Source organism: Phascolarctos cinereus, unplaced genomic scaffold (assembly GCF_003287225.1).
Source record: "Phascolarctos cinereus isolate Bilbo 61053 unplaced genomic scaffold, phaCin_HiC Scaffold_726;HRSCAF=1367, whole genome shotgun sequence".
NCBI classification, from domain to species: Eukaryota; Metazoa; Chordata; class Mammalia; order Diprotodontia; family Phascolarctidae; genus Phascolarctos; species Phascolarctos cinereus.
The window spans coordinates 75,988,462-76,060,550 of NW_027556098.1; the positions used below are offsets into that span (position 1 = coordinate 75,988,462).

Below are 72,089 nucleotides of genomic sequence, written 5' to 3' on the forward strand. Positions count from 1 at the left end.
CTTAAAAAAAAGTTTATATACATTAGCTAATTTGATTCTCGTGACAGGTTTATGAGATAGGTAGCTGAAATATTACTAACTTTTGCAGATGAAGAAAGTGAAGCTTATGAGGTTAGTTCAGTTTAGCATCTGTTTATTCCTCTCTCTCTTTCCTCATTTGTACCCCAAGAATTTAGAATAGTACATTACACATAATAGACATTAAATACATGCTTATTGATTGATGACTGGTAAATGTTTCATGTTTAATAATCTTGTTTCCCCAGGTTCATTTCAAGTTCTTTGAAGGAATTAATCTTATATTAATTGAACAAACCTATAATAGTTTCTGGTATACAATTAGCACTCGACAAGTATTTAATTATATAATGTATATGTAGGGGCAGGAAAATGCCCAGATTTTTTATTTTTGCTCTTTGTTCATCCTGATTTCAATACTATTGTTGTTGCTGCTGCTGTTCTCATTAGGTTTGATATTTATTCCTGGGGAAATAGAAAGCAGTTTATTAAGTAGATTGTTTGTGACTACATAGAAAAGAAAGTAATCATGACATGAAGCTACACTGGTCCCCAAAGAACAAAGTCATGGCTGAAGGAAGAGAGAGATTTCATATGGAAAAAGTGAGTGAATTAGTTTAGGCACTATGATTATACTAAGAAAAACAAAAGAACTCCTATCCAGAATGAATTTGAATAATCCAGATTCACTGCTATGTGAAGGGAAATGATATATTAATTCGCTTGTTTGTGTACTATTTCATTGTAGTCCACCTGTATGTCATAATTTTGGCATTCTGCACATAGCATTTAATAAATGTTTGTTAAGTAAAAGAATAAAGACAGGTAAAGGCCACCATGAAGGCAATGTGGTTAATGGAAAGAACCATGGACCTAAATTCAAATCCTCCCTCTGATACTTATTAACTTTGTAATAATGTGTAACTCAGGGTTAAAGTTTGGTCCATTAGCATAGGATTCTTCACTCTGTATGCCTAAGTTAGAAGCCAGTTGGTGAGATTTTGGGATAGGAGAGAGTTTCTTATGGCATCCAGTTACAAGGAAGAACATGTGTGGGCCCAGGCTCTCTTCAGGGAGACAATTTTGGAGAGAGAGAAAAGACTTGGTGAAATAGATGACAGCACCTTCAAAATGTAGAAATGAAGTGGGGAAGCAACAGGGTGGTCAATGAATGGAGTGCTGGACTTGGATTCAGAAGACCTGAGTTAAAATTCATGCTCAGATGCTTATCAACTGTGTGGCCTTGGTAAAGTCACTTAACCTCTGTTTCTGTTAATTGACTAGAGAAGAAAATGACAAACCACTCCAGTATCTCTCTCAAGAAAACTCCACAGACAGTATTAATGTGCTACAGGTCCCTACAAGTATCTCTGAAAACAACTGTACAAACCCCTGAAGCTTGGGACAGTACATTTTCCACATTGGAAGCAGAATCTTACCTTAACAAAAGAGTTTAAAACTCAAGTAATTGGCTGGGATCATGAACAAGCAGCTCAAAAAGAATCAGACTATATTATCTTACTATGGTGAAAAAGAAGAACAAAACATACAACCAGGAGAAGACAATAAAGTCAAAGCTCCTACATCCAAAGCCTCCAAGAAAAGTATGAATCAGTCCTAGGCCTTGGAAGAGCTCAGAAGGGATTTTGAGAAGCAAGGAAGGGAAGTAGAGGAAAAACTGGGAAGAGAAATGAGAGTGATGCAAGAAAATAATGAAAAACAAGTCAATAGCTTGCTAAAGGAGACCCCCCAAAATACTGAAGAAAATAACACCTTAAAAAAATAGCCTAATCCGAATGGAAAAAGAGGCCCAAAGAGCCAATAAGGAGAAAAATGCCCTAAAAGGAAAAATTGGCCAAATGGAAAAGGAAGTCCAAAAGATTACTGAAGAAAATACTTGCTTAAAAATTAGAATAGAGCAATTGGAAGACAGTGACTTTATGAGAAATCAAGACACTGTAAAACAAATCCAAAAGAATGAAAAATTAGAAAACAATGTGAAATATCTCATTGGAAAAACAACTGACCTGGAAAATAGATCCAGGAGAGAGAATTTAAAAATTATTGGACTATCTGAAAGCCATGATCAAAAAAAGAGCCTAGACACCATCTTTCAAAAAATTACCAAGAAAAATTCCCTTAATATATTAGAACCAGAGGCAAAATAGAAATTGAAAGAATCCACCAGTCTTCTCCTGAAAGAGATCCCCAAAGGAAAACTCCTAGGAATATTATAGCCAAATTCCAGAGTTCCCAGGTCAAGGAGAAAATATTACAAGCTGCCAGAAAGAAACAATTCAAGTACTGTGGAAACACAATCAGGATAACACAAGATTTAGCAGCTTCTACATTAAAGGACGAGGGCATGGAATATAATATTCTGGAGGGCAAAGGAGATAGGATTACAACCAAGAATCACCTACCCAGCAAAACTGAGTATAATCCTTCAGGGGAAAAATGGTCATTCAGTGAAATAGAGGACTTTCAAGCATTCTTGATGAAAAGACCAGAGCTGAATAGAAAATTTGACTTTCAAATACAGACTCAAGTGGAACATGAAGAGGTAAACAGGAAAGAGAAATCATAAGAGACTTATTAAGTTGAACTGTTTACATTCTCCATGGAAAGATGATATTTATAACTCATGAGACCTTTGTCAGTATTAGGGTAGTTGGAGGAAAAAAATTATATGTTGATAGATAGATAGATAGATAGATAGATAGATAGATAGATAGAGGGCACAGGGTGAGTTGAAGATTAAGGGTCATATCTGGAGAATAAAATTAAGGGATGAGAAGGATTATACTGGAGAAGAAGAAAGAGGGTAGAATGGGGTAAATTATCTCACAAAAAAAACAGAAAAGAAAAGTCTCTTACAGTGGAGGGGAAAGGGGAAGGTGAGAGGAATGAGTAATCTTATTCTCATAGGATTTGGCTTAAGGAGGGAATAACATACACATTCAATTGGGTATGGAAATTGTCTTACCCTACAGAAAATAGGGGAGAAGGGACAAGAGAGCAGGGGGATGATAGAGAGGAGGGCAGATTGGGAAAGGGGTAATCAGAAGTAAATACTTCTGAGGAGGGACAGGGTCAAAAGAAAGAATAGAATAAATGGGAGGGCAGAATAGGATTAAGGGAAATAGAGTTAGTTTTTCACAACATGTCTACTATGGAAGTGTTTTGCATAACTGCACATGTGTAACCTAAATTGAATTGCTTGCCTTTTCAATGAGGGTGGGTGGGGAGGGAGGAAGGAGAAAATTTGAAACCAAAGTTTTAAAAACATATGTTTAAAAAATATCATTTTCACATGCTACTGGGAAATAAGAAATACAGGAAATGGGGTGCAGAAGTCTATCCTGCCCTACAGGAAAATAGAAGGGGAAGGGAATAAGATAAGGGGGGAGAGAGAGAAGAGAGGACAGACTAGGGGAAGGGATATTCAGAATGCATGCCATCTTGGGGTGGGGGGAGGGGTGAGATGGGGTGGAAATTCGGAACTCAAAATCTTGTGGAAGTAAATATTGAAAACAAAAAATGAATAAATTTATATTAAAAAAAAAGAATAAATCTCTGTCTGGATAGAGGTCTGAACTTGTGAACAACCTCTTATTTCCCCAGTATTACCTAATCAGAAATGCCCTCATTTGCTTGCCTTTCCAGTACATTCACACCCCCTCCCCCCAATCTAGTGCAATCTTGGCTGAAAGGAAAAATTAGGAAAACATAGACAGAATTTTTTCAGCCAAACCTTCCCCTTGTGTAGAAGGTTCCTATGTCAGTATATTTTAGACTTTCTAAGCAAAGAATTCAGTTGCTTTCTTCTGTGCTGGATTTGTTATGCCATGTTTCAGTTTAGAATTTTCAATTCCCACTTCTCATTGGCAATGGTAGCTAATTCTTACTACTATTTTTTTCACATACCATATTTTTCAATTCTCATCCTTTTTTAATTAAAATAGATTGAAAATAAATTTGGGGATTATATGTTCATTGTATGTGTAAATATGTACTTTCAAAATTTAATTATTGAGATTCACTGGGTCTAAAAACATTTTTAGATGGAGGGACCCTTGGAGATATTACATAATGCAATTACATGAATATGTCTACATTTACGAGTGGTCAAAGAACAATTATGTGCATTTACATTCTTTCTCCATGCAGAATTTACATGTAGACATTCTACTGTACAGTGCAGTATCCTCAAATATATAGCTATCTACATGTGAAATTTTCTGATACATCTCAGCTCATCATGTATTAAAAATTATTATGGGAAAGTTGATTATAGATAGAGAATCAAAAATACAAATTTATTTGAGTTCAGGGACTGGTAATCAGTATTTAGAAAAGATCCCTGGACAAAGTTTTCATTAAACAGGATGAATTGAATCGGAATGTACAAAATTATCACCATTATACAACCTTGAACATTTAATCTAAATTCTAATTTATTCCAAAGATTTTGCATCCAGAAAGAAAGAGAAAGGCTTGCAACAATTTTGAATATTCTTTGGAAAGTTTGAAAATTCAATTGTTTGAAATTTAACTTCAAATTGTCAGTATTTTTGAAGGAGTCTATGGATCTCAGCATAGTCCCAAACATCTATTTTTGTAATGAAATGTCTAAAAATAGAAAAAATTTAAAGTTACCCATGTGATGAGTAGAAACACATCTTGCACCGTTCATTTCATTCATTTTAAGCAGTATTATTTAAATTACTGTTCTTGTGATCCTTTGGTATCCGCATTTTCATGCCTCTTTCCACTCCATGTTGTTTGATGTGTAAAGTTCTTATTGGGCCTGATTTCTACACATGCTGGGCCCAATATAGAGAAGACTTTAGTCTGATGAAAGCTGGATGTTTGTAACAATGGCTTAGGTTAAAGAGCTAGATTATATTACACAGGCCTAAAATGGAGTTGTGAAGCTTAATTACTTCTTATATGAAAAAGCATTACTTAGATGAAAGACTCTCCAAACATAGTTAGTATTATAATTTAAAGGGAAAATTTCATTTCAAGGTTAAATTTCACTTAAAAAGTTCAAATTTATATTGTTCCCTGTGCAAAAAAGCACTTAAATTTCTAGGCAAAGTGATGTAATATTTACATTAACTTAGCAGGTTTTTCACTGAAATTATTCAAAAAAAATGAATTAAATAGGATTAATTCAAAATGCAACTAAAATGTGTATCTGACATAACAATATATAATTCCCAGTCAATTCATCCAACAAAACCTTTGGCCAAGGCAAATGAGTAGGAAAAGTAGATAGCCATTTCAGAAGTAATGGGAAAGCCGTCTGAATTTGGCCAAGCCTCCTATTCCCCAATCCTACACAAGCCTATCACTGACATCCAAATTTGTATCATTAAAGATTCTATACTTTAGGGTGAGACAAAAGTTATGGATAAAACTATATAGTTTATTAGATGTATCAAAATATTATGGCAATACAAATTGTGAATGGTTTAGTGTGACTGACCTCTTCTGGACTTCTTGTCTTTACCCAGTTTGCTCCCAGGAATCCTCATGTCATCTTGGTATTTAGGCCACCAGCTTTTGGCCTCTTCATTCACTTCACTCTTCATTACACTTCCCAAGGAGCCCTGTATCTATCCCAAATCCTCTCTTTATAACATGAACTTTTATAGTGCCTCAGAGGCTTTGCCAAACTTCCTTTGAACAATGTTTGTGCCTTTTTTTCCTGGATATATATGTGTGTGTATGTGTGTGTGTGTGTGTGTGTGTATAACCACCACTTCCCTATTTCCTTAGATAGGTCTTCATGCAGGTTATACCTTCTAATTGTAGAGGTCCTCCATGGCTCTATCCTAGGCTCTCTTCTCTTCTATCTCTATGTTATATGACTTGGTGATGTTTTAACTTCCACCATCTTAATTATTGTATCTATGCAGATGTCTCTCAGATCTACTTGTCTAGCCCTAATGTCTCTCATAATCTCCACTAGCTACCAGTCTGTTCCACTTTTATACAACTCAATTATTTGGATGTGCTTTTTTCTTCTTATAATTATCTGCCTCTCTGAAACTTTACCACATTACTCTTATTTCATCCAAAAAACCTTACTAAAGCACCTCCTATGTGTAGAACACCTAGCTAGATTCTGTATAAGGTATGTAAAGAGTTTAGATAAGAAAATATCCTGACATTGAGGAGCTTCTAGTCTTACTGAGCAAAGGTAAAAGATATCTGCATACATATAGTACTCAATGTTATATTACATGTATCAGAAAGGTACAAAATAGAGTGTATGTGAAGTCTGAAGAGGAAGGTTACCACAATCAGGAGGATGAGAGAATACTTTGTGGAAAGTTCTAAAGGATGAAGAGAAACTAAGAGGCAAAACAGTCAGCAAGTACATTTCAAGATTATGGAACAATATGAACAAAGGCAGAAAGCAAGAAAGCATAATGGAATGATGGGAGTAGAACAGCATAGTTATACTAGTATGTAGAGTGTATGGAGCGATGACATATAAGAAAGAGAGAGAGTGGTAGGGGGTGTCCTTTTGTGGAGGGCCTTGAATACTAAAAAGAAAATAAAAAAGTTTGATTTAGTCAGTCAGTAAACATTTATTTTTTAAGCTCTTCTATGTGCCACATATTATGCTAAGCAGTGGGGCTGCAAAGAAAAGCAAAAGACAGTCCTCACCTTCAAGAAACACACGATCTAATTAGGTAGATAAAATTTAAACAACTATGTATAAGCAATCTGTATACAACATTAGTAGGAAACAGTCAACATACAGAATACACTAGAATTAGAAAGGATTGGGAAACACTCCTTGTTTAAGGTGGATTTTTAGCTGGGACTTGAAGAAAATTAGGTAAGCCAGGAGGCACAAATGAAAAGAGAGAATATTCCAACCAGAGGGACCAGCCAGTTAAAATCCACAGAGCCAAGAGCTGGAGCATCTTGTCTGAGAAATAGGTGGGAAGCCAGTAACACTGAATGAAAGAGTATGTGAAGTAAGGTGTAAGGTTTGAGAAGACTAGAAAGTTTGGGGAAGAGGAGCTGGGTTGTGAAGGGCTTTGGATACTAAATAGAAGACTTAATATTTTGTTCTGGAGGGCACTTTCATTAGGTTTAGGAGGGAAGGACATGGAGAAAAAAAATTGAGTTCAGTTTTAGCCATGTTAAGTTTAAGATATTTGCAGGACATTCAGTTTAAAATGTGTAGTAGAAGTTGGATATGAAAGACTGATGTAAACAAAAATCATTAAGGATACATGAGTGAATTTGAGAATTATCAGCAGAGAGATAATTACTGAATCCTTGGGAGCTGATGACATTACCCAATAAAATAATATAGAAGGAGAAGACAAGACCAAGGTCAGAGCCGTTGAGAGACACCTGCGGTTAATGAGTATGAACTGGATGATGATCTAGCAAAAGATACAAGAGGAATAGTCACACAGGAGGAAAACTGAGGAGAAGCAGAAGAGTAATATTCCAAAAGCCTAGAGAGAAGAGAGTGTAAAGAACAAGAAAGTGTTTGACTTGTCAAACATTGTAAAGCACTGAAGGTACTTGAGGATTAAAAAAAAGGCTATTGAATTTGATAACTAAGAGATCATTGGTAACTATGGAGAGAATAGTTTCAGTTGATGACAGAATGCCAGATTATACAGAGTTGAGAAGTGATTGAAAGGAGAGGAAGTGGAGGCACCTACTATGGATGTTATTCTCAAGGAATTTGGCAGGAGAGAAAAGGGGTTGTAGTTAGCAGGGATGGACAGATCAAGTGAGGTTTTGAGGTTTATGCAATCCATATCTACAACCCAATCATATTCCTGATGGATGTCTATAGACCTCCAGGACATTATACTTCCTTCCAGAAGAGTTCAGCACCTGACTCATAATCTTTCACTTCTCCCCAACTCTTACCATCATACTAAAGGACTTCAACATTCATATTTGTAGTTTCTCAAACATCCTAAACTTTTAGTTCCTCAACCTTTCTGTTCTCTGTCATGCCATCAACCCTGTAGTAGCCACACACTACTCCTTTCCCTATCTTGAGGCCTTGGTGAACCATTTCAACTCCACATTATCCACACTCGTCTCTGGAGTCTCTTACTTTTTTTTTTTTCATTTTGCCACCCGTGCCTTGCCAATATTAACCTTAGCTCCCACTATCTACTACCTTTTTTTTTTTATACATGTTCTGATGAATTCAGGTGGAGAAAAATCATACATCAGTTATAACCTACTTCAAATTCATCACCTGGATTGGACCTTCACTGGTGCTAGACTATCCTTTTGCACATGTTTAGTTAGTTCACTATCCTACTCATTGTAGAAGCTCTTCCAAACCTTTCTCATCACTCTGCAAACCAGCCATGGCACCTCTTCACCTCACCCTCTCAACTGAGAAACTTGAAACATATTTTAATGGGTAAAAAACCCTGGCCATTCAATGAATTCTTCCTCTTCTCCCCCACATCCTCATCTCAAATCATTCAGATGCCTTCTATCAATATCAGTTGTCTATACCTTATGCCCTTTCTATAGCCTATACCCTTATCTCACATGAAGAGGTGACTCTACTCTTTGCAGAGGCAAATTCCTTTATCTGCACAAATAATCTTATTCCATCCCATCTCCTCAAGCAGATTTTTCCCTTTATCACCCCCACTCTCTTATCTATATTCTCTTCCTGCCTACTGCCTCTTTTCTGACTATTGGCTACAAACGTGCCCATGCCTGCTCCATCTTCAAAAATCTTTGAGGCAGCAGAGAAATACTAATATTCTTCAGCATAGCAAAATGTCATGGACAGATATATGTATGAGAAAAATTGCTCTGGCAGCCTGTGAAGGATAGGTAGGAAGGGACAGAAAGTGAAGGCAGAAAGATCTCTTAGAAAGCTATTGAAACAGATCAAGTCTGTTGTTAATGAGGATTTATATTGGAGAGCTGGCAGTAACCGAGAAAAGAAGAAAAAATGGGACAGGTATTGTCAAAAAGAATAGACAGGACTTTATAACATGTTAAATGTAAGAAATGATGATGAGGGAAGATTTGATTGAAGATAACCTCAAGATTCCGAATGTAGGAAGCAGGATAAATGGTGGTACAACAAATGATTTTGCCTTCTGCAGCTAAGTAGAACAAGTCTCTTCAAATGTCAGTCCTCCTAGTGCTTAAAGACAGATTCTGTGGTAAGTCACCTCTTCTCCAAGCTAAATCTTTAAGTGTCCATTAGGTGCTTATGACTATTGAAGGCTATCAGGAGTAATAAGGAGGTAAAAGGGAAGGTTGTTGCTTTCAAGGACATGCCATGTAATTGGGGGAAAAAGGCCAACACAAGTAAAAGTAATACGACATAAAGTAAAGTGATATTTGTTCAGTGTAGACAGTAGGTATAGTATGAATGAAGAGAGGGAGAAATATTTTTCCCCCCAAGAGTTTATATTTTACAGAGAAGGAAGAAATATAGACATGTATATGTAAATATAAATCATATATGTTAATGGAAAACAATTTTACTGGTGGCAAAGAAAGAGCAGATGAAGTGCTTTATATTTGAAGGCTTCAGTAGTATTCTGCTTATCAATAATGAGGTCATCTCAAGTTGAATATCTTGAAGAACTGATTTTATATTCTTTTTTTGGTTTTAACAGTGAATTCAAAAGCAATTAAATGATTTCAACTTAAAAGTTTCTTGAATTATAACCTGTTCTCCCATAAGTGTCAAAATTGGCCAATCCTTATCAATGAAAGACATTCACATTCTATGACTTACTTGGAAAAATCCTAAAACATCACCAATTTTTGTTTTGTATGTCACAAAACCTTAAAAAATAAACTTAATGAATTTAAAAAGAAGAAATGTTTTTAGAAATGCTAGTAATTAGAGTCCCCTGGCATTCATCTCTTTTGGGCTAGTTATAAAAGTTGTCTCATTTTGGGATGGAAGGCTTTCTGAGCTCTTTATTTTAACTTTAATCTTTTCCTTTAAAATTATTTATTTTGCTTTAATACAAATTAATAGTTCTAGCATTAGCTATAAACAACAAAGTACTCAATATTGGCTACTCCTGCTTTTGAGAAAAGCAAGATGTCTAATGAAGATTACTAAAGTCACCAAGTCTATCAAGGACACACAGAGAGTATTTCATTTTTTTAAATCTTTGTATACCAAGAACTTATCATATGATTTGGCTTATAGTAAACATTAATAAATACTTGCTAATTGATTGATTGATACCAATGGAGGAAAAGCCATAACAATCACATGCTTTGTTAGATCAAATCTTCCCTAGGACTTTCAGCCTCTGAAATCTTTTAACCAGCAAGAATAATGATGCCCTAATGTCTAAGAATTTGTAAGGAGAAAAAAAAATGATGGGGTATGGGAGCCATGTGGAATTCAGGAAAATTTTGATCCTTCTAAATCTTTGAACTGTTATAGAGACTAAGGAGAGTCAGAGATGGATCCAAAGCAATGTTATTAGCAGTTATAAAATAGCATCATCTTAAATTCAAGGCCTAGTTTACCTCACAATAAAGAAAAAAAAAACAGACAGAATAAAAGGGAGAAAAATCATTGAAACCATCCCTTCACATGAATAGGCCTTTTCTGTTTCATATTCTCTTTTGACTGGATTAATCAAGCCTAGTGTTTTGCATAGGAAGCACTTAATAAATGCTTTTACATTCATGATTAATAATGGCTACTCTTTAATTCTACTTAGTAACATTGAGCATACTGTATCTAAGAAAACTCAATTTGACAACCACCATCTTCTACAAAGAAAAATTCATGAAGGGGGAAAAATTACTTTCTGCTAGTAGGAAAATTGCATAATTTATCTCCTTTCTCACTCTTCATACAACTGAATATACATTAGTCTCTTTTTTGGCTTTCCCTGGCTTTACTTGTGCCAGTTTCATTAGGTTTACTCCTGGATCTTAGCCAGTTTGGGGATTCATAGATTTTGTCTTTCCAATTAAGAGATTAACTTCTCTCTTACTACTCATCACAAAATTTGCCTCATGACCTTTGACTACATTCCACCCAGAAGATCCTGACTAGGGCTATGCTTGATCATAATTGTGAAGTCAACAAAATTTGCCTTTTCCATTTCTACCCTCACCCTATTGGCAGTTCTTCCTGAAATAACAACAATAATGATATTAATAACAGCAATAGCTAACATTCACATGGCTCTAAGTGTCAGGTGCTATACTAAGCACTTTACAGTTATTATCTCATTTGATACTCATGACAACTCCGGGAGGGGGGTAGGTTCTATCATTATCCCCATTTTACAGATGAGGAAACTGGGGCAAACAGATGAAGAGATTTGTCCAGGGTCATACAGAGAGTAAATGTGTGAAACTGGACTTGAACACAGGTCTTTCTGACTAAAAGTCACCAAACTCTATTCACTGTGCTACCTTTTCCTTACTCCAAAGGGGTCTATTATCCCTCACTCCTATTCATTTGGTCTCTCAAGCATTGTATTGCTAAGGTATCACTGGTCACTTAAAACATTAAGTGTCTCACATATATTAGCCCATAAACTGTAACTAACAGGGCAGCTAGATGACACAGTAGATAGAATGTTGGGCCTGGATGCAGGAAGGACCATCTTTTTGAGTTCAAACTTGGCTTCAGACAATTAATTGCTGTGTGACCTTGGGCAAATCTTCAACTCTCTTTACCTTAGTTTTCTCATCTGTAAAATGAGTTGGAGAAGGAAATAGAAAATCACTGAAGTATCTTTGCCAAGAAAAGCTCAAATTTGGCCACAAAGAGCAGGACGCAGCTGAAACAACTGAACAATAACAACAAAGCAAGACCCAAACCTTAAGCCAAAGAAATAAGGCCTAGATAGTGACTTTGGAGCATGACTTAGTGGATGGGAAGGAATTTTAGTGGTAGATAGGAGGCAATGAGAAATTCCTACATAACCCTGAAATCTCATTGATTAAATATTCACCACCTAATCCATCTCTATATAAATCTAAGCTTGCTTTGGGCATAAAAAAATGAAATCTTTTTCTAAGGAATAACGATCATCAGGGTCTCCCATTCTTCATCTGATGTTGTAGCAGGGTCTCATAAAACTGCCCTTCCTGTCCTTGTTTAATGCATAAAGCTTTCCTGTCTTCATCTTTATATTTGTAACATTTAGCTAAAAATAATCATATTGGTTCCTTTATCATATGTCCTTATTGGGATCACTGAACTATTTTTCTTTGAAAGGAGACCCATTCTTTGTGCCATGGAATTTCAGTCTTTCTCCTTTTAACTCTTTGTCAACTCTGCAGGGCCTCCTGTCTAATCTGTCCCAGCAGCCTCTGGTCCTTTGCCCCCAGTTCATGTAATTCTATGAACTTAGTTTATTCTTTCTTCTTCTCCTTCTTCCCTGTACTAGCCACATATATTAAAAGCATCATTAAAAACTGGGAAACAAGCTCATACTTCACTTTTATGCAAAAGTATAGAAGGAAAAAAAATTTGTATTTTAGAGGCAGAGACAAGATGGCGGAGTAAAGGCAGGGGATTGCCTGAGCTCTCTCCCAAATCCCTCCAAATCCCTTTAAATAATGATGCTAAACCAATTGTACAGCAGCAGAGCACACAAAAAGACAGACAACTTAGAAGGTTGGCAGGAAAGGTCTGTTGCACGAGGGTGAGGGAGGAACACAGTCCACTGAAGGCAGCACCAGAGCAGGCCAGGCCCCAGAAAACCAGAAGCAAGTTTCAGGACAACTGCGTCAGTGGTAGCAGTAGTGGTTTCTACACCTCTCAGCACACAGATGGTAAGGGGATAGGGCAATAGATCAGAAGGAGATTTACCGAAGTCTAATTGCTGGCACCAGGGCCAGAACTCTGTTGCATTGCCCATACCTGGAGCTGGGTTGCAGTCCTGGATCTCAGTTCCAGTGTGAGGAGTTTGCAGCTGCAGGAAAGCAGGAACTGTAGTAAAAGTTCCAGGGTTAAAAAGAGTGATTGCGGTCACTCACAAGCCAGTGCATAGTAAAGGACAGTAGTAAATACACCTCCCTTCTAGAAGAAGCCAAAAATTTACAGGTACCCAGAATTAACTCTGAAAATAGCTACACAAAGCCTAACGCTTGGGAGAGTCTCCCTTCCACTTGGGAAGCACAGCCCTCCTTTAACACAGAGGTAAAAGTCAAGGAATAGACTGGAAAATGAGCAAAGAACAGAAAAAAAATCTGACCATAGAAAATAACTATGGTGACAATAAAGATCAAAACACACACTCAGAAGAAGACACCAAAGTCAAAATCCCTGTACCCAAAGCTTCAAAGAAAAACATGTCTCAGGCCATAGAAGAGCTCAAAAAAGATTTTAAAAACCAAGTAAGAGAGGTAGAGGAAAAAGTGGGAAGAGAAATGAGAATGATGCAAGGAAATCACGAAAAAAGTCAACAGCTTGGTAAACTAGACACCAAAAAAGTACTGAAGTTAATAACATCTTAAAAAACAGAGTGGGACAAATGGTAAAACAAGCACAAAAATTCAGCAAACAGAATGCCTTGAAAAGCAGTATTGGCCAAATGGAAAAGGTGGTACAAAAGTTTGCTGAATAATTACTTGAAAGTTATAATTGGTTAAGTGGAGGCTAATGACTTCACAAGACATCAAGAAGCAATAAAAATCAAAAGGATGATGTGAAACATCTCGTTGGAAAAACAACTGATCTGGAAAAGAGATCCAGGAGAGATAATTTAAGAATTATTAAGCTACAAGAAAGTCAGGATGAAAAAAAAATAACCAAGCTCTCTTGTTCCAAACTTCTCATGCTACCTGGTCTTTGAATCCACTGGACTCAGTACTCCCTTGAACTAGCCTTCTTATCCACAACTACTCCAGATGCTTGACTGCAGCATGGAGAGGAGGAGGAGGAGACCTTTACCTTCCAGGCAGACATTGCCCAGCTTATCTCCTTGATTATTAACACTTCTTATTGTAATAAAGAAATCTTCCTTTCAGAGATCATTTCCAATGCTTCTGGTGCCCTAGATCAGTTTTGCTATTACAGCCTGACAGATAATTCCAAATTGGACAATGGTAAAGGGCTGAAGATTGACATCATTCCCAACCCTCAGGAGTGTACTCTGATTTTGGTGGACACTGGCATTGGCATGAGAAAAGCTGATTTGATCAACAACTTGGGTACTATAATCAAGTCTTTCATGGAGGCTTTGCAGGCTAAAACAGGCATCTCCTTGATGGGTCAGTTTTGTGTGTGTTTCTATTCTGTTTCCTTGGTCGCAAAGAAGGTAGTTGTCATCATCAAGCACAATGATGATTAACAGTATGCATAGGAGTCTCCTGCTGGTGGCTCTTTCATAGTCCGTGCTGACCATCACAAGCATATTGGCAGGAGCACCAAAGTGATCTTACATCTGAAAGAAAACTAGACTGAGTATCTGGAAGAGAGATGGGTCAAGGAGGTTGTAAATGAGTGCTTTCAGTTCATTGGCTATTCCATCACACTTTATTTGGACAAATAACAACAGAAGGAAATAAGTGATGATGAGACAGAGGAAGACAAAAAGAAAGAAGAGGAAGAAGTAGCCAAAGATGAAGAGGAACCCAAAATTGAAGATGTAGGATATGATGAAGAAGATGAAGGCAAGGACAAGGAGAAAAGCAAGAAGATCAAGGAGAAATACATTGATCAGGAAGAGCAGAACAAGACTAAGCCCATCTGGACATGTAACCCTGATAACATTAACCAAGAAGAATATGAGGAGTTTTATAAGAGTCTCACTAATGATTAGGAACATCACTTGGCAGAAAGCACTTCTCAGTGGAAGGTCAGCTGGAATTCAGAACTCTGCTCTTCATCCCCCACAGGACTCCTTTTGATCTCTTTGAAAACAAAAAAGAACAATATTAAGCTATATGTATGGCATTTCTTCATCATGGATAGTTGTGGTGAGCTTATTCCAGAGTATCTTAATTTTATGCAAAGTGTGGTGAACTCTGAGGATCTGCCCCTCAACATCTCCAGATAAATGCTGCAGCAGAGTAAAATCTTGAAGGTCATACAGAAGAATGGTGTCATGAAGTGTCTAGAGCTTTTCTCTGAATAGGCAGAAGACAAAGAGAATTACAAAAAGTTCTATGAGGACTTTTTGAAAAACCTGAAATCCTCCTCATAGTTCAAAGACAGAAAAGAGTGCTTGTGGTCACTCATAGAGCAGAGCACAGGACGGGAAAGATTAAACACCTCACCCTTGATCACAGCACCTTGGAAGAATTGAAAATTTGCAGGTCCCTAGAAGTATCTCTGAAAACACCTGCACAAACCCCTGTAGCTTGGGGGTTCTCCACACTGGAAACAGAAGAGTTTATAACTCAAGTAATTGTCTGGGATCATGAGCAAGCAGTACAAAAAGAGTCAGACTATATTGTCTTACTTTGGTGACAAAGAAGATCAAAACATACAGCCAGAAGAAGACAATGAAGCAAAAGCTTTTGCATCCAAAGCCTCCAAGAAAAATATGAATTCATCCCAGGCCATTGAAAGCTTAAAAAAGGATTTTGAGAAGCAAGTAAGTGAAGTGGAGGAAAAACTGACAATGATGCGAAAGGAGACCCAAAAAGATACTGAAGAAAATAAAACCTTAAAAAGCAGCCTAACCCAAATGACAAAAGAGGTCCAAAAAGCCAAGGAGAAGCAAAATTGTCTAAATGGAAAAGGAAGTCTAAAAGCTCACTGAAGAAAACAGTTCCTTAAAAATTTAGAATGGAGCAGTTGGAAGCTAGTGACTATTTGAGAAATCAAGGCACTGTGAAACTAATCAAAAAGAAAAAGAAAAGAAAAGAATGTGAAAAATCTCATTGGAAAAACAACTGACCTGGAAAATAGATCCAGGTGAGAGAACTTAAAAATTATTGGACTATCTGAAAGCCATGATTGAAAAAAGAGCCTAGACATCATCAAGGATTATACTCAGTTTTGCTGGGTAGGTGATTCCTGGCTGCCCTGATATTTTAGAACCAGAGGGCAAAATAGAAATGGAAATAATCCACTGATCACCTCCTGAAGGAGACCCCAAAAGGAAAACTCCTAGGAGTGTTGTAGCCAAATTTCAGAGTTCCCAGGTCAAGGAGAGAATACTGCAGGCAGTCAGAAACAAACAATTCAAGTTTTGTGGAAACACAATTAGGATAACACAAGATTTAGCAGCTTCTACATTAAGGGACCAGAAGGCATGGAGCGCAATATTCCAGAGGGCAAAGGAGGTAGAATCACAATCAAGAATCACCTGCCCAGCAAAACTGAGTATATACCTTCAAGGTAAAAACCATCATTCAATGAAATAGGGGACTTTCAAGCATTCCTGAGGAAAAGACCAGAGCTGAATAGAAAAGTTGACTTTCAAATACAAGACTGAAGTAAAACATGGAAGAGGTAAACAGGAAAGAGAAATAATAAGAGACTTATTAAGGTTGAACTATTTATATTCTTGCATGGAAAGATGATATTTGTAAGTCATGAGTTCTTTGTTAGTATTAGGGTAGTAGGAGGGAAAAAATTTTGTATATGTATGTATAGATAGATAGATAGATAGATAGATAGATAGATAGACAGATAGATAGATGGCTGCATAGATGGCACAGGGTGAGTTGAGGATGAAGAGGTGATATCTGGAAAATAAAATTAAGTGATGAGAGAGTATTATACTGGGAGAAGGAAAAAGGGAGAAGTAGAATGAGGTAAATTATCTCACATGAAACAGACAAGAAAAGACTTTTACAGTGGAGGGGAAATGGCAGAAGGTGAGAGGGAATGAGTGAATCTTATTCTCATAGGATTTGCCTTAAGAAGGGAATAACATACACAATGGGGTATGGAAATCTATCTTACCCTACAAGAAAATAAGAGGGGAAGGGGACAAGAGAGCAGGGGGTTGATAGAGGGGAGGGCAGATTGGGGAAGGGGATAATCAGAAGCAAACACTGATGAGGAAGGACAGGGTCAAAAGAGAGAATAGAATAAATGGGAGGTAGGATAGGATGAAGGGAAATATATTTAGTTTTTCACAACATGACTACTATGTAAGTGTTTTACATGACTACATATCTATAACCTGTATCAAGATATTTGCCTTTACAATGAGGGTGAGTAGGGAGGGAGAAAATTTGTAACCCAAAATTTTAAAAACACATGTTAAAAAAAAAACCACCTGAAACTTGGAATTCATGAAGACTCAAGCAACAGGCTCCATCTACCTGAAATGTTCTATTATCACACATCTTAGTCAGAAGATGAGGTGACTTCCTTGTCTGAGTACGTGTCTAGAATGAAGGAAACACAAAAATGCATTTGTTATATCACTGGTGAGAGCAAAGAACAAATGCCAACTCTGCTTTTGTGGAACAGGTACAGAACATTTTGGGGGGGGCTAGGAAATGGGGTTAAGTGACTTGCCCAGGGTCACACAGCTAGTAAATGTGAAGTGTCTGAGGATGAATTTGAACTCAGGTCCTCCTGACTCCAGGGCTGGTGCTCTATCCACTGCACCACCACTGCACCACCTAGCTGTCCCAGAAATATGGTTTTGAAGTAGTATACATGATAGAGCCCATTGATCACTATGGCATGCAGCAGCTTAAGGAATTTGATGGCAAGACCCTTGTTTCTGTTACTAAGGAAGGATTAGAACTTCCAGAGGATGAAGAAGAAAAGAAAAAAATGGAGAACAGCAAGGCAAAAATTGAAAACTTGTGCAAGCTAATGAAGGAAATTCTGGATAAGAAGGTTCAGAAAGTGACACTCTCCAATCAGCTGATGTCTTCACTCTGCTACATTATGACTAGCACAAATGGCTGGATAGCCAAAATGGAACACATCATGAAAGCACAGCAATTGAGAGACAACTCCATAATGGGTCACATGATGGCCAAGAAGCACCCGTAAATAAATCCATATCACTCCATTGTGGAGACTCTCGGGCAGAAGGCTGAGGCTGACAAGAACTAAAAGGCTGTGAAAGACTTGGTAATGTTGCTTTTTGAGACAGCTGCAGTCTCTTCAGTTTTCTCCCTTGAAGATACTCAGACTCACTCAAATAGGATTTACTACATGATTAAGCTAGGTCTTGGCATTGATAAGGGTGAGGTGACAGCAGAAGAACCCAATACTGCTGTTCCTAATGAGATCCCTCCACTTGAAGGAGATGAAGATGCATCCATATGGAGGAGATGCATTAGATGATCCTCTGGATCAGACTTCACCCTCTGTATAGTTCCCTATGTTTTCCCACAACAGCAGTAGAGGCCCTATCCTTGCCTGGATTCATCTGCCAATGTCTAGTCTTTTTTATTCCTTCTGTCTCCCAGTGTATTAGGGCAAGGCTTTACAGGGTCCCTTTTCCCCCTCTCCTGATCTGGTGAATAGGTTGTTGTATATTGTGGTATGTTAATGTTTATTTTGCTCTGAAATTAAAGTATGCAGAGTAAAAAGAATATAGTTTTTACAGGGAAAATAAAGAGTCTAGACATCATCTTTCAAGAATTTATCAAGAAAAACTGAATTGATATTCTAGAACCAGAGGGCAAAATAAAATTGAAAGAATCCATCAATCACCTCCTGAAAGAAATCCTCAAAGGAAAACTCCTAGGAATATTATAGCCAAATTCCAGAGCTCCCAGGTAAAGGAGAAAACATTGCAAACAGCCAGAAAGAAACAATTCAAGTATTGTGGAAACACAATCAGAATAACACAGGATTTAGGTACTTCTACATTATGGGACTGCAGGGCTTGGAATATAATATTCCACAGGGCAAAGGAGATAGGATTACAGCCAGGAATCACCTATCCTGCAAAACTCATTATAATCCTTCAGGAGAGAAAATGGACATTCAGTGAAATAGAAGACTCTCAAGCATTCTTTTTTTTTTTCATTTTAAATCAAAAGTTATGATTTTATTTTGAATATTAATACACCATAAAAATAGTTCTTTTATGTCATGAAATATGCACTTCAAAATGTTAACAATCCTAACATCACTCTGGTTTGTTCTATTAGGCTTACATGGATGGCTGAGCATCGATTACAGACTTCTTAAAAGTCTGTGTCTTCCAGTGGTTTTCAAGAAAGCAGCTGGAAGCATCCCATGACAGCCTGACCCATATGAAGCAGACAGAATCTAAGAAAGAGTAGGACCTCTTGCTAAGGCCCCTCAGCTTTTCATTAGGATTACCCCACTTTTATGTACTAGGGAAAGACCAAAGTGATACAAAGAAGTGGGAAAACAATTTATTGTAGGTATCAGCCTGCTAGTGAGGACCCACTCCCTAGCCCTAGCCAGCTTAGCCTGCTATCACATTTAAATAAACAATTTCTTTGAATGATACTTCAGGAGAAGCCCACTACAATGTGGTCCCTGATACCATGGATTTGGATTTACATTTAAAACTATAGCATGGGGAGACCCATCTTCTTATACCTGAGCCTTGCTCCAGTAGGACGATTTTACAAACTACCAACTTTGGTATTGATGCCTCCCCACACACACACTACAAATGTGTTTCCATTGTATATACTTGGCTTTCTTTGATTGGAGAATACATGGTCTAATTATGCCATCCCAATTAATGAACATGACAGGGAGAAATGAGAAACAAGAAATCCAGAATTTTTTTTATTCTTTTCCACAAACCTTGACCATTGAAAGGCATATAGATAAGAGGAAAGCAGCATGGTGAAATCACACGGGGCTTGAGGTTCCTCACCAGCCTTTGTATGGATGCACATCATCTTGCCATCTGACCTATGAGTTCTACTTTATGCCCCAAGTGCTCTCATCATTTGGAGTCTGTTACAAGTGGTATCGCAAGTAATGACCTGAAAGAAAACATTTTGTCTGCTTCGATGCTGTCATTTCCTTACAGTCACTGGCCTCCACTTAGAAAGACTGCTGACTCAGCTACCCATTGGCCTTATGTTACCCAGTGCCAATTGTTTGCCATATATATATATAAAGAACTTTGTTCACATTCTCAGCCCTTATCCTCACTTAGGTTCCTATACATGGGGAGGTCCAGAACCACCAGTTCTTAATTGGTCTTGCTTTTAAATGGATATTTTGGCCTGAAGTACAAGTTGAACAGCAACATACATTCTAAAGAGCAGATGGATGGCCTCTAGGTTAAGGCTGTAGACAGTAACTGGCTCACAGCATTAATGCAGGCAGTACCTTTTGGTCCAGAATGACAATCATGTTCAGCATCACAAACAGAAAGAAAGCTGAGAAGTCATTTCTCCCCCCTTCACTGAAAAGCTACACATTGTCATCAAGGTATTCTGACGTAAGAATTCTCATCAAGGTCGAGATCTTTTCAGTGGGATGGTGTCCCAACATCTCCATTCCACAGGAAGAAGGCTCTCAAGATAGAAAGGCAGACCTGGGTCATGTCTCTACAGCTCTGGCATTATTTACTCTTTTCAGCCAGCTGAATGAATGTCTGATAAAGATCACCTCACAAGTGAGCCAACCAATTCTCTAGAAGTAAACTGGTTAATTGGATGGGAAAAGAATGCTTACATTTACTTTGTGGCTGACTTGTGATACACCTCTGGTCTCTGGCCAGAAGGAGATAAGTAGGTAGCCCTCTGTCCACTGGGTTTTATCTTGTTAATTTTATCTTGTTAATTTAGTAGCCTGGGACAAAGGATCAGCCTGTGAGATTGTTTCTTCTACAGTGTGAATGACTCCTCCAGTACCTGTGCTCCCCTCGTGTAATAAAGAGGGTTTTATTTTGTCACAGAGATCCATCTAGTTTCTTAGTGAAACTCTATTGGTTCACTCCCTGAAAGTGCTCTCCTAGGAAAATAGTCAATTTTACATTCAATCCCAGGAGACTCTCCTCTAATGAAGTGTCTGACTCTTGGTCAAAGTCTATCCTAAGTGAAGTGGAGAATTGAGATATCTAGATAATTCTGATCTTTCATTCCTTTCTCTCCCCATTCCTCCTCCCTCTAGAGGGAGGGAAAAAGGAATTCTCCCCCCAAATATCTAGATAAAGCCAGAAAAATGTGTTTCAGGCAACAGAATTATCAGAATAACTAGCTCAATTCTGTGTGATCTTGTTGCTACTGACTTGACATTGGAAGCAAACATCTGTAGGAGGTGCCACCTTTCTCTACTCTGTTAGAGAACAAATAATTCAGTGGAAACTTTTTCCGTGGCCTTGTTTACTTCAGGCGATGTTCAACAATTGGAACATTGGGTTTTCATGGGATAGTACTCTGTGTCTCTTTCTTTGGGAATGCTTTCTTCATACTGGGTTATCAGACTAGAATGCAATGAAAAAACTTCAACAGAAAGAGAATCTATTGCAGCATAGTGGGGCATCTACAAAAACATGCCTGCCCAAGGCTTTCTGGAATGTCAACTGAGAGCAGAATTATTAAGATGGCAGTCAATTCTCTGGTAGGTTTGGGGGATTTTCCTATGGATTGTATAATCCAGTTAACAACATTGTAAAATATTGCACTACCACATGAAATGATGGAACCTGCAGTACTGGAATCTGAGTAAAAAGGAAGTGGGTTGTTTTTGATGCTAAATATCAGTGATCCACTTCAAGATATGTAGCCCATTTAAAAATTATTTGTTGAACATGGAACAATAAAAAAAAACTTCAAAATAATTTCAAATGAATATGAATGCTACTCCACACTCTAATAAAATTCTAGGAAATGCCAGCCTTGAAACCTCCTAATCTTTCACTGATTTTGACCTAGGATCAAATCATTAGTGATATAAGACATGGAATTAAGCATATGTTTTGACAGAAAACTGCTCATCAGTCCTTCAATGAAAGCAAAATCAGCTTTCATTTTGTACCCTTTAGCTTACACACCCTTCTTTTCATTAATTTCCCTATACTAAGTAGTTGTTGACTTTTTTTTGGGGGGGAGGTGAAGACTTATTGCACAATGTTTAATAACTCCCAAAGCTGAAGATGACACTGCTTACACATTTTATAAAAATCTATTTTTTTCCCATTACAATTCTATCATTTCAGCTCATGGTAGTTTCATTATAAACAAACATCACATTCATCTAGCTATTGTTTTTTTACATGTGCCAATGATGCTGAAACATCATAGAATACTCAGAATAATTTTACACAAGGTAATACTCCCTAGCCCCATATTCTTATGACTTTGTTCACAAGGACTCCTTCCTGATTGGTAAAAACCATTCACACCGAATGGAATGTGACTTTATTATTTTTGTTAATTCCACACACACAAAAAGCCCTTGTCATTTTTGACAGAAAACCAGAGCAGCTCCATTCCATGAATGACAGCACAATTAAAGCTAAAATAATACAAAAATAATTTGAAAAAATCCTTTGTACTGTTAACTGTCAAATAAAGCAAGAAGGATAAATGACAACCTTTTCTAACAGCCAGAAAAATGTGTGTCTACTCAGTTGGGCTTTGCAGTTCAGTTCTGTGAAACCAACACAGTGTGCATATGTGTGTGGTTAGATGTATATAGTCTATGGAGATTAGAAGCCCCTAACCTGTTTATCTAGTTCTTCTAATTTTTAAGCTACTTGACGGATACGATTTGAGCACTATGGCATCACATGAAACAATGACTTTACATGATTGCTTCTCTGAAATACTAAGAACTTGTACACATTTATTTGGCTTGTAAAGGACTGAAACATTACAGAGAATGTAATCTAACTGTGCCTTTAAAGAATATGGCTCTTAAGAACTGATTCTCTGATCAGCTCTGATCCAGAGTGGATGACCTTGTTTGACTTCTGAAGCTAAATTGTACGGGGTCGATGAGCCATTTTTTTTTTGATGGGTTTCAAAACTTCAGGGGCCTTGGATTTTCAACTGTCATGGCCAAATGGGTTCCCTTGTATTTGCTCCACTTGACCGGAAGAGGGCACTTTAAATACCTCTACACTGTTGGAAAAGCAGGTGTGGCAGGTGCAGAAACACAGTGTTAACTCAATACTGCCTGGAGTTCTGCAGTTATTTATTTTTCTTGAAAGTCACAAAAAATATAAAATGTGTACCATATCACAGGTTTTTACATTGAAAGCTCTGTGTGTGCATGTATGTGTGTGCATGAGTATGTGTGAATATATAGAGAGGAATATACATATTGCCTGTATTTATGGAATCTTGTTTTAGCTTGTCTTCCTCTTTCCTAGGATCCCTCTCTCCTGCCCCTCCCTGGTGGAAGTGAATATTTTCTAGCCAGTAGGATTAATTTTCATATTATTTGGTTGTGGTTTTGCCTTTTTCTTCTTCTTCTTTTTTTTTAAAGTCCCTCTGCCCCTCCCCTCCCAAGGTTCTTTTTAAAAAAAGTCTCAGGTAAGAGAACAAAGATGAATCTCTTTTATCCTATGCAATAATAGAAATCACTGGACTTCCATCGGAAATGCACTTGGACAAATTCTCTCTCATTTGGAACTAGGCAGTCATGTTTTGTTCCTCGTTTTAAAAACCTGGTCAAAGTATCACACCCCAGTTGGTTTTGCATACTCACTAGCCAAAGGACTGCACACAATTTCAAGACTGCAGTGGGAAACATCAAACTTTTCTCTTACTCATCGAGTCATGGCTCATGACCACTTAAAGAAACCTTCTAGATACCTTTTGCATTTAGCCTAACATTGCCAGCCTTTCCCAGGGAAAGTTTTATTTCTGCCAAAGTGCTGGTTCTATAGGCACACCCCCTGCACCTCTACCATTTTTGTATTTTTCTTGTTGGCTCCAGTTCAGTGTCGAAAAACATTAGAAAGGATATAGAAATACTTTTGTTTTGTTTTGTTTTGTTTTTAGTAAAAGTCTTCTGTCCTTAGGGAAATATGACACTAAATATTTTTTTTCATAAAATTTGTTAATAACCTTCATTTGCCTTTTCTTTCTGTCTTTCTTTCTTTCATTTTTTCTCCTAGAGTTGACGGGTACAAGAGGGATGGTGTCTCGGCAGCAGTCCTTTGAGATGGAGTTGAACTCAGCGAGTCCTCACCATAAAAGGATCATAAATTTACTGGGTTAGATCAACCTAGTTACCCCTAAGCTATCAACTTTTGTTTTTAATTATTAATATTACTTTTAGCTGTACCATATATATGATTCCTTGTGTCATTTTCTTTTGTCTAGTTTTTTTTTTCTTGGTGACCCTGAGCTATGGCTTCCTTCTCAGTTCCAACACTATTCAGCCTTCCTGATTTTCCACATTTTGCCGATGTAGGCTTCGAAGAAAAAAATGACAGAAGCACACAAAGTAGCTGAGGTACATAAGTGAGGACCAGATGATGTTCTGAATGTGAGAGTGGCACTGGTCCTGCTGCATCCAGGAAAATACTAGATAGTTAATTATACATCCCATCACCATTTGTGTGTTCTGGGACAAGGTAATGAACATGGTGAACTTTGCAAGACCCGAAAGCCCCCCATCCTCAAGGCATAGTAGGAGTACATTACTGCATGCACTCCATAGTTCATGGTCATGAACCAACCACCTCCAGCAACCATGTCCTTGTAAGAGTACCAAGAATAGAGCAGCACAGTGATACGGTTTTACCAATGCAGGAAGATGAGTTTCTGTTTTCAAAGAATAATGAATATTGTATCTCCAAGCTCAGGTGCCTTGCTTAATACAAATGCATACCCCCAAAATTTGCTTCCAGGTCCACTGTAAAAACTCTGGTCACAAACTGACTGCTTCAGGCCTTTGGTCATCAAAATGTACACCAGATAAGCACCAGTTCGAAAAGTACCAAATATACTGAAGACTGAAAGGCTCAGAGACCATGGCACAGGTGGCTTCCTCAGCTCAAACTTGCCCGTTTGTTCATTAGGTGTGGACCACCAAATATAAAGGCAGCATACAGAGCTGAAAACAAGAATGATTTCTACCAGTTCTCTTGCCTCCACTGGATGGCTTCATTCTCGTTGAATTGCTTTTCAAATTCATATTCTTGCAAAGTCAACACCGATATGTTCATTGGAACTGCTTCTGAGTCCCTGTGAATTCTATACAAAAATATGTAAATTATCTGCAAAAAGCATTTTTCCCCCCTTTCTAGTACTCTCTGCGGTCCTTCCCCCACCCACCGCCCTATTTCTCTCCCTCCCTGTGCAGCCTCTGTGTCTCTCTCAGCTGTATCCGGGATTTAGCATTGCTTTTTCCTGTTCTTCCTATTCTCCTTCTCCTGTGTCTGGGGTTCTCCTCCTCTCTCTGCTTCTGCATCAACCGTAGGAGGAAATGAATGTCTTGCAGTCTTAGTGCCTCAAGCATTCTTGATGAAATGACCAGAGATGCATAGAAAATTTGACTTTCAAATACAAGACTGAAGAGAAACATGAAGAGGTAAACAGAAAGAGAAATAATAAAGGGACTTATTAAGGTTGAACAGTTTATATTCCTGGAATGGAAAAATATATTCATACCTCCTAAGAGCTTTCTCATTATTAGGGTAGTTAGAAGGAGTAGAGATAGAAAGCAAAGTTGTGAATTGAATGTGATAGCATGATTATCAAAAAAAAAAAAAAATAAAATAAGGCATGAGAAAGAAGAATGCACTGGGAGAAGGGGAAAGGCAGAGTTAGAATGGGATAAATTGTCTGACATAAAAAAGGCCCAAAAGAGATTTTGCAGTGGAGGGAAACACAGGAACCTTACTCTCATTGAACTGGCTCAAAGAGGAATAATATACACACAGAAAAGTAGGAAGTGAAGGGGATAGGAGAACGGCGGGTGACTTATAGAATGGTAGGTAGTTTGAGGGAGGTAAAAGCCAAGCAAAACACTTTTAAAAATGGACAGAGTAAAAGGAGAGAGAGTAGGATAAACAGAGAGAAAACAGGAAGGTGGGAAATACAAAGTTGCTAAGCGATACTTTGAAATAAATTCACAGTGAATTTCTCTGATAAAGACTTCATTTCTCAAACATATAGAAAATGGAGTCAAATTTGTAGAAATAAGAGGCATTGCTCAATTTATAAATGGTCAAAGGACATCGACGGGCAGTTTTCAGACAAAGTAATCAAAGCTATCTATAGTCAAAAGAAAAAATGCTTTAAATCGCTATTGATGAGAGAAATGCAAATTAAAACAATTCTGAGCTACTACCTCATACCTGTCAGACTAATATAACAGAAAAGTAAAATGAGAAATGTTGGAGGGGATGTGGGAAAATTAAAAAAAAAAACTAATGTATTGTCGGTGAAGTTGTACACTTATTTAACCATTCTGGGGAGCAATTCGGAACTATGCCCAAAGTGCTATAAAATGATGCATACCCTTTGACTAAATACAATTAACAGGTCTGTATTCCAAAGAGATAAAAAAAAATAAGTAAAAGGATCTATATGTAAAAAAATACTTATAGCAGCTTTTCTAGTGGTGGGAAAGAATTAGAAATTGAGGGGATATCCATCAAGTGGGGAATGGCTGACCAAGCTGTTGTATAGGATTGTCAAGGAATGACAGGTAGGATGCTTTCAGGAAAAAAAAAAAAAGCAAAAACATGAAAAGATGTTTACATGAATTAATACAAAGTGAAATGAGCAGAACCAGGGCAATATTGTACACAATAACAGCAATATTGCATGATGATTTATTATGAATAACTTAGCTATTCTCAGCAATACAATTATCCAAGACATTTCTGTAGGACTTATGATGAAAAGTGCTATACATCTCCAGAAAAAGACTTGGTAGAGCCTGAATGTGGATCAAAGATACTTTTTCTTTACTTTCTTTTTGCTGTCTTTTTTTTGGTCTGTGTTTTCTTTCACAGAATGATTTACATCAAAATGTGTTTTTTATGATGACACATGCAACCTATATCAAACTGCTTGCCTTCTCAATGGAGAGGGGAAAGGGATAGGGAGAGAATGTGAAGCTCAAAATTAGGAAAATAAAAGCATGTTAAAATTATTTTTACATGAAACTGGGAGATATAGAAGATTAAATAAGTTTAAAAATTTATTTCTGTAAATAACATCATTTTAAACACGTACCAAAGAAAGTAACCATTTAAAGAAATCCTGCAGTGAATCTCTGTTTAATGTGAATGATCATTCGTTTTAGCAGTGGTACTGGAGAGGAAACACAGTTTAGTAGTTTTAATTGTAATGGAGAGTGTGAAGTCAAAAGGCCTGGGTTTTTAGCTGTGTAGTTTAGATAAGTTCCTTCAGTTCTCTGGATCTCAGTTTTCTCACCTATAAAAAGAGATTTTTGAATTAGATCTTTAAAGTGATCAATATAAAAAGTATTTGAGTCATGTATTTTTTAGTGAGAATTAAGATCCTTGAGGGCAGGGAACATTTCTGTTTTATCTTTAAGTCCTCAGTGTCTAGCACAGTGTTTGGTCCTTAGTTATGATTAATAAATGCTGAATTTTCTTAAATCAGGGAATTGTGATTTTTCAAATATGGAAAGCTTTCACAAAGCCGAGTTGCCTACAGCTTACCCTCAGGTTTCTAAGGTACCCTGAGAAATGTTTGTTGGGTATTTCTTCTCTACTGCCATTTGCTCAAACCCCAAGTGGTCCTGCTTCTCTGTCTGGGTGCCCACACAATGTAAGCCATCAACCCAGTTCCATTTTATAATATCAATTTTTTTTATAAGAAGATATTTCAAAGAAATAACAATTATATACTGATGTATGTTTTTTGTGTATATAGATGTATATATATATATATATATATATATATATATATATACACACACACAGATATACATATATGCATGTATATATGTGTATATTTGTGTTTATACGTGCACACACACATATATACTTTCTCCCTTAACACTCAGGGACAGTCAGTATGTACACAGAATTGATCAGCCGTGGGATATCTGCAAAACCCTGACTGAACTGCAATTCCCGTATTCTGTTGGCTTCTCCTACTTACCATTTAATTTTCACAGAAACAGAGGTTCATATACCATCAAGGAAAAAAAAAAAACACCCAGAAGCCAAGGACTGAAGTCAATTTTTATGGGCCACATGACCTTAACAGGGAGAACTCCCACTACCCAAATCCTCTCACCTTATATCACTATTATCAGATACCAAGAGCAAAGGAGTTTATCTATGAAGAGATCAGCAGAAAGAACTGAGATGAGAGATGACAGAAATTGTCTCTGTCTTTTCAAATGCCTCTTTGGTCAAAAAGCCTCTTAATCTACACCTGGTATCATGGAACTAGTTACAAAATGTCTATTCATGTACCACAGTCGTTCCAAATCACTTCAAGTATACATCAACACAACTCTCAGAAGCAGGCTCTTTATCATCTCCAAGTAAAGAGACTGAGGTTTACTTCACATGTGCCAAATATAAAGGATCAGTTGCTATCCCGAGCTTCAGTGCTGCATCAATAATTGCCTTTTGCACAATTCAATCTTAATGTGCTGGAGACATCACAAACTCAATATGTACACAGCAGAACTCACTATCCTTTGCCCTAAACCGAACTGTACCGTATTACCACAGTTCTGTCAAAGATACCCCCACTCTTCTAGGATCCCAGGTTTGAAACTTCAACATCATCCTCAACTTCTCAATCTCCATAACCTGATATACATAATTAGTTGCTAAACAATGTCGTTTCTACTTCCACTATACATTTTCATCATTTTAGCTCAGGCTCTAATTACCTTTTACCAGAATTATTTCAATGGCTTCCTAATTGTTCTCCTTGCCACAATTTTCTCTACTCAAGTTCACCTTGAACTATCTGCTACAATATGTTTTGATAAGCACAGACTATTTCATCCATCTGTTTAGTAAACTCCAGTGGTTCCCCCTATTATTTAGGATAAAATATAAAGTGTTTAGCTTTTAAAAAGACTTTCACAATTTGACCCCAAGCTATTTTTCTAGCCTCATTGGACATTATTCCCATTCTGTATTCTGTGATGTAGCCAAACTGCCCTTTTATCTATTACTTTCAAAAAATACTCCATTTTCTTTCTCTCTTTATGCTGGATGAACCTCATAATAGTAGTACGTTCTTTTGTTCACTTCTGCTTTATATAATCCCTCTCTTCCTTCAACACTCAACTCCAGAACTCAAGCACAGAAAAAATACTTTTCTTATTATCCTAATATGAGTGCCCTGCCTCACGATTATCTTTAAAAAAAAACACACAGTCTTCCAGGAGTGGAGCCAAGATGATGAAGCACAGAAAGCACTCAGATGAGCATTCATAAGATTACCCTCAAAACAACTTCAAAATAACATCTCAAATTGAATTCTAAGATGGCAGATCCAACAAAAGTTCACACTAAGGCAGTCTTACAGTTCCAAGTAACATAGGAGGAAAGTCTGGCCGTGACCATCTGTAATGTAGCACCAGTGGTGAGACTAGGTAGAAATGACAAAAGCAGCCACAGCGTTGGTAGCTCTCAAGCCAGAGACAATAAGGAGGCCTGGTTATAGATTAGATTAAAAAGTGCCTCTGTGTTAGTGCTGGACATAAAACCAGATTGTCTTTGGCAATTTGATTACCTATACCAACTTATGGATCATAGTTCAAGGGCAAAGAAGAACATTTTTAGTCAAGAGGGAATGGAATCCCTGAGGGGCACTATCACTTCTAGCCCCACAAGATCAGTGACACTGAGGAACAATACTGTTTACAGTACCAGTGGAAGAGGGCCCTAAGGAGAAGTACAGATTGCAACCCCAAGGATCAGGATATCTTCCTGGGTAAGAACCAGAGTTCAGACAAAAAGAGAAGTGACTACATCTTTCCCTAGATCACACAACCCTAGAAATATCCAAAACATGTAGAACTGGCTCTGAAAATAGCTTTGTGAAGAAACCTGAAGCTTGAGACAGTGTACATCCCTAGTGCTTGGAACACAGCCCTGTATTAAGAAAGTTGAAAATCAAGAAATAGGGGTAGGAAAAAAATGAGCAAGAAACCAAAACAGAACCTGACCATAAAAAGCTACTATGGTGACAGAAAAAATCAAAACACAAACTTAGAAGAAGACAATGAAGTCAAAATGACTACAAGTAAAGTCTCAAAGCAAAATGTGAATTGGACACAACTCTAACAAGAATTTCTGGGAGAGTAAAACAAAAAAAAGATTTTCAAAATCAGATGAGTGGTACATAATACATTAGGAAAATAAATGAAAGCAAATGAAGAAAATTATGAAAACAATAACCTGGTAAAAGAGCCAAGCAAAAGAAGAAAATAACACCTTAAAAAATACAATCGGCCAAATTGAGGGGAAAAAAGGTCCAAATATTAAGTGATGAAAATAACTCCCTAAAAAGCAGAATTGGACAAATAGAAAAAGAGGTACAAAGGCTCACTGAAGAAAAAAAAATCTTAAAAATTAGAATTGAATGGAAGATAATGGCTACAGACATCAAGAAAAAATAAAAGAAAGTCAAATAAATGGGAAAAAAAGAAAATGTGAAAGATCTCATTGGAAAAACAATTGACCTGAAAAATAGATTAAGGAGAGATAATTTAAAATTTTTTGATGGCCTGAAAAATTCACATTCAATGGAGGAACCTAGACATCACATTTCAAGGAATTATTAGGAAAACTGCCCAGATATCCAAAAATGGGAAGGCAAAAAAGATATAGAAAAAAAAATTACTGATCATTTCCTGAAAGAAATCATAAAATGGAAACTCCTAGGAATATTATAGCCAAATTCCAGAACTTCCAGGCCAAAGAGAAAATATTTCAACCATCCAGAGAGAAAGGACATTGACCCACATTCAGGATCACACAGAACACAGCAGCTAGCACATGAAAAAGGTGAAGGTCTTGGAATATGATATGCCAGGAGACAAAAGAGCTAGGATTAAAACCAATAATAAAACCGAGTGTAATTCATAAAGGGGAAAAGTGAATGAACATTTAATGAAAAAGAGGACTTTCAAGGACTCCTGACAGAAAGACCAGAGCTGAATAGAAAATTTGGCTCTCTTTTTTATCCCCTGATATTTTTTTTTGGCAATTGGGGTTAAGTGACTTGCCCAGGGTCACACAGGTAGTAAGTGTCAAGTGCTTGGTTTGAGGCCGGATTTGAACTCAGGTCCTCCAGACTTCAGGGCCAGTGCTCTATCCACTGTGCCACCTAGCTGCCCCAACTCCTTTTTTTTATACAAATTTTTTCTTTATTTTTTACAGGCTTTTAAAAATTTTATTTATTAATTTATTTATTTTTAGTTTTCAACATTCACTTCCAGAAGATTTTGAGTTCCAAATTTTCTCCCAAACTCATCTCTCCCCCACCCCAAAAATAGCATGCCTTCTGAATAATCTTTCCGCTAACCTGTCTTCCCTTCTATCCTCCTTATTCCCTTAGCCCCTTCCCCCTCTATTTCTCCTGTAGGGAAGGACAGATTTTTATACCCCATTGCCTGTATATCTTATTTGCCAGGTGCATGGGAAAACAGTTTTTTTTTTAACATTTCTTTTTAAAACTTTGGGTTCCACATTTTCTCCCTTCCTCCCCCCTCACCCACCCTCATTGAGAAGGCAAGCAAATTAATACAGGTTATACTTGCATAGTTATGTAAAATACTTCCATAGTAGTCCTGCTGTGGAAAACTAACTATATTTCCTTTTATCCTATCCTACTCCTCAAATTATTCTGTTCTCTCTTTTGGGCCTCTCCCTCCTTATAAGGGTTTCCTTCTGATTACCCCCTCTTCCAATCTGCCCTCCCCTCTATCATCCCCTTGCTCTCTTGCATCCCCTTCCCTCCTATTTTTCTGTAGGGTAAGACAGCTATCCATACCCAATTGAGTATGTATGTTATTCTGTCCTTAACTCAAATACTATGAGAATAAGATTCACTCATTCCCTCTCATGTTCCTCCTCTTACTATCCACTGTAAAAGCCTTTTTTTGGTCTGTTTTATATGAGATAATGCACATCATTCTACCTCTCCCTTTCTCCTTCTTTCAGGATAATCCTCTCTCACCACTTAATTTTATTCTCCAGATATCACCACTTCATCTTCAAGTCCTTTATCTATCAATCTACCTGTATATGTGATTTTTTTTTTCCCCTCCAAGTACCCTAATACTGACAAAGGTCTCATAAGTTAGAAATATCATCTTTCCTAACATGAATGTAAACAGTTCAACCTTAATAAGTCTCTTACGATTTCTCTTTCCTGTTTCCTTCTTCATGCTTCTCTTTAGTCTTGTATTTTAAAGTCAAATTGTCTATTCAGCTCTGGTCTTTTCATTAAGAGTGCTTGAAAGTCCTCTATTTCACTGAATTTCTATTTTTTTCCTCTGAAGGATTATACTCAATTTTGTTGAGTAGGTGATTCTTGGCTGCAATCCTATCTTCTTTGACCTCCAGAATATCATATTTCAACCCTGTAGTTCCTTAATGTAGGAGCTGCTAAATCCTGTGTTATCCTGATCGTGTTTCCACAATACTTGAATAATTTTTTACTTGCTGCTTGCAATATTTTCTCCTTGACCTGGGGACTCTGGAATTTGGCTTTAACATTCCTAGGAGTTTTCCTTTGGGGATCTCTTTCAGGAAGTGACTGGTGATTTCTTTCCATTTTTACTTTGCCCTCTAGTTGTAGAATACCAGGACAGTTTTCCTTGATAATTTCTTGAAAGATGATGTCTAGGCTTTTTTTTTTTTTTGATCATATCTTTGAAATAGCCCAATAATTTTTAAGTTATCTCTCCTGGATCTATCTTCCAGGCAGTTGTTTTTCCATTGAAATATTTCACAATGACTTCTATTTTGTCATTCTTTTGGTTTTGTTTTACAATGTCTTGATTTCTCACAAAGTCATTAGCTGACAATTGCTCCAGTGAGCTTTTGGACTTCCTTTCCCACTTGGCCAATTCTGCTCTTGAAGGCATTCTTCTCCTTATTGGCTTTTTGGACCTCTTTTGCCATTTGAGTTAGGCTTTTTTTTTAAGGTGTTATTTTCTTCAATATTTTTTAAGTCTCCTTCAGCAAGCTGTTGACTAGTTTTGCATGATTTTCTTTCATCACTCTCATTTCTCTTCCCATTTTTTCCTCTACTTGTCTCACCTGCTTCTCAAAATGCTTTTTGAGCCCTTCCAGGGTCTGGGACCAATTCATATTTTTCTCGGAGGCTTTGGATGTAGGAGCTTTGACTTTGTTGTCTTTTTCTGGTTGTATGTTTTGATCTTCTTTTTCACCAAAGAAAGATTCCATGGTCTGACTTCTTTTTTTTCTGTTTTTTTTTTGTTTGCACAATTTGCTCATGATCCCAGCCAATTACTTGAGTTTTAAACTGTTTGTTAAGGTAGAGGTCTGCTTTTGGTGTGGACAATGTACTGTTCCTAGCTTCAGGGGCTTTCTGTAGCTATTTTCAGAGACACTTCTAGGGACCTCTAAGTTTTCAGTTCTTCCAAGGTGGTATGATCAAGGGTGAGGTGTTTACTCCTTTTCTGGCCTGTGCTCTGGTCTATGAGTGATCATAAGCACCCTTTTCTGCCTTTTAACAGTGAGGAGGATTCTCTCATAACCACCTCTACAAGCTCCACCAAGCCAGCACTCCTCCTTTCCCCAGGATCGCCACTCAGAACAGTGAACCATGTCCAAGCACAGGCAAAGCAAGATAATCCTGCCTCAGCACCAGCAAATAGATTACTGCATTTCACCTCTGATCAGTCACTCTATTCCCCTTCAATCTGTGGGGAAGAAGCTCTGGAAGCAGCCAACACCCCCAGACTGTGCTGGGACTGTGTCTCCAACTGAGACTGTGGTCTAACTGTCTAACTGTGGTCACAGACTTTTGCTACTGACCTTTGAATTTGTCTTTGGCATTTTTATGTTAAGAAGTATGGAAGCTGCCACAGCTGCCTGTGATTCAGTCCTCTGAGTCTTGCTCCAGGTTTGCTGAGGCCTGTTTTTCCCACAGGCCCACAGTGAACTATGTTCCTCTCCCTGCCCAGCATGATATACATTTCCGATCCACCATTTAGGTTGTTTTGGGCTGGACATTTTTTTCACTCTGTCTTTTTGTGGGTTCTGCTGCTTCAGAATTTGTTTAGAGCCATTTTTACAGGTATTTGGATGGGTTTGGGGGAGAGCTCAAGCAAGTCACCTCTTTGACTCCACCATCTTGGCTCCTTCCTCTCCAAGAGTCTTGATAAAATTTAGAAAAATCACTGTGGTGAGTGGGATAAAGATTCAATTAAGAGAGCAATTGTCTTGCTAAAATGAAGCCCCACTTGAAATTTTACACCATAAATTTGTACTTGAACAGGTTAACACAGTTTGGTGGATTCCTCTGGCTCTGTTGGTTGGTTACTCTACTGCAATTCTTTCCACTCTTCAGTCCATCCTACACTCAGACTTTAGTGATTTTTCTAAATAAAATGCAAATCTGACCATCATACCTTTCCTCCCCACACTCAATAAACACCAGTGTCTCCAGTAACAAATTTAAAAAACTCTGCTTGACATTCAAACCTTTCATAATTTATGACCTCCTGGGAACTAGGTGGCACAGTGGATAGAGAATCGACCCTGGAGTCAAGAGGACTTTTATTCAAATCCAGCCTCAAATACTTCTTAGCTGTGTAATCCTGGGCAAGTGATTTAACCCCTATTGTTTCTTTACAAAATACAAAAAAAAGTTCCCTCCATTTTAACAATTTTCTTACATCTTATCACTCACTCCCCAGCTATTCCATGATCTATTTACACTAAACTCCTTGCTATTCCTTGAAGAAGCAACTCCACCTCCCAAAACTGGACATTTTAACTGGGTGTTCCTCATGTCTGGAATGCTCTCCTCCTTGATCCTCTGTACTTCCTGGCTTCCCTCAAATCCCAACTAAAGTCTCACCTTCCACACTAAGCCTTTCCTGTTCTCCATTCATTTTAAGGCTATCTGTTTTTTTTTTCATTATCTCCAATTTATCCTTTATGTAGATGATACACACTTATTTACATGTTATGCTCTTCCTTTAGACAATACTTTCCTTTAGAGCACAGCATATCTCTTGACTTTTTTTTTCTATAGAACTCAGCATGATAACTTGTATGATAATAGCTAGCAATTATATAGCACTTACTATATGTCAGGCAATATGCTAATTGTTTTGCAAATATCTCATTTTATATGCTCAGCATTATTATTTTACAGATAAGTACATTGAGGCAAATAAGGGTTGAGTGACTTGATCAGGGTCACACAACTATCAAGGCCAGATTTAAATTCAGGACTTCAGGACTCAAGGCCCAGAATTCTATTCACTGTGCCATCTAGATGCTCTTCAACATAGAGCATAAACTGGTATTTAATGAATCTTTATAGACTGACCACTTGAGTAAATGTGAAGGAAGTTGATGTTGAAAATAATTCATAGCTACAGTTCATTGAGGCTTTATAGAATAAGGACACAAAAGGTTCAAATCTAGAATCTAATGTAGCGTTATACTGGTTCACCACATACTTCAGATTTAGAATTGAAGGCAGTATTGCTAGAGTCTAGGCAATGGCCTCAGAACACAGTAAGAGTTGGTAAAATTAAAAGTTATGTTGAGAAAGTAGAATAGGAATAGAGGGGTGAGGCATAGGGTACACGGGAAACTAAAATATTGAGATAAAAAGAATTGAAAACTTCTCGTATGTGGAATTAGTGGAAAACTGATGTTTTGCTTAGGTGAAGTCAAGGTCATTGGAGTTGAAAAGATGCAGGTCTAGAAAGTTAAACTATTTGAGGGGATATAAGCATGTGTCTTGAAGCTACCTAGTATAAAGGAAGGGATTAGGGTGGAGAGAGAGACTTTAATAAGGCTCTAAACTCAGTGAAAAATGGGAGTAATATCCTGAGAACTAGAAGATATCAGCCACTGGAATATAGATTGGGTGATACTTCTAGATTACGTAAGCCTCAAAGGAGGATAGATTGTTAAATACTGAAGCAGAACAGAGATTTCTCATTCCTGAGATGGGAATATAAGGAAATGACTTTATAAAGTAAGTCTGAAATTTTGAGATCAGCTCCTGATTCTGTTTTTCTTTAGTCATTCAGTGGCATCCTTCTCTTCATGACCCCATGGACCATAGCACACCAGACTCTTCTATACCCTGATACCTATTGAAGTCAATTTATGAACAAAAGAGATGTTCAGCGGCTCCCTCATGCAGTTAGATAATCTCCATGTTGGAAGGAGTCTGAGAAAGCATCTAAATGTAGCATTTCATTGCCAATCCAATTCTCAACTGTAATTATTGAAGAAATGAAGAAAAAATCTTTAAGGTTTGTTAGCCAAATATTGGGATAAACCCTGGAGAGAAAAACAAAGACAGGCCTGATCCTTGCATTCTAATAAGAGGAGGCAACATATATAGGGGGATATGTCCAGAAAGGCATGTTCTTATTTGGAAAGTCACAATGATGTTAGGTAGAGCTACAAGGGAGTATATTGGCACAGCCTGGAATTGATTTGTTCACGGTCCTAGAAATGAATATCAAGGCTGAGCTGCGGGGAAAGAGAAGGTATAGTACAGGAGCTCCAGAGCCATAAAGTTTGCCATTTAGGGCATGATCTCCTGTCTGTTTAGCAAGGTGGATGGTGAGAAGATGATCATGGAGTAAAGTGAAACATGGCTGGGTTATGTCTGAAATAATGGGCTAGTTCAGACACTAACCAATCAAGAACTTACAGTAAAACATCATTTTAGCTTAATCAATGTCTAAAAAGAATATATCTAGTAGAATGTGTATCCAAATTTATTCACATAAGGTGGTCAGTGTAAGTCCAACTGACAGAGAGTCATTGGTGCTCCAAATAATCAGGATTTTATTGTCCAAGAATTCCATAGGCAGGCTTGGGGAAACCAGGTAGTGAGATTCAGTTGAAGAGAAAACAGTCCTTAGGGCCAAACACAGTTCCTGGAGCATAGTAAATGTTCAATGAATATTTCTTGAATGGAACTGAATCCATGAAATTTGGATAAATGAACCAAAACTTTTAGTATTGCTCTCATCTAGGAAGGAACAAAATTGTTTCCTGAGGTGATCAAGGCTTTGCCTACATGTGAGGATTAAATAAAGTCTAAATGCCAGCATTAGAGACAAAGGACAGAACCTATATCTCCATTAGAGGATGATAGGGCACAATATTCATATCTAAAAGGGACTAGATTATCTTGTATGGAGGTTCTTTACTTGAATTTCATAAAGTGGTTTTGTTTTCTTAAATGTTTATAACAATATTTAAATATAATTTATTTTCTAGCAATATTATTTATTTAATTTTATACATTTTAAAATATGCTAAGAAAGTCTTCCTAGACTTCACTAGATGGTTGAAAGGGTCTGTGGCAAACAACAAGTTAAGAACCCCCAATTTGTTCCAACTTATCATTTTGTAAAATAACTCAGTACCAAATATAATTTTGTGTTAAACTTCATGTTGGATTTGAGGATGTAGGGAGATTCTGGAGCCAGGCGAGTTTATTAATTCAGAACAAGCATATCTTATTTTGATGAATTAGTGGTAAAATACACCATCTAATTTATTTTTTACCATTGAATACTAGTATACCTTAGGTGTACTGTGAATGCTGTCTATTCCAAAAGATATCCCTAAATAAGAAATTGATGAAAAGGCCTGTGCTTGTGAGATAATTAATACAAAACTATTCTGGTGAAAACCTCCTCCTAGCAATCACAGTAGCATAAAAATGGGGGATGTAAAAGGTATATATAAAATATTAACATGAACTTTATGGAAATAAAATCATTAGTTTAGCACCAAAGCACTTTTTTTTAAGGCAATTGGTGTTAAGTGACTTGCCCAGGATCACACAGCTAGTAAGTGTTGAGTGTTTGATTTGAGGCCCAATTTGAACTCAGGTCCTCCTGACTTCAAGGCCGGTGCTCTGTCTACTGTGCCACCCAGCTGCCCCACCATAGCACATTTTGACATGCATACATAAATACCCACATACATGTGGATATTCTTAGACATGTATACACTGCTCTCCTACTAACTGGCCTCATCTTTTAACCAGCAAGCAAGGTTCAAAGATTATACCAATTTTATTTCCCTTTTTCTTTTCACCAACCCATATTTTGTTATACTGATGAGTATATAAATATCAGGTCTTTCTAGTTCAGCATTTTCAGTGGCCAGAACAGAATTATTGTGTCCTTTTTCTTGTGGTTCGGGAGATACAGCCAAAATATCACTGCCAGATGGCTCTTGAGGAGATACTACAAATGGTTTTGTTGTTTTCAGGTGAGCCTGTGAGGAATATTTTCATAGTTGATCCACAGGTCAAAGCCACACCAGTCCATCTGTGCTCTGGACCAGGTATAGCACTTATCCTATAACCTCAGTTACAGTGGCAAGAGTATACTTTGGTCTAACTCTGTAGTTCCTAGCAACGGCAATCATAATAAAAATGAGAAAAGAGCAGGTGCAAACAACACAACAACTAGAAAATATTTCTCTTTCTAATAATTCTCAAGATAATTCTTTTTGGAAGTAGTAAAGAATCAGGAATTTTTCAGGGCTAATCATTTTATTTAACATAATGTAAGAGCTTGGGTGAGTTTCAATAGCCAATACTCTGCCATATTCTATTCTAGGGGATTCTGAGCAATCTGTTACCTCCTTTCAACCTAATTATTTGCTTGAGGTTGAACAAACACAATGAGAACATTTTAGACATGGTTCCTGTCCACAGCTCAATGCAATTCATGTGCACAAATTGCATCCAACCCATATTATTGAAAAAATGAATGAATGAATGAATGAATGAACTTATTTACTAGTTATTAAAAACACAGTAAAATACACTGTATTAAGTGTTGGGTCTACAAACAGAACATCAAGATAGCCCTTGTTTTCAAGAAGTTCAAATTCTAATAGCAAAAGGCTATGGAAAGATGTTTTGAGGATCTAAATGCCCAGTGGTCCTTAGAGCACTAAAGATTATCTGGTGGGACCAGATGAGAAGTAATCCAATTTGGATGGAATATAGAGGAAAGATAAGACTGAAGTACCAGATTATGTCCTTTATCGATATTTTTATTTATAAAACCATATCCATTTCTGACATGGAAATGATGTTCTTTTTTTGGTCTTCAATACTTGTGGCCACTGAGGGGGTTGGACCCAATGTGTAGACATCTGTCAAGTCCTATTTCCACTTGTCATGGTCCCCTGGATGATACTTGGCAGAGGTCCAGGAGGGAGCCAGTGGTCTACGAAAAGTGAACTATTGTTACTCACAGAATTCTCAGCCATGGGTTCCTGGATCCTTCTAGTAGAGTCTGAAGGGAAATCGTCATTTGTGATTGTTTGAAGCAAAGAAATTAAAGGGTTTTGTGGCTAAGATCTTTAGTCTTTTAAGAGTATGGTATACTTTTGTTCAAAATCTTTTGTTTTACTTTTTTGAGGGTAGGAGAAAGCAGCTAATTGACCTCAAACTATTTATCTGCCTCCTAGCAACAAACTTAAATACTTAAATGCTTGGCTGGACCAAGTCAAAATGGATAGAGTTACAATCATTGCAACAGGAAGATTGGTATTCAGTATGACTTGGACATATGGTGGTTGTGTGATCCTGGGCTAGTTGTTTAAATTCTTGGTGCTCTGGGCAACTTACTAAGACCATTAGTTGCATAGATGGAAGAATCCTCATGTAGTAGTTCTCTATATTTAAATTAGAAGTTCTCTATATTTAGATCAGAAGTCCTTGCTTAGGTTTCTGGAAGGAGATGATGTTTAGTTGGCTCCTGGAAATACTTAATTGCAATTACATTATTTGCAGTTACCTTGCTTTGGCAACCTCCTCTAGTGATAGTAAATAGATCCAACAAAAGCAAACATTCACATGGCATCCTATTGCTACAAAACTATACTGGTAAAACCCCATTCTTTCCCAAATAACTTCCCATCTCCTTCCCAAATAACTATTGCAGAAGAATTCCACCGCAATGAAACATTCTCTTGAAGTTAAAGGCAATGAAAAAAGGCCTTTTGTCACAATTTTCTACGATATACACATAACACATCTCTGGTTTGTGTTAAAATGTGAGAAGAAAGAAAAGGGAAATCATAGACTGAAGAATCGAAGAGGGAGAAGAGACATTGGAAATCAAATTGCCTAGACATCACATTTTTTATTAAGTACCTACAATGTACCTGGCACCATGTTAAGCTCTGGTGATACAAAGAGGAAAAAGACAGTCTCTGATCACAAAGAGCTCACAATCTAATGGGGGAGATAATATGCAAACCAACATAGGCAAAACAAGCTACACACAGGATAAATAAGAAATATGTAATAGAGAGAAAGCTCTGGAATCAAATGGTTTTAGAGAAGACTTCATGTAGGAGATGAGTTTGTAGTTGTGACTTAAAAGAAGCCAGAGAGATCAGCAGTCAGAGCAGAGCTAGGGAGAGCATTCCAAGCATGAAGGATAGCCAGAAAAAAATGTCCAGACCTGAGAAATGCAATGTCATGCTTGTGTGACAGACAGGAGGCCAGTGTCACTGGACTAAAGAGAACATATTAGGGAGTAAGGTGGAAGAAGACTGGAAATATAGGAGGGGACTAGGATATGAAGGGCTTTGAGAACAAAGCAGCACTTTGCATTTACTCCTGAAGTCAATAGGAAGCCAAGAGAGTTTACTGAGAAATTGTTAGAGGGGTGGAGCCAAGATGGCGTGTGAAAGCAGTGATTTGCTTGTGTTCTCCCCAAACCCCTCGAAATACCTATAACAAATGGCTTTGAACAAATTTTAAAGCAGCAGAACCCACAAATAACACAGTGAAACAAATATCCAGCTCAAGACAACCTGGATGTTTGATCAGAAAGGTATATCATGCTGAGCTGGTAGAGGAGCACAGTTTGCTGTGTGTGCTCAGGCCACAGCAAATCTGGAGCAGGCCTCAGAGGACTGAATTTCAGGCAGCTGTGGCAGTTTCCAGATCTCTCAACCCACAAATGCCAAAGACAACTTGAAAGGTTAGTGGGAAATATCTTTTTCTGTGGTGCTGAGAGAGAAGCACTGTAGTCTCAGCTCCATTCCCCAAGTGTGGACCGGAGAGGGGGCCACCTCATGAGCTTCCAAACCACAGGCTGAGGGTAAATCAAGTGGCTTCTCAGAGGGGGATTGCAGGGATCTCTCTGGTGGTGTAGGATTCTCTTGCTTTGCCTGTGCTTAGATCTGGGTCATAGTTCTGGGTGGTGGTCCTGGGGTGAGAAGGAGTGCTGGGGTGGTGGAGCTTGTAGTAGCTGTGGAGAAGAAATCTTCCTCATAGTTCCAAGGCAGAAAAGAATGCTTGTGGTCACTTATAGACCAGAGCACAGGCCAGGAAAGGAGTAAACACCTCGCCCTTAATCATAGCACCTTGGAAGAACTGAAAATTTACAGGTCCCTAGAAGTATCTCTGAAAACAGCTGCAGAAAACCCCTGAAGCTTGGGACAGTATATTCTACACACTGGAAACACACTCCTATCTTAACAAAGAGTTTATAACTCAAGTAATTGTCTGGGATCATGAGCAACCTAGGATCATGATCAAGATCAAAAGAGTCAGACTATATTATCTTACTTTGGTGACAAAGAAGATCAAAACACAAAACCAGAAGAAGACAATGAAGCCAGAGCTCCTACATCCAAATCCTCCAAGAAAAATATGAATTGGTCCCAGGTCATGGAAGAGCTCAAAAAGGGTTTTGAGAAGCAAGTAAGAGAAGTAGAGGAAAAACTGAGAGTGATGCTAAAGGAAACCCAAAAAAATACTGAAGAAAATAACACTTTAAAAACAGCCTAACCCAAATGGCAAAAGAGGTCCAAAAAGCCAATGAGGAGAAGAATGCCCTAAAAAGCAAAATTGGCCAAATGGAAAAGGAAGTCCAAAAGCTTACTGGAGAAAATACTTCCTTAAAAATTAGAATAGAGCAATTGGAAGCTAGTGACTTTATAAGAAATCAAGATACTGTAAAACAAATCCAAAAGAATGAAAAATTAGAAAACAATGAGAAGTTGTTAGGGAAAGCAAAACTTATCTCTGTAGAATAGTAGACAATTTTGTAAGTATGTATAGGGCATGTTGGTAGGAAATACTTAAAAATTAGGGGGCAATTAATTACTTCAGTACTTAAGAAGATCTTTTATTTCATTTGTTTGTACATTGCCTCCTCCAATCATGATGACAAGCATTAATAAATAGATATTTTCACGAGTTGATCTTCATGAGTTATTGCCACCAGTTTTTTTTTTTTTTTCACCTGGCACTCAAACTTCTGGTGATTAACATTTCCACGTTTATTTATGCTGCCCCTTAGACAATAAAGACATAGTCCATTGTTAGGGCTTTACTCAAAATGTCTCTAGTGTAATAGAAGTTGAAAGATCATATCTATCCTTAATTTCACCACAGTGGAGTCACTGAAACTGGTAGTAAACTTCTATCTCTGTCTCTAAACATTGCATAGCACAACTGAAATACATTGTATGGTCAATGGTTATCTTGTTGCTTTTTTTTTTCTCTGACTACACAATGACTATATTTTCTTTTCCTATTACAGATATCTCTGAAAACATGATTTAGGCTGCTTCTATTGCACAGTACATTGCTGAATTCTCCTAACCTCATTTTCTGAACTTTACCATCATGCCCCCATGCAGATACCTCCTATTTCTTCCTTTTTCTGCTCTTCTTTTATGTATTGTCTTTACCCATTTGAATATAACCATCTTGAACCATTTTTTGTTGTTATTGTTGTTGCTGGTATTTGTATCCCCAGCTCCTAGAATTTAGTATTTCAGGGTCATTTTCAAGTCATGTTTGACTCTTCATGACTCCATTTGGGGTTTTCTTGGCAGAGAAACTGGAGAGGTGTTCCATTTTCTTTTCTAGCTTCTTTTACAAATGAGGAACTAAGGCAAACAGGGTTAAATGACTTGCCCTGGGCCACATAGCTAATAAGTTTCTGAGGCCAGATTTAAATTCAGAAAGATGAGTCTTTCTGACTCCAGGCCTGGTCTGGTATCCACTGCTCCATCTAGCTGCTCTAGAGCAAGTGTTTATTAATATTTATTGACTGTTCCCTGATGGTTGGAAAGATGTGTCTATTGACCTTTGGATTACCTAAACTTTCTTCAGAAGGTATAGTACCCCATGCTTTATATCATTGTAGTAAAATTGTGGGAAAAAAGAGTATTTAAAAAAGGAGTCTTTGGTTTAGGGGAAAATGTTGAAGTAATGGAAAGCTGAATTTTCCAACTACAATTCAGGTCACATTTTGCTAATTCAAATAAGAGAGGGGACTCAAAGTGGCAGAGTTATAAAAAGCAGTACTCCCCTCTACAAAACTCCTCCAAATATATATAGAATGCACTAGTTCTAATTCTGAGTAATTTGACAGTGAGTAATTTGTACAACCTAGGTTGGCAAGGGGAGAGACAGAGGTGTGAAGATACTGGGACTTCTCTGGCTAGGAGAACCTTGACCGGGAGTAGTCCAGTGACCAGGGAGATGTTGTGTACTAGGCAAGAAGAGGTCCTAGACCCATACCAGCATATCGTGATGGGGAAAGGTGCCGAGTGGCAACTTTGTTATATATAGTTCTGGCTCATAGATCCATGGAGGACTGAGAAAGGTGTTCTGTATGCACAAAGGTCACATCATTTGCAGATATAAAATCCTTTACTTTGTACTGAGCAAGTAGGAAGTTCAGAAGCAAGCATCAGGTTTGTAGCTTAAACCTTAGAAGCTCAGCAAACTAAGAGTTCCAGCATCTGTCCCAGCCTACAGTTGAAAAAGAAAGAAAGGAATCCCAGATGAAAAGGGAGTCTACAATGTTTTCACTTGGAAACAACAGAGCTTTCTAGGTATCTGATAGGGGGAGAGTCTAGGAGCATTGTGCTGTCTGTTAGACTAAAATATAAGTCAGAAATTAACAGAGGAAAGACAATGGAGCAGGACAAGAATCAGAGTCTGTCTTAGATCAGACTATTTTTTGAACACTGAAAGCTTGCAGGTCCCCAGGTTGAGCCTTTCCCTGAGATCCTTGAACAACAAAACATTCATTAATCCAAAGAAAGTGGCAACAAGTCCAGATCAGACTTTGCCTTTCGAAGTGCACACAGCCTGGCCTAGTCAAAACTCAAGAAGTAGGCTGGAAAAAATGGAAAAAGAAATACAAAAGCTATTATGGTGACAGGGATTTTCAAGACATAATACAAAAGGAAATGACTCCAAAATATTTACAAGTAGAGGCTCATAGAAAAACAAACCTCAAACAGAAATTCAACAAAAATTCCTGAAAGAAATGAATCAAAAGTTTATTTTTTTCCTTAATAAATAAAATGAGAGCATTGGTGGAAAACAAATGAAAAGAAATGGAAACTAGTGAGGAAAGAATTGGAAAACAAATTAACAGCTTGACCAAGGAAGTACAAATATTGCCCAAAGAATAAGCTCCCTGAAAATTAAAATGGACTAAATAGAAGCAAATGACTGCTTTAAGTAACAAGAAATATGAGTACAGAACCTAACAACTGAAAACATTTAAAAAAATTCAAAGTTTCTGATAGCAAAAACAGATAACCTCAAAAATATGTCAAGGAGAAAAAAAAAACAAAACTAAAAATATTTGGACTACATGAATGCTATCTCCCTGTCTCCCTACCCACCAAGAAAAGAAACTAGATAATAGATTTAAAAAGAAAACTGCCCATATCCTTTAGAAAAAGGCCAAGTAGACATAGAAAGAATCCATTGGTCACATCCTAAAAGAAGTCCCCCAATGAAAATTCCCAGGAAAATTCCCAGGAACGTTACAGTCAAAGTCCTGTGTTTTCAGAAAATACTTCAAACAACCAGAAAAAAAAACTAATTCAAGTTGAGAGAAGCCACAATTATAACCCACAACCACAGATCTAACATCCACCACTACAAAGGAGTGGAAAACTTAAGATACAGTCCTTCAGAAGGCAAAAGATATCACAGAAAAGAAGTTAACCAGCAAAAGTGTATATGACGCTATAAAGGGAAATGGAATTTTGATGAAATAGAGGACTTCCAAACATACTTTTTTTGGGGGCAATTAGTGTTAAGTGATTTGCCCAGGGTCACAGAGCTAGTAAGTGTTGAGGGTTTGGTCTGAGGATGGATTTGAACTCAGGTCCTCCTGACTTCAGGGCCAGTACTCTATCCACTGCACCATGTAGCTGCCCCTTCAAACATTCTTAATTAAAACACCGGAGCTGTATAGAAACTTGGAAGTACAGAGACAGGAAAGAAGAGCAACCTGGAAAAGGAAACATGAATTAACTCTGTTAAAGTACTAAACAAGGATCAACTGTTAAAATTTAAGTATGGAAAGATGCTCAATGTCTCCACTATGAACTCTAGTCATTAGGGGTCATAGAGGGAGTTTTTTTAGGCAGGACATAGGAATGGTTCTGTTCAATCTTGATGAACTTATGAAAGGAATGGAAAAAAAGAAGGGAAAGGGAATGTAGTAGTATTTGTGTGTGTGTGTGTGTGTGTGTGTATGTGTGTGTAATGTAAGCAAAAATTGTATCCCATAGTCAAGGTTCATAAGTAGATACAAGAAGAACTGACACTTCAACCTCATTCCCTTCTGAGCCAGTCAAAGATAGAAAGAATGCACTCACACACACACGTACACACACACACATTCAGAGTTAGGTTCAAAAATATATTTTACTCATATGAGAGAAATGAATGGAAACAGAGAAGGGGAAAGGAGGAATTAGAGAGAATAGATTAAGGGAGGATTAATTCTAGGTAAAACAATTTTAAAGAATGTATAAAATAGCTATAGCTCTTTATGGGAAGCCAAAGAATATTAATCTGAAGGGTTGTACATATATTAGAGAATGGATGATATACCACTTGTGGTATATAAATGCAATAGAATTATATTGTTCTATTGGAAAATAATAGAAGAGTTTCAGGAAAACAAATGAGAAGACTTGCTACAGAAATGAATAAAACTAGAAAAACAATTTATACCATGACACAAATATAGTTAAGGCAAATGACTTTAAAAATATTAGCAACTCTTATCAGTGTAATAACTAGCCATGATTCCAGAACACTAATGATGAAACATTAATACACCTCCTGAGAAATTGATGAACTCAGAATGTCGAATGAGTCAAAAAACAGTACCACCACCACTAATAATCATTTTTGTGGGGGGGGGAGATGTTTGAAATGCAGAAATTTGTTTGATTGACTATACATGTTTGTAAAGTTCTCTAATGGGGAGTTAAGCAGGTGCATTTTTGTATATTTAAAGAAATAAAATATAATTTACAAATGAACATAGGTACAATTTACAGTTCATTTTGGACAATATCTGCCCAAGTATTTGGAATGTAGGATCAACTGTATGGGTGTTCCAGTCAACTAAATATCACTCTGAAAAATGGTGACTTTTCAATCAGTTAATGCAGAGAAAGATTCAAAACATTTTAGTCAATATGGATCTCATTTCAGAGAACTAGAAATATTCTAGAGTTTAATAAAAACCTCAAAATATAATACATGAATGGGAACATATGGTAGTTTTCATCTCTATAAGAATGAGTCTTTGTTTTCTACTCCCTGGAGAACATTGTCCTTAACAGTAAAAAGAAACCTTAATATTTCTCTATTTTGTGTTTTGGTATTCCTATTCAGTGGGCTCTGGACAAAGTTATCTCTACTGTTGCACCTTTCAAAAAATTTTGTCTGATGTTAATATACGCAGAGTACACACTTAAATATACATTTTATTATATTCTATTGAATTCAATGTTTTTGTGGCTAAGAAATAATTACTGTTGCCTTGTATCTGTTGATTTTGTGATATTTATTAAATTAATTAAATAAATAGATAATAAATATTAATAAATAACATTTATTAAAATCTGTTCTTTTCTCATATTTTCATCAATGATTTCCTCAGTACCTGTTTAGGTTAAACTCAAACAGATTTCTTGGAGATGTATTTCATAAAATGCTTTTTGAAGACAAAATAATCACATGGACCCCTAATTGATATTTTTGTATCACTTTTTTTTTTAGTAATCAAGTCGTCTGTCTACTTCTGGACCTTCTGAAGAGGGTTGTGAAAGATGGAGTATGAGAGAAGAGAAGGACACAAATTGAGTAGTTGAACAATGATATGTTGTGGGCAATAAACTGAAGGGCATAATGATGAATTTGTTTTCTTTGTATTCATTCACTGAAGGTAAAGGATGAAGAAGTTGAAAAAAATGCTTGGAAGGTGAACAACTATCTAAGAATTTAGTGCTTGAGAATAGCAAAGGTATTTTTTGATCACAGTATAAGATAAAGGAATGACAGACTCTATTCTGGATAGATTACACTTAACAAAAGCCAATAGGATCTTGAAAATCTAATCTAATTCATACATGGAGGTTAAAAGTGGGGGAACAGAAGATGTATTCATCTTATAAAGCCTGAATAAAAGGAATGATGGGAAATGAATATAATAACAAAATAGTATAAATGGCAGACTGTTTTAGGACAGAATGGAAAGATGAGGACTTAAGTAAAAATAAAAGCAAAACCCTTTTTGATTACGGTGAACTGATTCAGAACAGAAAAAGATGGGGAGAGAGAGGAGAGGGACATGTGGAGAGAGAGAGAGAGACAGAGAGAGAGAGACGGAGAGAGAGTGCAAGCAGAAGCAAATAGACATACAGGAATAGAGACAGAAGCACAGAGGGACAGAAAATTGGTGGAGATAGACCAAATTAATATTTTTTTTAAATGAGAAAGGTATAATCATAGTAAATAAGAAGTAACACAGTTGTCAGAAAATAATGGTTCCGCTTATATGCCATAAAACTGAAAATATGAATAAAATACATTAACAAAAATTTGAAATACTTAATACAGCTACTGAGCAATTGCTGACAAGAGGCAGATAGGCACATTCTTCCTAGAAAAAGCAGCACCTACATGACCACTGGTCCTACTTATGGGCTAGCCCTCATCGCCATCTTTCTAGGAAGCAACAATTCTAGAGATAGAACTGTTCCTGTAGATGCTAACATCATAGTCACTGAAGACCCAAAAAGAAAGTTCTCACTGCAATTAATCTCCTTGGCTCTGTCAAATAGTTCAACATCAAAAACTGATATAATTATGTAAGTGGGAATGAAATTAAAGAAGCAGTAATATTTTTTTTTCATATCATAAGGACCATAGGCTTTCTCCATCTGACTTGTAGCAAGAATCCTCCCCATATGTTGTTTCTTAATCAATAGAATATGAGCTCCTTGAGAACAGACTGTGTTACTTGTATTTCCAGAGCTTAGGACAGAGTTTTGCATGAAGTAAATACTTAATAAAGGTTTCGTTCATTCATTTCAAATATCCATTTAAATAAAGCTAACATTTTCTCTTTCTTCTTATTAGACTCACAGCAATTAAGAAATATCAGCATTTCCTTATATAAAGAAAAGGAGAACTGTATATGACACTGAAAATCTATAAGAAAACATTTACTTTTCCTTGGCTTTAACATAGAAATTATCTGTATATCTGTGCAAGGATTGCAAAGTGACTATCTATATACATTCAAAAACATATATGTATAACACTTATATATACACATGTATGCATACATCTATCAAGACATGTGCATATGTGCACACACAAAAATACATAGTAGATATGCTTATGTCTCTATTGTGCATAAACTTTATATATGTGCATATATAGACACACTACATATATATACATGTGTGTGTATATTTTATCTATGTATCTATCTATACCTATAGATAGATAGATAGATAGATAGATAGATAGATAGATAGATAGATAGAAAGAATATATACACATATTTTTATGCTCAAAACAGTCCTGTAAGGTAAATGCTATATTACAGATCTGGAAATTGAGATTGAGAGATGATCTTAATGACTTTCTCAAGATCACACAGTTAATAAATGTGTGAGGAAGTATTCAATCTCAAGTCTTTCTGACTCCACTATGACATTTTGTTGTCTTGTTTATATCCTATTCCAGACTTCCTTCTATTGATTTTTGTGTGTTGTTTTAATATTTGCTAACATTTTATTCTCTTTCTATTGCCTTTTCTGAGAATGATTATCATTACTAAAACACAATTCACTTGAAACATAATAAATTCTGCTCCCAAATCTCAATTTTAATGTTGCAAATCTTTGGTTCATCTATTTTTTTTGTTTCTTTCTCTGTTTGTTTTGCAAAAATGTACTGTTGAATTCTACTTTCAGATACATTCTACTACAAGCCTCCTTTTTATGACTGAGCTCATCCCATTCATGCATACTTTTAAATTGTTAATTGTGTGTTCCTTATCCTGTACTCTAAGCTAAAAAACATATTGAATTATTAAAACCTTTTGACACTCTATTCTCACTATTTGATTTTTGTCTTTTGGAGATCAAAGAAAAAAGCAAAGTTTCTGCATATATCAAACTTTGGTACTACTAAGAAAGTAGAAACATAATGGGAGTCAACCTGAGAAATGGTTGAATAAATTGTGACATGTTAATGCAGTGAATTATTGCACAAAATTAAATAATGAAGAAATATTAACAAATATGAACTGATGCAAAGTTAATCAATTAGAATCAAAATAATAATATACACAGTGACCAAAATAATGTAAAGGAAAATAACATGGAGAGATCTTGGCTCCAGAGAATGTATGACGAGCATACCATTTTTCTTTAGCAGAAAAGTGGTAGACTCCAAGTATAGAATGAAGCATTTGTAATCAAACATAATCTGTATTTCAGTTTGTAATTCTTAACTTGTACTTTCTTGTTATATGATAACTTTCTATTGATTAGGAGTATGGGATATTGGTAAATGATGCAATTATAACAAAAATGTTATAATCTGTGACTACTTAACAAGGTTTGGTTTCTTCCTTGTAAATTAATTTCTACATTTCTATACTCATATCAAATTAAGAATCCAAAAAATGTCAATTTTATTCAGAGTAAATAGGCATACTTATTAGTCTCTGGACCTCCCTGATATCATGAAAATTTACTAATGATTACACTGACCACATATCATCTAAACTCTCAAGGGATATTATCAAGGCATAACTTTTAAATCAGCAAGCCAAGATTAGACTCAGTTCATAGGAGCTTAGAACTTAGGAAGTCCTGAACCATGGGTAATATATTTGGTACTCTTTTGGGATATTTTGCTTTTCACCAGAGTTATGGATTGATTACTTATTAACTCTAAATACTAATTTCTTTTGAGAGAGCCCCACATATCTTTGTGGGCTTATACAGGCCAGTTTGTTTTTTTTTTTTTTAACCAGGCTATTTGCCTTAGTTTCCATAGATCTTCTCTGTTGGATTTTAGAACTAATGTGTACTGCTTCCTCTAGTATGAGGTGAAGGCACTAGGGCAGCCAAGAGAGATGCCTCAAGCCTGAACTACCCAAGTACATATTTTGGGCTTGTCTGAGTGCTTTTTCCATCATGTGGGAAAGCCATATTTGTTTCTCTTCCTCTTCTCAAAAATGGTTATTATTTATTTGTTGACATTTTACCTTTTTTCAATTATTTTGTAGTGTTGGAATAGGTCTATGATATAGTGGAAAGAAGATTCATTGATGGGATCAGAGGAACTAGGTTCAAATCCAACCTCTGCACTTAGAACAAGTATAATCTTAGTTAAGTCATTTAACTTCCCTGGGTTTCAATCCCACATCTGTAAAATGATAGTGTTAGACTTTATGACATCTGAGGACACTTTCAGCCCAATATTTATGTACCTATACCTCTTTCAAAAATTATTACATGGAGACATAGGCCCATGTAGACTTTTAGTTCTTTCCTAACCCCATCCTCCAAAATTGATTTCTATATTAATGTATTGTTGCATTCATTTAACCTTGCAAATATTATCTATCTCCTTTCCTGCACTTCCCACCCAGTAGGATGTTATAATAATCCTCAAGGGCAGGGGTTGTTTCACTTTTGTCTTTATATTTCCAGAGCCTAGCACATTGCTTGGCCATCAGAGAACACAATAAATTTGTGTTGAATTGAATTAAGCTGAATACTGGGTCACAGCTGAAATATGGACTATTAACTCACTAGATGCTGCTAGGCAACCTTCTGTAGCAGGGATTCTTACCCTTTTTTCATGTCATGGACCTTTTTGGCACTTTAATTAATTCCAAATGATCCCTTCTCAGAATAATTTAAATAATTGAAAGAAGTTATACATTTCAAGTTAATGAAAATGAGGGTATGGTATTTTCCCCATGCAGCCTTTAGTTCCATTGTGTCAAGATTAAAAATCCCTATTCTGGAGGATCATAATGACAGTTCTAAGGTCAAATAAAGATCATTTCATGAACATAACTGCAAACTTAGGAATTCTATTCTTCACATTTTTAAACTTGATCCTCAACCAAAGGAAAAAAGAAATCAGAAAATATTTAAATTCCCTTCTTTTGTCTCACCACCCCCATTTCCAAAGAACAAGGAGAGAAATATGACATTTAATGAAATTCAAAAAATGTAGTTTATATCATAATTTGCCTTACTGACAGGAATATATACCATATATATCTGCATATATGTATGTATGTTTTTCATATGTTCTTTATGTATGTGTTCTTCATACGTTCATATGAGTATATGTTCATAATATATGTATATTGTGGAGAAAGAAGGCAGAGAGATGAGGTAAAGTAGGCAGACAGGAATAGAAATAGTGTGGATCAGTGGGAAAAGAGCAGGCCTCAAGTCAGAAAACCCTTTATTCTTCTACTGGCTCTGGGATTCTGGATAAGTTACTTAAATTCTTAGTCCTCTGTAAGCAGTTCTGTAAGACTATATATTTAAAAGAAGGGGCTGCCTGGCATAGGCATAGGGAGTTTCCTCCCTAGGTGAATGAAATCAGATGCCAAATCTTTATCTCATTGCATAAAAACAGATATAACAGATATACATACTAGAGATAATATGTACATTGGTAGGAGAGGTTTTTATGTGAGTTATGATTTATTTACTATGCTCTCCTGTGCCATTATACATATATATGTATGTACCCTTGGTTTTATTATTATTTCTTTGGCCTTATATATAATGTGTCAATAATATCTGATCAATTCCATGTAAATGGAAGTATATGGTTTGGGGTTTAAGAGCTATATAGTATGACAAGTGAGGCTGGTATATTTCCACACAACTGAATGTGTCATAGTGATCCTTCTGGGAACCTAGGCCTACCTGTGTGAGAACAGTTTATGGTATGTGAACCCATCTAGAGAGTGTAAGTAACTTCAAGGATTCCTTATTTACTAATACTAACTGAAATTTATTTGCAACTGCAGAGCCTATATTCAAAGTTCTTTTAGTCATTCATAGACATATGCAGAGTTGTAGAAGAAAACAAAACAAAACAAAAACCTTTACTTGCCCCACATGCATATCCGCTGCTGAGACTGAATTAGGCTTTCCTCTGCCTTTTGTTTTAGCTCTCATACTATAAAAAACATCCCTCTGCAGTCTATTTAGTAACACATTTTTTACATTTTTTGTACTTTTTGTTGGTGATTTTGCTGTTTAAAATGTCTGGAAAACATAATGCCAAAGTACTATCTAGTGTTCCTAAATGCAAAAAGGCTGTGTTATGCCTAACTGAACAAATAAGTGTGTTAGATAAGCTTTATTTAGGCATAAGTTATAGGGTGCTGGCCATGAGTTCAATGCTAACAAATCAACAACATGTTACATACACAAGAAGGAAAAGGAAATTTTGCCATTCTGTACATGAGGATGCTCTGGAAAGTTCTGAAGCAAATGTTGTGAACAGAGAAAAGTGTCCCTATATTTCACCTAGGAACAATAGTTCAGTATTTGCTAATTCAGTGTTTGCAGTAACTTTATAGAATATGACCACAGCAAATTATGAAAATTGACTTTATACAGTTTTCTATTATTTCTAGCAGTGTTTTGGTTTATTGTATACAATTTGCCTTGAATACTGTCACATCCATGCCATAGAAATAAAATTGGGGCATAATTCTCTTTGCAAAGGGTTTTCTGGATTTTCTTTTGCACACTGCAGTGTTGAGAAAGATAGTTGCCTTCTTTACTTATGCGTTAGAAGGATGACATTGATTTTAATTATATCATTTGAACTTCATAGGATATCAAAGTTCTCCCTTTGTTCCTTGAAAATGGAAGACAAGCACAAAAATCATTTAAGATTTGTTGTTTTTCTTGTGTTAATATTAACAACATGAAAAATGATATGCCATTCCACTGATGGGATGAGATTTATATGGCCTCAGAACCGCATTATAATCTCTATATGAGAAACTAAAAGAAATACAACAAAAGAATTTTCCTTTCCTGAAAGAGAACACATTCAGGATAACCCCAAATATGTACTAGTCTAGTACACATTTGCCCCATAAACTCAAAGTAGCTTAGATGAGCTGTCTTGAGCCAGGGCACAATAGAATAAGCTTTCCAGGTCAGCTATAAAACTTAAAAAGATATATATGATAAATGATGATGATGATGATAAATGAAAAGTATATATACATATATATACACACACACACACACATACACACATATACATATATAGTGATGGTAAATGAAAAGATATACTATATGTATATTTATCATCACTAAAAAACTTCAGAATATAATAAAATAATTGATTTAGAGTTCAGAGTTCTAGATTTTACACCCACTTTGGCTTATATCTCACTTTTTTTTAACTTTGGACAAGTCGTTAATCTTTCTGGGTGTTGGTTTTCTCATCTTTTTTATGAGGGATTATCCTAGATGGTATTAATATGACTTCAAGATCCAACTATCATGATTCATAGGACCTCTTTGAGGACTACTTCTCAGGGAAAATGGAAAACACAGCATCAGAATCTTACCAATAAGAGAATTCATAATGCTGGTTTTAACTCACCTAAAATCATATTTTTTTCCACATTTACATTTGCTTAGATTCTCTCCAGGTTGGAGGAAAATCATTGGATAATAGTGATTTGGGAATGTAATTTGCCATACTATTGGAAAAATAAACCTCTCTGAAATTAAATAATGTCATATTTCTAAGTAACTTACATAACTGAAATGATTTATACAAGTGAAAGAGCATGAGTTTTCCAAAACATTTAGAAATCTATTGTGCATATTATTGACATTACTAAGCCACTGTCAGTTGAAAAAGTATGATTCTTAGTAGGTTTTGGTGGTGGTCATGTACAAAAGTGACAATTCTTTCCTACGCATGATGTGAATTAAATTTTTAAAAATGAGAAAGCTTATTTTGATAAGCCATTGACTAAGTGATGCATAACCAGGCAAGGATAAGGGTAAAAGGTGGGTAGGGCACAGTAATAAAGAAAACCTCTGGGAACAGAACATCTTAAGAGAGAAAATAGAAGGTAGTGAAAACCTACTTAGAGAATGAGGTTATAGGGCAGGTGATTTCCACCACAAAACACAGAAGCTGTAGAGAGAGAGAAAAACTAATAAAAGCAGAAAGGAAGTTCATTGATTGAGTAAAGAAAGTAGTAGAACTGAAAAGAAAAGTGTGTAGTGATTCAGAAAAGAAAAGATTTGTTATTATAAATCAAAAGGACATTGACTCATTCTCTTCAGATGCTCTTGTAAAAGAAGGCATAGTAGCCGTCTGCAGAGAAAAAAAAAGAAATATGAAGGGACTGACTCTTACATGTGGTGGGATGGCTATGAATTCTCTGTGCAACCTGAATTCTGATAGTTTTGGACATGCAGGGCTTGTCTATGAATACATGCTGGGAAAAGAGAAATTCACCTTTATTGATAAATGTGGCAACCCTCGATCTGCCATGTTGTTGATCAAAGGACCAAATGATCACATGCTTACACAGATCAAGGACACAGTAAGGGATGATCTGGGAGCTATAAAGAATACTGTTGAAGATTGCTGCATGGTTCCCAGTGCAGGCACAATGGAAATGTCCTTTGCTGCAGCTCTCATTAAACATAAGCCCAATGTTAAGAGAAAGGGCCATCTTGGAGTCCAGTCTTTTGCTGATACATTGCTCATTATTCCCAAGGTTCTTGCTGAGAACTCTGGTTTTGACCTCCAAGAAACACTAGCTAAGGCCCAGGGTGAACATTCAGTCAGGACAACTTGTTGGTGTTGAATTAAACACAGGTGAACCAATTACTGTGGCTGAAGCTGTAATCTGGGATAACTATTATGTCAAGAAGCAGCTGATTCACTCAGCACTGTGATTGCCACCAATATTCTCCTGGTTGATGAGATCATGGACACTGTAATGTCTGCTCTGGAAGTTGAATTGAATCACAGGTTTCCATTATAATCAGCTGAATCATGAAGGCTCTACTGAAAGAACTGCAAAGTGTGTATCTGTTTGTGGAATTTTTCTTGCCAGTCACCAAAGGATAATTGTTTTTCTTACTGTTACAGTCTTTAAAATTCAAATTGTTGCCTCCTACTCAAATATAAGGTCCTAAAATTAATTAGGGTTTTTTTTTTTTAATTGCACTAAGGTCTGCAGTTAAATCTGTAGTTCTTTTTACCCAATCGAGAGAGAGAGAGAGAGAGAGAGAGAGAGAAGGAAAAATGTTACAAAGGTGTAATTGGCAGGCCTTGGCAATAGATTGGTACTGAGGATGAGAGGTAATAAGGAGTGAAGGATGCCATTTACACTTTGAAGGGATTGGGAGGACTGCCCCGTGCAGTGATAGGAAAGATAGGAAAGAGGAAGAGTTTAAAGGAAAATATAATGATTTCAATTTTGGATATATCAAGTTTAACATGTTAGTTAAGATGTTAAGATGGCTATCTGGTTCAAAATGTCCAAAAGGAAATTGAAGATGCTAGATTGGTAGTAGGAAAGAGTTTGAGACTCATCACTATAGCAATGGGAGGTAATAAGATCACCAAGTCAAGCAGTATAGTAGGAAAAGAGAAGAAGCTGCAGGATAGATCCTTTTGTAATACCTATAAATATAATGTGCAATCTAGGACAAAATTCTCAGCATTTCAAATTTTATAAAACTCCTTATAGACATCTCATTTTATCTTTACAACCACCCTGGGAGGTAGGTGCTATGATTATCTCCATATTTAGAGATGAGGAAACTGAGGAAAACAAATGTTAAATCAGACTTGCCCAGGTCATACAGCTATTGAATGTCTGAAGCTAGATTTGAACTCAGGTTTTCCTGAATTCAGCTACACCACTTTAACCACTGTCAAAAATGGTGACTGGTGGATAGAACACTGGCCCTAGAGTAAGAAAGACCTGAGTTTAAATCCAGCCTGAGACACATAACACTTACTAGCTGTGTGACCCTGGGCGAGTCATGTAACCCCAACTGCCAAAGCAAAAAAAAAAAAATAGTGTCTAAATTTGTGAGTTTACCACACATACACAGAACATGAATGCTATGCATGCATAAATGTTTAACTGGCAGAAATTTGAGAGATCATCAGTTGTTTAATTTTAGAGATAAAGAAAAGGGGGAGTTGAATAAATTTAAATAAATTCATAGTCATAAAAGTATTTCCTATTTTGTAAAATACTTTCAAATTTCTATTATCTATTTGACCCTCAAGATAACTCTATGAAGAAAATAGGGGAAGAATAATTCTGTCCATCTAACAAATGAAGAAACTGAGGTTGAAGGGAATTAATAAAGGTCATATTGCAGAACTGAGATTAGAATCTAGTTTCCTTGAATCCCATAGCATTTTACCTCAGAGCACTTTAACACTCAGACTGGTACAACAATTAATTTAAGTCATATCTCTCACAAGTCAAGTCAACAAAATAAAAAGAGAGAGGATGGGGATAGAGAATGAAATTGTGAATGAATTGATGAAAGAAACTCCCAACTCAACAAGCATGTATTAAGTGCTTTCTATGTTCTAGTCACTATGTTAACTTCAGGATACAACAAAGAATGTAAAAAAAATGTCCAAAGTGTTTGACCCAGTCTGGGGCAAACAAGTGTCCATTTGGAGTCACAGTTTATAGGTTTTAAATATCGTCTTTGCTTCTTAATAGCTGTGTGATCTTAGTCGAGACATTTAACCTCAATTTCCTCATCTGTAATAGAGTGGGCTTAATTGATCTATAAAGTGCCCTCCAGTTCTAAATCTATTTTCTCATAAAACTAAGACAATATTACTTGAAAACTAACAAAAAATTTCAAAATAAAAATCATCAAGTGCCCTTTAGTGGCATATCAATAATTTAAGAGATTTGTTATTTTCCTAGCGATAGAGGCTACTTGGTGTAGTGTATAAGAGTCACAAATTCTTCCTGGAGTTAGGAAGAACTGAGTTGAAATATGACCACAAATACTTACTAGCATTTCGACCATGGGCAAGTCACTCAACTGTTTCTGCTTTAGTTTCCTCAACCAAAAAGTGAGGATGATAACAGCAATAACATCCCCGTGTTGTTGTGAGGAAAAAATGATATTATATTTGTAAAGGGCTTTATAAAACTTAGAGTTCCATATACATGCTAGCTGTTATTAAAGTAACAGTGTGTATAATTACTGAGTTGTTATTTCCTACTCCCATATGTTGAGTGTTCTTTGATACAGGTTTGTTTAGTAGTGAATAAAAAGAAGTATAGCTAGAGATATTTTTTTCTTGTTCTAGACTTCATCTTCAAAGTGATGAACACCAAAAGCATATGAGAAGGATATAAGAAATAAAATATACCCTTCATATGTGGAACTATTGGTTAAAACAAATGGAGAAATTTTGAATGCTATAATTCACTTCCATTGGCAGTATACTTTCCAGGGATGTACTCATAGAGAGGTTAATGCATGCATTGCCAGAGCTAGGTCAGTGTTTGGCAGGCTCTGAAGGAAAGTGTGGGAGAAAAGAAGAATTAGGCTCTTTACCAAACTGAAGGTCTACAGAGCCATTATGCTGACCTCATTGTTCTATTTTTTTGAAACTGGACAGTATACCAGAGTCATGCCAGGAAATTGAACTGATTCCATTTAAGTTGTCTTTGGAAGATTCAAAAGATCACCTGGCAAGATAAGGTAGCAGTCACTCAGATCTTTTCTGGAGCTGAACTGTCACGCTTTAAAACTCTACTGCATAGAGAGCAATTCCAATATACTGGTCACCTTGTGCAAATGACAAATGCATGTTTGCCTGAAAGACTATTTTACAAAGAACTCAGAAAGGCAAGTGCTCACATGGAAGTGAGAAAAAACAAAAACACTTTCAAGGTCTCTCTGAAGACACTGGCACAGGACTGTCCACTGTTGCATGCCCATATCAAAAAAGGCAATGCGTTCTATGAGCAAATCAGAACTGCAGTATTTCAAAAGAAACATAAGATGTATAAATTTAGAGATGTTGTCATTCCAAATGTTCACATAGACTATTTGTGCAGATCTGTGGTAGAGCCTTCTGAGCTCTTATTGGTTGGATCCGCCACACTGGACACACTGCACACTTACCTCTTATTGAGCCAGACATAACGATGTCATTATAGTATTCTTCAAGTATGAAGGACAACAACCAAGCAACAATCAAACCGATAAGTGGAGCAAATAACAATGTCAGCATTAAAATGTCATTTCTAAGTAAAGAAAAGGGCTAAATATTTTCAATGTGATAATTAAATAACTGCATCTAAAAGGGGGTGGAATATAAAATTATTTCATCCTTTCTAAAGTTGTACTTAGGTTGTAGAAAAATAATTGTGTATTATAGAACTACAATTACAGTTGACAGTTATATTGTAGGAAAAAATGTACTTACAGTAGAAAAAAGAGTGCTTCCTTGGTTCAGGGATTTAAGCTTCTTCAAACTTGTCAGCATGTAAGTTATATCCTTATGTGATGTATGGATAAAGTTTAGTTTCAGAAACCAGTGACTTTGTATTGACCTATATAGTGAGTTATCTTTGACCTCTCTAAGTGTGAACAGTGAAGAAATAAGAGAAGCTAAGAAACTTGGCTCACAACATGAAATGACTAAAAGTAGGGTATGATTTTTCTAGCCTAAATCTTATTTCTCACTGCCCTACATGAAAAAATAGAAACAGTTTTAGGAAAAAATGAATTTCAAAAAGTAAAATTGTTGGTGATGTGGAGGGGGAATCTTCTACAAATAATCTTTATGGTTTAATTAGTGTGAGATTTAACTTGCTTTATTTAATTCTTAATTACGTTTCAATTATTTTGGCAGATAATAAGAGATCAAACTTATGAAAACAGTCCCTTATCAGTGCCATTTGGAGCACTAGATCAATTGCAAAGCTTTTAGTAATGATAACTTTCTTTTAAATAGCTTTAGAATTTTCAAAGTATTTTACATGCAATAGCTTATTTGGGAAGCTCAACAACTTTATGAGGTAAGTACTTTGGCAAAGCCATACCTAGACATTTTTTGCAACTGACACAAGGGATAGGTAAGGCTTTCTCAGAAATGATAGATTAGGGTGAAGACAGAGGTGACTGAAAATATAAATCTGAGAGAGCAAGAGAAACTGAGGATTTATAATTCAAGGCAATTCAATATAATCTAGTTCAATCTACTCTAATCCAACACAAATGAGATAACACTTGTAAACAATTTATCACAGTGCCTGGCACACAACAAATATTTTTTACCTTTGATTCCCTTAAATTAACAATCATTTGTTATGCAGGTTCTTTGGGTAAAAACATTATGATAGGTTCTAGAGAAAACAAAGACAGAGGAAAAGAAAGGCACTTCTCCCAATATACTTTCATTCTTCTAAGGGGAGAGGGTGAATAGAGCTTGTAAATACGTGATAAACTGAGGAGAGAATTGTTAAAACTACAGTATATGAAAAGGATCCTGTAGGAGGTAGAGGTGAGAAAATGGTGACATAAACTAGGGGATAGCATGTGTGAAGGCATAGAGTAGGGAAAAGGAATTCTCAATTCAGAGAATAGCAAACAGGCCAATTTAGCTTGAGCGTGGTGTATGTGAATGAGAAGAGTAAGCCTGGAAGGAATGGTAAACTAGAAAGAGACTACAAAAGACTTTAAATGCCAAGCTGAGTCACTTGAGTGAGGAATACGGTCAGACTTGTACTTGAAGATTATTTTGGCTGGTAGCTATATAAGTACTAGCTACTCTAATAAAAGTCTTTCAAGTAATGAACAAACTTAGTAAAGTAAAACAAATCCAAATATTGCATATGTCAGAAAATGTAAATCCCCTTTGACTCTAATACAATTTGTCTCTCTCCAAGGTGGCAAACATTATCTATGATCATGCTTCTGAAGTCATAATTTACCCTTGCTTTGATCATAGTATTCATATATTTCAGTTATTTTTGTTTTAAAAAAATATTATTAAAAATATTTTAACATTTTTAAAAAATGCTTTGTTTTTTTAATAAATATTTTTGAATGAAAACATAATGTAGAATGCATCTTTTTAAAAAGTCATGATTAAAGACTGGTTATTGCTTGTAACCACAAGTATGAACTTTTAATTTTAAAAATGTTTCCTCTTTAAATATATACAAATAATATATATATATATATATATATATATATATATACACATACACACATACATAAATATATAATTCATTTTTAACGTTCCTTTTTTTCAGCTCCAATTTCTGTCTCTCACTCTTACTCCTACCCCACCCATTGAGAAATCATGTGTGATTACAAGTGAAATCATGAAAAAACATATTCCCGTATTGGACATATTGCAAAAAAAAAAGGTGAAAAAATTATACATCAGTTTGTACTCAGAGTTCACCAGTTCTCTGTCTAGAGGTGGATAGCATTTTTCATCACGAGTCCTTGGAATTTTTTTGGATCATTGTATTGATTAGAGTAGCCAAGTCTTTCACAGTTAATCATCATTACAACTTTGCTGCTGCTGTGCACAATGACCTCACTGCTCTAGCCATTTCACTTTGCATCAGTTCACATAAGTCTTGCCATGTTTCTTCTGAAACCATAACCTTTGTCATTTCTTATAGCACAATAATATTCCATCACAATTGTATACCACTTGTGTAGCCATTCCACAATTGATGAGTATCCCTTCAATATTTCTTTCCCACCACAAAAAGAGCTGATATAAATATTTCTTTACATATAAGGTCATTTTATTTTTCTTTGATCTCTTTGAGATATAGACATAGTAGTGTTATTGCTAGGTCAAAGAGTGTGCACAATTTTAAAGGAATTTGGGCATAGTTATAATTTGTTTTATAGAATGGTTGGACCAGTTCACTATTCTACAAAGATTTCATTAGTGTGTATTTTTTTTCCCTCATTACCTTCAGCATTTGTCATTTCTGATAAGTGTGAGGTGGTGCTTCAGAGTAGTTTAAATTTATATTTCTCTAATTAATAGTGATTTATAGCATTTTTTATACAATGATTGATAACTTTTATTTCTTTTTCTGAAAACTGCCTGTTTACATCCTTTGGCCATTTCTCAATTGAGAAATGACTCATATTTAGCAATTTGACTAATTCTCTAAATATTTAAGATATGGGACCCTAAGAGTAACTTGTTATAAATTTTTATACTACTTAATTGTCCATGGTACATTTTAATAAAATGTAATTTTCCTGATTATCTACTTCAGTTAGGCCTATTTGTACTTTTGCTTTGTCTGAGATCATAAATCGCTCTCCCTCTTTTGTTTTATTTTGTTTTGTTTTTATGTTAGCTAAATCATATTACATTCTGTTCCAGCCTTTCTCCTCCAGTTTATCTTCCCATATAGGAATGTAAACAAGTTTATTCTTATTGAGTCCCTTATTATTTCTCTTTCATATTTACCTTTTTATGATTCTCTTGATTTTTGTGTTTGAATGTAAATTTTTATATTCAGCTCTGCTCTTTTTTATCAGGAATGCTTGAAAGTCCTGTTTCATTAAATAATCATTTTTTTTTTGCCTGAAGTTTATCCTGAACCAGTTTTTTGATGGCTAGGTTTTTCTTGGTTGTAATCCTAACTCTTTTGCCCTCTGAAATATTATATTCCAATACCTCTGATCCTTCAAAATGGAAGCTGTTATATCTTTTGTGATCCCAACTGTGCCTCCATGATATTTGAACTGTTTCTTTCTGTCTTCTTGCAGTAGTTTCTCCTTGAACTGGGAGCTCTAGAATTTGACTGTACTATTCCTGGAAATTTTCATCTTAGGATGTCTTTCAAGAGATGATTGGTGGATTTTTAAAAATTTCTATTTTACCCTGTGGTTCTAGAATATCAAGGCCTTTTCTCTTGGCAATTCCTTGAAAGATGATGTCTAGGTAGTTTTCATCAAGGCACCTCATCATTTCTTATAGCACATCAACTTATAGTTGATAATTTCTTGGAATATGATATCTAAGCTCTTTATTTTATCATGGCTTTTTAGTAGTCTAATAATTCTTAAACAGAATTGGCCTAGTGGTAAAGGAAGGAAAAAAAATCACTGAAGAAAAGACCTCCTTAAAAAGCAGAATCTGACAAATAGAAAAAGGAAGTATGAAATCTCACTGAAGAAAATAATTCCTAGAAGCCCAGTAAGCTCCTCCTCCTTACCTCACTCATGAAGCTAAGCACATTTGGATTGCTCCCCAATTTTTTTTAATGCATAATCTACTCTGGCTTAGCAGCCTATTAAAAGGGACATTCCTTCACAATATGGTTAGTGACAGGGAAGAGTTATACCAACATATTCTCTGAATTGGAAAGCAGGCCTTTCCATTTTAGATCATCACACACTTCTAGAGATAGGACCCTCATATGGTTTGCAGGCAGTAGGCAATGCTAATGATGCTCTGAGAACAGTGATGTCATATTTAACAGGTCCCTGTTAGATATGTCCATGTTATCTTATTTGATAGAATACTAGTGTGACATAAAGTTAAGTGATTAATAAAAACTTGTTGATTGATGCAAATGTAGTTCTGCCACACTTAGTAATTATATATACATGAACAAGTCATTTGACCTTTTTGCCTCAGTTCTCTCATCTAAGAGAAATGGGAGCATTTTTATAGAGTGCTTTGCAAACATTAAAGTGCCACATAAATGCTAGCTATTTTTTATTATTAGTAGTAGAAGTAATATATATATATATATATATATATATATATATATATATAATATATATATATATATAATATATATATACATACATACACATACATATATATATACACACATATATAAATATATAAATATATATACATATATATGTGTGTATATATATATATGTGTGTGTGTATATATATATATATAACATTTGTGCTGCCTACCTAACAAGATTGTTACAAATCTCTAATTAGATGATGCATATCATACAGCCCTATAATTACTGTTATTATTGTTCTTTTTTATTACTTCTTGGTGGGATTTACACATGATCAGCATCCAAGAACACTTGCACCAAAGATGTTTTAAACACTTTGCTTCTATTTTTAGGAGGTGTGGTGAAGTTGACATAACATTAAATTTGTAAGCTAGAGGCTAGCGTATGAAATCATAATTCTACTCATTACATAGCATCTGATATTGAGCAAGTTACTTTAACTCTGTCAATTTGATTCCTTTTTTTTTCCCAGTAGTATATTTCATTTATTAATTTATTTTGATTTATCAACAATCACTTCCATATGCTTTTGAGTTTAAAATTTTTGTCCCCCTTCCTCCCCACCACCCTCCCCAAGATGGCTCACAATCTGATATAAGCTAAACATTTACATTCCTATTAAATACATTTTCACATTAGTGTAGTTGTAAGTAAAAATTAAAATCAATGGGAGGAACCATCAGAAAGAGGAAACAAAACTCAACAGAAGAGAAAAAAAAAGATAGCAATTCAACTTTCACTGTTATGATTACCATATATGTCTTTTTCTCCACACTTTTCCCCCCTTGTTTATGCTTTTCTTTCTCCTCTCTCCCTTCCCCACTTCACCAGTACTTTGCTGTTGACCACTGCCTCCTTCAGTCTCTCCTCCCTTCTATTATCCCCCTCCCCCTTTTCCCCTTTGCCCCTACCACTTCCTTTCCCCCTTCCATCCCCATCCCTTTTCTTTAACCTTTTCCCTCCTACTGCCCATAGGGCAAGTTAGATTTCCATACCTAACTGATTATGTTATTCCCTTCTTGAGCCAAATCTGATGAGAGCAAGGTTCAAACAATGCTCACCCCCTCCCTTCTTTCCCTCTGCTTTAATGGGATTTTCTGTCTTTTCCTGTAACATAATTTACTCTTGTTTTCCCCCTTCTTTCTCAGTACATATTCTAAGATCAGACTAATCCACATACTTGGATTCTATTAACCCACTTGATTAGATTTTTTTTATCATTACATCAAAGTCAACTAATAACCACCCTATTTATGCATACTCCTTTAATAATGTGTAACAAACAATACAGTTCTCAAGAGTTGCAAGTGTCAGGGGCAGCTAGGTGGTACAGTGGATACAGCACCAAACCTGAGTCAGGAGGACCTGAGTTCAAATCTGACCACAGACCAAACACTTGACACTTACTAGCTGTGTGACCCTGGGCAAGTCACTTAACCCCAACTGCCTAAAAATGAAAAATAAAAAGAGTTGCAAGTGTCATCTTCCCTTGTAGGTATGTAAACAGTCCACTCTTATTAACAACACTTTGTATCTTTCTGTCCCAATTGCCTTTTTAGGTCTTTCTTGAATCTTGTATTTGAAGATCAAATTTTTTGTTGAGCTCTGGTCTTTTTATGAGGAAGGTTTGGAAGTCCCCTATTTTGTTGAATATCCATCTCCTCCTTGAAAAATCATGCTCATTTTTGCTGGGTAGTTGATCCTTGGATGCAATCCAAGCTCCTTTGCCTTAAGGAATATCATGTTCCATGCTCTGCAGTCTTTTAAGGTAGAAGCTGCATGGTCCTGTGTAATCCTGACTGTGGTTCCATGATATTCAAATTGTTTCTTTCTGGCTGCTTGCAGCACCTTCTCTTTCATCTGGTAATTTTGGAATTTTGCTATTATATTCTTTGGTGTTGTCAATTTGGGATCTCTTTCAGGTGGTGAGTGGTGTATTCTTTCTATGGTTATTTTACCTTCTGGTTCTGAAAAATACTGTCCAGGCTGTTTTTTTCATCATGATTTTCAGGTAGTCCAATGATTTTTAAATTGTCTCTTCTGGATCAATTTTCCAGATCAGTTGTTTTACCGATGAGGTATTTTATGTTTTCATCTATTTTTTCATTTTTTTTCTTTCTGTTTGACTGATGTTTGATCTTTCATAGAATCATTAGTTTCCATTTGTCCAATTCTAGTTTTTAACAGATTGTTTTCTTCTGTTAGATTTTGTACTTCCTCTTCAATTAGCCAATTGTATTTTTAAGGGATTTGTTTTCTTCAGTGTACTTTTTTTCCAGTTTTCCAATTGTGTTTTTTAGGGACTTGTTTTCTTCAATGTACTTTTTTTCCAATTGGCTAATTGTATTTTTTAAGGACTGTTCTACCTCTGTCATTAGACTTTTAAAATCCTTCTTGAGCTCTTCTAAGAAGGCTTTTTGGGCTTCAGACAAGTTCATATTCCCTTTTGATGTTGCAGATGTGGGTTTGTTGACAATGTTGTCGTCTTCAAAAGTTCTGTCTTGATCTGCACTCTTCTCATAATATGAATCTATGTTACATTTCTTTTTACTCATGATTTCTTTATTCCCTGGCCTTTAAAGAGATTGAGCTCTCCTGCTGGGGAACAGAGGGCAGTGACTGAAGCTTCTTGCGTTGGGAGCCTAGGTCTTGGTCACTGATTTTGTGTGCTGGGGCCTCTTATGTTGGCAATTGGAGGCTGTAGGGTTTTGGCAGCTTGCCTTGTATTGGGCTGGAATCAGCAAGGCTGGACCTTTCAGGCAATTCTAGGTTGCCTGCTTGTCTTTTCCTTTAGCTTTCTTCAGCTCCTTTTAGATGGGTGCTGCAGGGTGTTTATCTGCCTGAGGCCACTTGCAGTGCTGTTTCCCTCATTTCTGCTAATGCACTGGAAGATTCCTTTGAGGTATAGTGCTGAGGCAGCTGGTGGTTTTCTGAGCTGGTTTTCACTGGTTTCCTAGCCCTCACTGAGTCACTTGGAGGTCCAGGTGTTGGTGTTTGCCTGCTTTACCACCTGGGCTTAAGGATCTCTTCCTGGGTTTCTGACAGCTCACCTGGTGTTGGGTTGGAATCAGAAAGGTTGGGGCTTTGGGAACACTTTAGGTTGCTTTCTTCAGCTCCTTTCTGGTGAATGCTGCAGGGTGCTTATCAGCCTGGGGTCCTTTGTATTGCCGGTTCTTTTATTTTTGCTGAGGCACTGGGAGACCTGTTTGCTGGGCTGCTGCTCTGCTGTTCCCCAACTTTCTTCTAGTTCAGCTGTTCCAGGATTTTTTTTTCCTAGGGTGATATTTTCTGGGTTTTCAGAGTTTGGTGAATTTGATTCTTTTTTGGCAGTTGGGTGGTACAGTATATAGAGCAGCAGAGTGGAGTAAGGAAGACCTGAGTTCAAATCTGGTCTCAGGTACTTATTAGTTTGTGACCCTGGACAAGTCACTTAATCCCTCTTTGCCTTAATTTCCTCAGATGTAAAATGGTGATAATAATAGCCACCTACACTCCAGTGTTCTGAGAATCAAATGAAATCTTTTCAAAGCCCTTAACACAGAGGCTGGAACACACTAAGCATAACACAAATATTAGTTATAGTTATCAGTATTATTATTATTATGAGTGTCAACTTTACTCACCTGTAACATGAGGATAATAAGAATTGAACTATTTATCTCGTGATATTAATATGATAAAAATAAGTGTTGGCCACAGTTTCTCATTATTAATGATAAATATCTTATCTTTTATGTACTTTTTTTTCTAGTTTTGGGGTTTTGATAGCAATTGTTTTTATTCTGGCCAGAAACTTTCCCTCTCAAATCGATTCTTTTATGAAGGCAAACTAGGCTATCTTTTGCTCAGTGTTTACCCAGGATATGTGAGGAAAAGCAACAGCAGTTTGGTTGTACTGTAAGGAAATAATATGTAAGCGGGCTAGAAAATAAATTGGAATAAGGGTATGAACGGTTTTATAATATGGATTAGTGTGTATTTAACCCTACAAGTAATAGGGTGCAACTGGTCAGACCTGCACTTTAGTATCATCATTTTGGCAGTTGTTTGGAAGATAGTTTGGAAAGGGGAGAGACAAGTCAAGAAGATTGCTCGGTATGTAATGGAGGGGATTTGTTGGTAAAATTTAACTAATTGGACAGGATGGTTGCTGGAGTCCCTTTCTCCTTTGTGATTCTGGGAAGGATTCTCAACTTATCTAAACAAAATGTCCTAAGTTAAAAAACCAAAAAACAAACAAAAAGACTTCCTGATGACATTCCCTCACCTCACTTCCAAATGAAGCCCCTTCTGAAAGTTATTTACTAAGATAGCTGTGGGGGGAAACTCTTGTAAATTGCCACAATTCACATTATGTCTTTAGGGGGAGGCAAACATATTATATTGATTTCTTTGGGCATGTCTTCTCTGGTAGAGAAAAGAGGCCAGGTGTCATACTATTTCTTCTCTATTGGCAGCCTGGAAATGCCATTGACCAAGATAGTTGCTTGGTTTTCCCCTAAGCACTGCCAGGTAGTAGAAGATCTCAGCTTTTTTACTCCCTTCTTTTATTTTTTTCCTCCCTAAAGAAGCTATCAGAATGGGTTAGGTCATTCGTCCATTCATCCTAAAGGCTCTGGTACAAGGTTTTCTATTTTAGTCACTGCTTTCCCTGAGAGTCTATTTAAGACAATTAGAGAAAATAATGAGACACCCGAGGTTATATTGGCCTCAGTAGGAAGATGACACTTTACCTTTTTGTATCAGTCACATGACATATCTTTATATCTATGTGGTTTTTCACTTGCCAGCTCTTTGATGTACATATACTGACAGAAGCAAACTGCCTGGAGCTCATCCAAGACTAAAGAAATGCAGCAAACAACTGGGATGTAGCCTCCAAAAGATATGAGTGGGTTAGTTTAAAAACCGTTAAGTTCAGAGCTTGAGTTCTTGTTCCCTTTGTGAAATGCATAAAACAAACTGCATACAAAATGGTCTTAACTTTCTTTTCTGACTCAGCCAGTGAATTTCTTTTTGCCCATCTATGATGTGAGAGACAGCTATTCTTCCCTTGTGATGAATAAATAGAAATGCAGAAGAGGGAACTAATTTAACCCATAAAACTTGTAGCAAACATCATCATGCTAGAGGTAAGATAGCAAGAGATAGACACCATTGGATACATTCTACTTGCTACTTTTTGCTGGATACAGTTGTCTTTTATTCTCCCCTTAAAATACAGCCAAAAAGCGACTTGGAATTTATGAAAGACATGAAAAAGTATGAATATTTTCTCCTACACTTATCCCTACTCCACCCTTATGCACCCTATCCCTTCTGGTTTAATTGACTAAGGGTCATAAGTGGCATTGATCCTGGGTGTGCCTCAGACAGAGCACAAAATGTTGTCACATAACACTGTGATTTCTACAACTTGTCACTGAGCAAAATAGATGATGTTTTAACCTAGCTTTATTTTATTTTAATTTATTTTATTTTTATTTTATTTTATTTTTTTTAACCTTCTATCTTATAAATTACCTCAGAGACAACAGATGATACCTTAGGCAAAAGCAACACCCAAAATGCTTCCACAGTAATTGGGATACCAAAGGAGGAAAGACTATCTCTAGGATGTATGTAGAAGGCAATATTTGGAACAGAGACATGTAGACAGTCCTCAGAATATTTTCATTTGTGGATATAGGCTTTTAAGTTGCCCTTTAGAGCTAAAATGAACCACACTATACATCCAGTCCAATTAAAACCTCAAAGGGACTCTTCAGTTATAACATAACATAAATTGCATTAAGCGTTTGATAAAATAATTCTGATTGGAAACCCACTATCTCCTAAGGCTTTCCACTGCACTTTTTAAAAGTTACAATTAAAAAAAAATATTGAGTTGATTTTATTATTTTTTATCTTTTGTTGACCCATTGATCCAGTTTCTGAATCCTATAGCCATATAAGATGATGATTCTTTCAAATAGTAACTGTAGAGCAGGGAAGTCAGAGTAAAAACCATCATTCCACAACAATATGAATTTAACAAACTTAATTGCTACTGAAAAGGGGAGGAGAATAGCTGCTAGCAGACATAGTCTTGGTAAGATTTTCTTCATCCCTGCAATGTACAACACAAAGGTTGGAGGAGGGGGCATTCATACTCTGGGGCAGTGGGTAGAATGCCAGGCTTGGTGTCAGGAAGACCTGAGTTTAAATCAGGACTCAGACACGTATTAGCTGTATCATACAGGGGAAGTCACTTCATCTTTGTTGACCTTTGTTTCCTCATCTGTAAAAGGAGGATAATAATAGCACCCATCTCACATGATTTTTGTGAGAATCAAAACAGTTAATATTTATAAAGACCTTAGCACAGTACCTGGCATGAAAGTTACATAAATGTTATTAGATATTATTATTATTATTGTTGTTGTCATCATCTTCATCATTATCATCATCATCATCATCATCATCATCATCATCATCATCATCATTTCCAGTTGAAGACCCATAGTCCTTCAGACCTCAACATTATATATCATTTGAGAACTTAGTGTCCACAGTGATCAATCCAGTGATGTTGGCCTCCTTTCTGTTCCTTTAGATATTTCATTTCTAGGTTCTAGATTTTCTCTGCCCCTCTCCCATTCCTACAATGCTCACCCTCTTTATTTCTGCCCACTACCTTTACAGGTTTTCTTCTAATCCCAAATAAAATTTCATTTTCCATACGAAGTGTTTTCCAACCCCTCAATTAATTATTTCCTATTTATGTGTTCTCGTTCTCTCTCTCTCTCTCTCTCTCTCTCTCTCTCTCTCTCTCTCTCTCTCTCTCTCTCTCTCTCTCTCTCTCTCTTTCCACACACACACATATACATATATGCATATAAGCATATATGCATATACATATGTGTGTATGTACATATGTAGGTATACATGTTTGCTTGTTGTCTTGAGGTCCTTGAGGTCAGGGAATATTGTTTGCTCCTTTTTGCTTTAATCTCCAGAATTCAGCACAATTTTAGGAAATTAATAAAGATATATTGAATGACTGACTGCTTAGTGTTGTACTACATGATCTTTAAGATCCTGTCTAGATCTAAACTGTTGATTCTACCTTGAAGTTTATTTAGTCTTCTATCCATTAGGTGACATTCCTGATCTACAATTCTGAAAACTCTGAGGTCTAGATTTAACTTGCTTGGAAAAGATGGTGAAGAGGATTTTCCCCTCACTTGGCTCCAGCTACAATTCAAACATGTAAAAAGCAAATGTCTACCATTGGAGTCTTTGACTTATGGAATCTAGAAGGTTGAGGAAAGAAGGCTAGATAAGTTTCTTAAAATATTTTATTTTAATGTATTTTGATAATTAAAATAAGATTGGTATGTTAGAAATGTCATTAAATTTTAGTTCCTTCTTATATATTAAAAGAAAAACAACTGTAGTGTGATTTATTTTGAGAGGAATAATATTTGCAAAGATGAAAATATATTTTAATTTGTATACAATGATTCATAAGTGAGCACTTTTAAAATATATTTACAGAATTAAATTGTTAAATTTAATAAAATATTAAATTAAATTAAATATATTTTATATTTATATAGAAATATATTATATTATATGATTATATAAATATATAATGATAATATATAATAAATATTATATAAATATGTTATATAATAATGTTATATAATATTAATAAATATTAATATTAAATATTAAATTAAGTTAAATATATTTACAGACATTTACTTCATTTTTTTTTTTACTTATAAGCATGTATTAACCCCTCTTTTGTGCCAGGCACTGTTAGATGATACAGATACAGTAATTAAAAAATGAAGCAATTCCTTCTGTCAATTAGCTCACATTATTTGTGGGATTGGTAACTTATATGTATGTACACACACACATATACATATACATGCATATGTATGTATATGTGTTTATACACACATATGTGTGTATGCATTTAAAAATACTACACGGTGATTTTGGAGTAGGGCACTAGTAGTTAAGAAGATTAGAACAGGCATTATATACATACAGTTTGTTGTTTAAGCTGCATCTTAAAAGAAATTAGTGAGACAGTAGTTTGAAAGTAGTGCATTCCAGGCATGGGGCACAGAAATAAGAAATGAAAAGAAATGAATGCTAGTAAATGAGCCAGAATGACTATATCAGAATTTATGAAGCAAACTAACATATAATAAAGTTGGAAAGGCATATTAAAGTCAGTGTGTGAAGGGCTTTGGATGTCAAACAAAAGAAAATGACTTGCCACAATGCTAACAAAACCAATTTATACCAGTCTTCAATATAATACTCAGAAAGGCAAATTCTTTTAGAAATATTAATTTATTCAAATATGTCTCACAGTCCTTTCAAAACGCCAAAGAAATATACCCAAATGTATGTGTGTATACTTTTATGTGAACAGGCACATCCCTAGATAATCCTCTTGCTTCTAAGTAATAAGGAATAAACCATATTATTTTTACTAAAATGGCTAATTAAAGCAAATGATCCAGACAAAATTTTTTGTTCTGAAATCAGAAATTTTAAAAAAAAGATGAATAATATTTTTTTGATGTAGGTCTCATTTAAGCTCCACAATAATTGCCTACAGCAGTAATAGTCTGGAAGGGAAAAGGCAAAAAGAATCAGCTTGAACATTTATCTGTTCTGTAGCAATGTAAACCAGAACCATTTAAAGAGGGATTAAGTGCATAGACTTCAGAATGAAAAATTACCTTGATTATTTTGTGTATAAAGGGTCAATAAGTGACAAAATGAAAAAGGAACTAGTTTTCTTATATCATAAAGTAAAATAAGCTTTAGGTTTAAAAAATTTTCTTTAAC

General features: G+C 36.2%; 3 pseudogenes; 2 read left to right on the forward strand and 1 right to left on the reverse strand.

Annotated features, from left to right (window-relative positions):
* LOC110210867 (heat shock protein HSP 90-beta-like) overlaps positions 1 to 18,265 on the forward strand; it is a 40,429-nt pseudogene extending 22,164 nt beyond the window's left edge.
* A 5,987-nt stretch (positions 18,266 to 24,252) lies between these two features.
* On the reverse strand, positions 24,253 to 25,049 carry LOC110210819 (very long chain fatty acid elongase 6 pseudogene; annotated as a pseudogene).
* A 22,984-nt stretch (positions 25,050 to 48,033) lies between these two features.
* Positions 48,034 to 55,450, forward strand: LOC110210868 (T-complex protein 1 subunit zeta pseudogene; annotated as a pseudogene).
* The last annotated feature ends 16,639 nt before the right edge of the window (positions 55,451 to 72,089 follow it).